The sequence below is a fragment of the Argentina silus genome (genome assembly GCF_951799395.1).
Source record: "Argentina silus genome assembly, chromosome: Y".
Taxonomy (NCBI): domain Eukaryota; kingdom Metazoa; phylum Chordata; class Actinopteri; order Argentiniformes; family Argentinidae; genus Argentina; species Argentina silus.
Window position 1 is genome coordinate 15,895,636 of NC_139654.1, and position 72,089 is coordinate 15,967,724.

General features: G+C 48.3%; 1 protein-coding gene and 1 pseudogene across 4 annotated transcripts; both read right to left on the reverse strand.

Moving 5' to 3' along the window:
• Positions 1-268: 268 nt before the first annotated feature.
• On the reverse strand, positions 269-1,190 carry LOC310824006 (phosphatidylinositol 3,4,5-trisphosphate 3-phosphatase and dual-specificity protein phosphatase PTEN-like; annotated as a pseudogene). The gene has a single exon. The product of its transcript is annotated as a phosphatidylinositol 3,4,5-trisphosphate 3-phosphatase and dual-specificity protein phosphatase PTEN-like (transcript).
• Positions 1,191-7,335: 6,145 nt separating this feature from the next.
• LOC310824282 (sorting nexin-5-like) lies at positions 7,336-29,669 on the reverse strand. Of its 3 annotated transcripts, XM_083697158.1 has the most exons (13): positions 29,539-29,669; positions 26,272-26,376; positions 26,048-26,158; positions 20,401-20,522; positions 20,069-20,192; positions 19,704-19,799; positions 19,504-19,609; positions 19,299-19,374; positions 10,058-10,097; positions 9,830-9,916; positions 9,357-9,516; positions 9,189-9,274; positions 7,336-9,090 (listed from the first exon to the last, which is right to left on the reverse strand). In XM_083697158.1, exons 1-13 carry the CDS (start codon positions 29,572-29,574, stop codon positions 9,040-9,042), a joined length of 1,200 nt encoding a protein of 399 aa, XP_083553284.1. In that variant the 5' UTR covers positions 29,575-29,669; the 3' UTR covers positions 7,336-9,039. The 3 variants fall into 3 exon arrangements, with proteins under 3 accessions (XP_083553284.1, XP_083553286.1, XP_083553285.1); XM_083697160.1 differs by lacking the exon at positions 20,401-20,522; XM_083697159.1 differs by lacking the exons at positions 7,336-9,090; positions 9,189-9,274; positions 9,357-9,516; positions 9,830-9,916; positions 10,058-10,097 and adding an exon at positions 15,325-16,082.
• Positions 29,670-72,089: the final 42,420 nt, after the last annotated feature.

Consider the following 72,089-nt stretch of genomic DNA (forward strand, 5'->3'; position numbering starts at 1 on the left):
TTCGCAAAGTATTCTCTTTCTATGTCTCAAGACGAGCAACATATAGCCTACTTAAAACAGTTAGATTTAACTTTGAAACATTCACTATTGCTAAACTTAAAGTCAAAGTTCTGAATGGCAACACTTGTTACTTCTCAAATGATTCGTCAGAGCTATTGTAGCTAACTATCGTCAACTATTTCAGTGCTGCTAGAAATCGTCGTCTTTTCCAAGTTGGAGCTTCGTCGTCACAACAGTGTCCAGTGTGCTATGGATTGTCCTAAATAAACTACACGTTCCTGGCAATATTGCAATCAAGTCTTCTGAGAGGCCTTGTGTCCTTTTTCATCATCTTGTTCTGCTTGTGGAAGAACTCCGCTTTGATGTCTCCACAGACAGGCAGTGGCTGGGGGAGCTCAAAGTACATACGCTTGTCCTCTCGCCTTGTGTGCACTGGGTTGGACGTGTGGATCTTTGACTTTTAGTTGATAAACCACAAACTGCGGATCCCAATGCCAATTCCCTTTCTTGAAGCCCTGAGGAATCGGGTCACTCCTGTTTTTAATGGTACTGTCCCTGCAGGTGCCTCCACTAAACATGGGGAGCGTCTCAAACACCATTTTGTGAAAGAGCAGAGCGATGGGCTTGTACTCTAGCTGGTTCTTCAGAAGGTAGCTGTAGTAGTACACATAGCGTCGCTGGCTTGGGATTGTGACTCCCTTCTTGTCTCTTGTCCGCACTTCCCCGTAGAAGTCGAGTGCTTCCTGTGCCTCCAGGAACTTCCCTCGGTGGAGGAGATAGGCGCAGATCATGACGCCGGTGCGGCCCTTCCCTGCCTTGCAGTGGATGGCTGCCACATGATGGTCATCCTCGCTTAGCCACTGGTCCAGGTCTTCACAGAATGGCTTGATTAGCTCCAGCTGAGGCGGGTTGTGGTCTTCAAAGGGGTACTGTGCAACTCTGCAGTTAAACTTCGCGGTGTCGTAATGTCGCTTGGCGCAAAGATTATATATCTTGTAATGATTTTTGTGTTTTGAGTCCAGAAACCGTACTACATCGTCTATATTGTTTCTGTAGTCACCCTCAAGTCTTTCTGCAGGAAAGCCCATAGCAATTATATTCGGATAAATATAGGTCAAGTCCAAGTCAAACCCATCTTCCTGGTATCTCCTTTTGTTTTGGCTGACAATTTCCTTTATTATTGCAGCCATATCTGTGACAGGAGTCCTTAAGGTATTGAGTTTAAGAGAGAGTATTGTTGCCTTTGTACGAAACGCTGCCAATATGTTTCTCCCTCGCAATCCCGTTGGTGTCACCACTAGCTAATGCTAGTTAGCCGGAGAGCTGTCGTTGACAGCTAGCTAGTAAAGTAGCTAGCTAGAATGGCTGCTCCTGCTGCTGGGTCATAAAGGAGGGCCTTACTCCGTTCCACCACAGGCCCTGCTTCCACAGGCCCTGCTTCGATTTGACACAAAATCCTCCAGACGAATAGATACAGAATTATCCAGCTCTCTTTGTGGTTGTCTGGGATCTCAGGGTCAGACGACTGGGTGATGGAGGCCATGATAGGTGTATAATCTATTAGCGCTAGGAATGTAGCAATCGAAAATAGTTGTATTGGTCAATAGCTCAAAAGTATAGTCTAATATGCAAGTAGGACTCTACAGCCTTGATGGCATGTGCTCCTCAAGCTTGTGTCTCGTGATAAGTTGACCTTGCGTCTCAACTTTATTGGAGTGTATAGTGTCTTGTGGCTAGATACAGGTAAATGATGCTCCAAAATCAACCATCATTTCTAATGAATGACCATTAACCTTTACCCAAACTGTTGGATCTTCTTCCGGCTTAGACACTACCAGCTGACACCCCCCCCCACCTTTCAGATTCTCTGGGCACCCCTAAAACCCCTGCTCCTGGCCCCTGTTCGGGTATAGCCTTATTTGGTTAAGGCTATGAACATCACCATAGTATAGGTTGAAAATGTTTAGAGTAACGCGCCTAGGGATTCCATGCTCAATGCCCAAATCTGGAAGATAAAGCATGCTGTTCTGTATATAAGACTGAACGGCTAGACTAGGAAGAGGGGACATCATTGACTGTATAGGAACCCCCACATCTGGCCGTGGATTGTAACGATGAAGTTATGATTAATTAAAGACGATTAAACTGACTCCTCCGGACCTCTGCAGCTTCCTTTCTTCATCTAAGTTTATTAACTACAGATACATCGTAGAATACATTGTAGAATACATTTTTCAAATACAATAAAACACCATTAGGATACATTGTAGAATACATTTTTTCAAATAATGTTCCTACAGAACTATAGAAAACACCCGGTAATATTGTGAACCTAGGTAATAACAGGTGATAACAGGTAATAACAACTCAGTAACCAAACGGCAGTGTTCTACCTGAGGGGAGAAGGCGTCTCTTATCAAAAACAACTGAAAAGTTGATCAGTTGTTGTTTATTAGTGAGCGAAAAAGCTTTGATATCACGTTTAATTCTATTGTAACGGGCAGGGATCTCGCGTCGCGTGTTAGGATCTATAATATAGTCTTCTACCAGATCAGTCAAATTATTAAAGTTACGTTTTTTACAATTTTCATAATTCTGGATAAAACCTTTGACTTTCAAACACACCTTTCCTTGCTGGGTGAGAAAGCCGTAGGATTTTGGCCCCGCTGCTGTCCACGCACAAATATAATCATCAGCCGCTAATTCCGATGTCAAATCACCTAAATAATTTCCTGTCGGAGGGGTATAAAGATCCTCAGGGGTAGAGAGGTAAACGATTGAGTCGGTGTCATAGTATAGGACTCGCTCTTGCAATAAATGTAACTGTTTGTATAATTCACCTCTCGCATATGCTGTCGTAAACGCAGCTAAAAAAATATTTGATTCACCGGGTGGTAAGACACACCTGGAATTATGACGCCATTGAATGATTGCAACATCATTATTTATGAAATGGAACTGGCTTATATCATACTTACTGCTAAAGAGGTACTGAAAAAACTCTCTGGGTTCTTTCACTATGCTGGTTGTAAGTTGATTAGATCTTTGAGCCATTTTTCCCCAGAGGGAATTAAGTAAAAGTTTTGCGATCTGACGCTTGGCTGCGTTGTACTCAATTTTATGAGGGTCACTCGGCGGGTGAACTTTAGCATGTATGAAGCCATAGTAATTTTCAACCGGTTTAAAATCTTTTCTGATTATAACCGGGTGGCCAATTGGATATTCAAACTCTGCATTACAGTACGGATATAAGCTGGTAAAATCGACATATTGAATGGTCTGACCCTGTTCAACAATATGCCTTAAGCATATGGCCTCTGTTCTTCCTCCGAATAGCGCGGCCCGGGGATTTAAAGGGCTCGGCTCCTGGTATCTCTCTAGGAACAATTTAACAGAAGGTTGCTGTTGTTTCATCGAATTCCATGTATGTTCCCATATAACCTCTGTTTTCAGCTTAAACTCTGTTTCTAACCGAGTTAGCCTTTTCATGGTGTCAGAGTACATCACCCCAAACTCTGATCCTGTAAGCGGTGATATGTCATGAGGGTTATAACAAGTCGGCCAACCATGAAAATAACAGCCATAGAATTCTAATGCTGTTTTCACACCCTTTATCACGGCAAATCCATCGACATGAAGAGGACCAAAACAACGTTCACCTTGCGGTGTTAATGCATGTTCAATGTCAATGCCGCGTGAAGACGCTAGATACTCAAGCCACTGTATCGAAGCATGGGAATATGCCTTGAATTGTTGTCTGTAGTTGTTAGCATCGGGTAATGCGATTGTGTTTTTGATTAAGAAGTTGATTTGAAAAACAGCTAAAGCAGCTGACGCAATTGTCACGCTCTCAAAAGGGTCGCATCGAGTTGTCTTTATAAATTCATTGCGGAAATTGGTGGCACCTTCGGCTAAAATCTCCACATCATTCTGACAATAAGCCTTTAACTCGGTTAAAAAGTCAAATTCCTGATCTTTTACTGTGTTATACCACTTAAAGAAACTGTTTCTCTGCTCTACAGACATCTCATCACACCCGTACATTTCAGCAGCAGGGTACCGACCTTTGTAGTTATTTAACATGTTTGAATAATCGGTCATTTTATGAGGGAAATATCCCTTTTTTGCTTCCGTTTAGAAACTGTCCTTTTGGAAACTGTCTTAAGGGGATGGGGATGAAGGAATATGTGTCACTGAATTTGAGCCGGAATCGTCTATCTATAATGAGTATGATTTTACTCGCTTGGGCTATGACGAACGGTGTTATCCCCTGTTTTACATAAGCATCTAAAATTAGATAACTGTTATAACCTTTGCTATAATGTGCTAAGAACACTGTGCCTTTGAAATTTTTTTGACGGTAATACGTTAAAAACTCTAGAGCACAATCAGGGCCCTGTGCACCCCATCTATCCCCTTGCAAGGATTGTGTAGCCACATAGACAGGGATATGTGTTCCTGTTGTCTGGCTTGATTCAAAATCATAAAATACCAGCTTCTGATTAATCTCCTCCTCTGCTACACGAGGTTTAGGTTGCATGTAACATTGATGAATATCTACGCACTCAGACACTTCTTCAGAAGTCTGAACAGATGATGAAGGTGGCGGTTTAGCGGTCTGAAGGGGTTGTTTACAGATGTTACAAACTTGAATTGTACAGACATGGGGTTTAGAGTCTGTGAGGTTTATACGGTATGTAAATCCACATTTAAGGCATTTTTTATTTATTTGACAATTGCTCGCCATCTTTTCAGCTTTTGGGCGCCATCTGCACACTTTATGCATCCTATTAACATACACTATTTGAACAGTTACGATTGCAATCATTACAACGGACTTTTTGAAATGCAGCTTGTTGTTTACAGTCTGAAAGACAGACGTTGCAAGCTTTTTCGCAGAAGTGTCCACCTTCTCGGCTATACCCCGTGTGACAGTGAACACAGAGGTATGCACAGCCAAGGAATCCTTTAACATTTTTTATTCCGTAAAAATGATTGTCGTGCACAGAATGCATGTAGCGGATGAACCACTTCCAGGATGTGACCCTTCAATCTTTCGAATTCTGATGAATAGATTCTCAGAAGATTCTCAGATTCTTTTTCGAAAGTGTATATGTCCACATAGGGGAATGCACCTCCTGATGCAAACTCTACACGCACTACACGACCGTCTTCCAATTCCCACATCATACTTGTAGACGACATTTTAGACACTGTCATATAGTGACAACTACTACAGATCTCACACAGGGTCATATATATACACCTTTTTGCACGGGAAACACGTGATCTTATCAGTGACACGCCCGCGACATGTGTCATACCCATGTTTGAAACTAAACATTTTTAAAAATTTAACTATTTTTTAATTCCCCATTTTATTCTTCATTATTGAACACTTATTTTTATTCTTCATTATTGAAGAATAAAATTAATTGCACATTTTAACCCTCAGTATTGAGCTTTTATTTTAAGCCTCATATGCAATAAACGTTTATAGTATGCGTGTCTAGATGTATGTACGTGGCATGAAGTCATCACGACACATCACACAGCACTTATCAGTGAAAATCTTTAGCTGACCCTTGGTTGATCTTCAGCCAGTTCAGGGCCCCTGGTTTCCTAGAAGGAGAAAAGGCCCCTAATCCAACCGTTCTAATGGTTCTATATCCTATGGGGGTGACCACATCCTCAAAAAACTGTCAAGTTCCTAAATCTAATTTCACAATCAGCAGAACACCTTGACCTCTCACCAACGTCTCATTGTGCAAGCATCAACACCCACCACATCCGCCCCAAAGTAATTTTCAAGCATTATTTTTTGATGATTAAATTCATGTGACGTCATCACCTTTTGACAGAAGGTGAATACTATATTCTCTGACAACTGTCAACTGTGGGACCTTATATAGACAGGTGTGTGCCGTTCCAAATCATGTCCAATCAATTGAATTTACCACAGGTGGAGTCCAATCAAGTTGTAGAAACATCTCAAGGATGATCAATGGAAACAGGATGCACCTGAGCTCAATTTCGAGTGTCATAGCAAAGGATCTGAATACTTATGTAAATGTGATATTTCAGTTTTTTATTTTTAATAAATAGCAAACATTTCTAAAAACCTGTTTTCGCTTTGTCATTATGGGGTATTGTGTGTAGATTGATGAGGATAAAAATGAATTGAATCCATTTTAGAATAAGGCTGTAACATAACAAAATGTGGAAAAAGTGAAGGGGTCTGAATACTTTCCGAATGCACTGTATCCCCAGAAATGCCCGCTCGGTCTGTGGGTTTCCAACCGCACAAACAAGCTTGTGGTGCAAGCTCACTCAATTGAATAATGGCCTCAGTGTATCGATTTGTCTCCACCACCATCGCTTTAATAATTTCATCGGTAAACATTGATAAAAAAAACTATACTCCAAACCCTCTGTGGGCCTGGCCTTGGGCTCTTGTCATCGAAAGGCCTCCTCCCCTCAGAGCTTCTCCTCGTCGCTTCACTGGCCACCCTCCTGCCTGTCACATCTCGCCACTCCCTCGGTACAGCCTCCTCAACTCTCACCCGGCCAATATCCTCTCCCAGCCGCGTTGACATTTCCCTCATCATCCGACTCCTCTTCGCTCGACACCTCATCCAACTCCTCATCCTCAAACCCAAAAAACTCCTCTTCGCTATACCTGTTCCCAATTAAACATAAATTCACCGTTGTTCGACATTTCGTAAAAAAATTCCCTTTGCTCTGTTTTTGCAACCAATGACAACACGTTTGGCAAGTGTTTTATGTGGTATGTACCTTTCGCAACAATTGGCTACAAAATGAAGCATCATAATTTATGAATTTTTGGTGAATAAAGTCGCCCTGGTAACTAGAGTGTTGACAATTGGGCGACTTTATTCACCCTTGGCACTGAATGAGTTGTGTTTCACTGTTTCTACGTATCTTTTTGTTTTTATTTGCATATCTGTTTTGTCTCGTTGGAAATCACTTTGTAACATTGTTTTAAAAATGTGCTATAGAAATAAAGATTCTTATTATTATCCTGAATCAGCTCAATAATATGAAGTTGAAGGTGCATCCCAATAGTCTGTCCTCTAATCCTTGCTTAATTCCTTCTCAAAACTCATTGGATACGATTCCTCCTAAGGTTCCTCCCCTTCGATATTCTCATTCTTCACCAATGCTTTTTGAGAAGGAAGAGAGAAGACATAATGTGAGCAGGTCTGTCTATGTGAGAGGACTGCACAAGGACTGTGTCAATTTAATCAGAGTTGTGATGACAAAGAAGGTTCCACTAATTTATTGAGAGACAGACTCAGAGACGATTTTGGGGAAAGTAGGACTTCTTTAATGTCATTATTCAAATCTTAAAAATGTAGATACTCAGTTGGAGTCCATTAGAAATACATTCAGTTCATCAAAAACACTTGACACACCACTGGGCTTGGCAATGATTGCAGAGTATTACCTTCATAGTGCATTTGTATATGTATCTCATCTCAACACATCTAGAACTTGGTTTCAATATGAACCCTTTTGGTTCACTGTTGAGTTTTCACAGGTAATATGTTTAGGCCTGGTAATATAAAGATTTAATCTGTAACAAAAGCCATTGGAGGGAAAACATGAGCCACCACATTTTACAACTAAATACAGCATCAGCATTAAAAGGCAAGGAATTTAGTGGATGGTTAGTGTTGCTTCCTAAGTCGTGCACTGCAGGCCACTCGTAAATTCAGCTAGAAGAACTGAATTGTACTGTCATAAAAGACATGAAATGCAGCGGTGTAATTGCGATTATTCAGGTAGTTGCTACAGCCTGAATACACAAGTCATTCTCCTCTGAATAGGTGCTGTGAATAACAAGTTACTCTCTTATAGACAGGTGTATGAGTGTGATTTGCCTTGCAATCTTTTGCTAAATACTCACTTTTGCTTCGTAAAAAATGAATGAACCATCCCAACTGAATGCATGTGGTGGCAGGGGGTGGACTCGGCTGACTGGCTCTCACTTCCTTGTGTAATGTGTGTGGTAGATGATTCGTCAGCACACAGTCAGCAACTATGGGTGGCGTTCACTGATTGTGTCAAAGGCCTCAGCCCACTGAGAACACACTTAATTATTGTATTACACATTCCCTTTGTGACCGCAAAAGCTAATGCTGCTACTCACACAGGCAGATAATTGCTGAATTCCAAATCAACCCTTGGCCCCGACCCCATATCTTGTAATCTTGTCAAGAGAATGTGCATCTTTAGACAAAAGGAATTTGGCACCAGTTATTGAAAGTAATGTGAATGCAGTCTGTTACCATTCCTGAGGTATGGTCTTTCTGTGTGGTACCAGGTGTTATAGGTTTTCTTAAGCATGAAAAAGAGCACTTCACTGGTGGTTTCGTGGAATCTGGCATGTCACAGTCTAATGGAATGCAGAGTATGTGGACCTTTACTTAGGCACAAAGTTATAATGCTTTTTTCCATTCACTGTATGCCCGCTTTCTAAATAGTCCCATCTGTAAACTGTTTCATTACTGACAGCAAAAGTCAGTTGTCAGCATACACACAGTCAGTATCATCAGACAAATATTAGAGTGGTTTAAATTAGCTATACAATGAAAAAAGAAATCGAGAAAATGTCTACACACAAAAAAACAGACTCATTCAGAACAAATCCACTACGCTATGCTACAGTCATCTGTGCTGGAACCCCAAAAAAAAAAAAAAAAGAATACAAGCATATCCATAATACAAAATTGATAGTATAATCCTTGATTCATAAAACAATGTAAGAGGAAGATCATAAGAGTGCTGGCCACCCCAGTCCCTGAATGCTATCACAAAAGGTGTGGATTCCATGGGTAATGGTAGGGACAGGAACGGGATTGGGGTACATGGACTCTGTAAACATGGAGACAGACAGCTGCTATTGTGCAGGTTTCTGAAGTGGCATCTGACCCTGGGGGTAGGATGGGGGGTGTCCAGGTTCCTTTCTCAAAGGCTGGTTCCATAGGTAATGGTTAGGGAGGGGATGGAGACAGGTCAGTTGCTCTTAAGTAGCTCAATGCAACCTTGCAGTAGAGCCATGTTGTTCTGTGGAGTCAGAGAAAAAATTAAGTGTACACTACACTGCTGGCTTAGAGATGTCTGGTCAAACGTAAATAGCAATGTAGAGGCTTCAGTGCACTCACCTTAGCGTGCTTTATTTCCAGCTCCGCCATCTCTATTAGGTTCTTACGGAAGGCCACAACACGCCTGCCCTTAAAACTGGTTAGCTCTGTGAGGAAAATACCATACTCTTGTTACATTAAACCGTACTGTGTCTTAGAAGGAGAACTGTTGCACGCACGCGCACACACCTCTCTTTCCAGACTGTGAAAGCCTGTCAAACTTCTTGAGGCACTGTTGCTGGTGCTCCTCTGCCTGGATTATGTCTTTGCTCTTCAGCCGTGCCTTATCCAAGGCCTTGTTGGAGTTCTCATAGTCAGCCAGGGCCCTGGCACGCCTGTACAAAAGGTCCTGAAAGACATACCACCATGTTGCAGTTAGGATACAGATGGAAGGGCTGCACTACAGTAGTAGATGATAGACACTACAGATTTCTGGCCAACTGGTCTGATCAAATCAGATCTAACAGTGATCAAATCCCTCCATCTGCTGGATTTCACTAGTAAACGTTTAATATCCCCAACATTGAACTGCAAAAGGAAAATGCTGTCTGTTATTAGATTTGACAACGTTATGCGCCATAATAAAGTAGTGTTATGCCTCTCCTGCATGACACAAAACCCTTTGTTTACCATAGATTGAGAGACAGACAGGCGTGGCTCACCTTGGCAGCCAGGATGTCCCTCATGTAATATCTCAGCAGTTCTGTGAGCTTCAGCTCCTCGTCAGATGCCACTCTACCCTCCACTTTCTGCAAGACGAAAGATGAACACGCAAAAAGCAAACACACAAATGTTTGAGCTTGTTCTTTGAGCCCATAATTATTCATTAGCTCCATGAAAAAAGGCATATAGAAAGGTGAGGATGAGCAGAACAGAATTGAGCGTTTTACCCTAAGCTTCTCAAACAGGTCTGCAAACTTCTCAAGGTGCCTAAGAGAAATGCACAAACAAGGAACACTGAAAGTCTACAAATGGTGTTTTTTCTCTGCTGATATTGGGTGAGAGTGATTCAATCAATCAATCAGTAAGTTTCAGTCATGAATACAGTGTCCTCCATTGATTCAAGGCTTTGCATTTGCTTTTGGAGTCTGCTTACATTTACATTTTTGACATTTAGCAGACGCTTCTTCCAAAGCGACTTACTTAGACAAATGTATTTGTTGTAAGTGAATCATCTATCCATTAGTCATCATAAGAAAAATAAATCTGTGCTAGGACATTATATATTTTTTTTTTTATTATTTATTTACAGTAGAGAAACTGTACAGGGGGGTAGTGGGGATGAAGAGGTCTTTAGGAGAGACAGTTAAGGTATAGCTTGAAGAGATGGGTCTTCAATCTATGGCTCAGTGACTCTGCAGTCATGATAACAGTGGGAAGCTCGTTCCACCAGCGGGGCGCCAGGACAGTGAAAAGCCGTGCCCAAGTAGCACGACTGTTGCATCCATGTAGAGGCGGCGGTGCCAGGCGGCCAGCCGAGGTGGAAGAGTGGAGTGATCGGGCAGGGTTTGGGGGCTGACCATTGCTTGCAAGTAGGGAGGGGCTGTTCCCTTTGCCGCCCGGTAGGCGAGCACCAGGGTCTTGAATCTAATGAGAGCTGCTACCGGGAGCCGACATGGGAGAACTTGAACACCAGACAGGTGGCAGCATTCTGGATGAGCTGCAGAGGTCTGATGGCGGAGGCGGGAGCCCGGCCAAGAGTGTGTTGCAGTAGTCAAGGCGGGAGATCACAAGTGTCTGGACCAAGAGTTGTGCTGCTTCTCTCGTGAGGAATGGACGTATTCTTCTGTTGTTGTAGAGGAAGAATCTACAGGAGTGTGCTGTCGCTGTGATGTTCGCCGCACAGAATAAGTGGTTGTCAAGGATCACCCCAAGATTCTTGGCTGTCTGGGAGGAGGTCATCTTGGAGAGGGCAGGCTTTCCAAGGGAGGTAGAGCAGCTCAGTCTTGTTAAGCTTGAGCTTGAGGTGGTCCAAGACACGGAGAGACACGTGTTGCCACCTGTGAGTCAGAGGGGGGGAAAGAGAGAAAGAGTTGAGTGTCATCTGTGTAGCAGTGGTAGGAGAAACCATGTGAGGAAATGACTGAGCTAAGAGATACAGGGAGGGAGAACAGTGAGGGCCCTGGGGGACACCAGTGATGAGAGCTCATGGAGAGGACAGAGATCCTCTCCATGTCACCTGGTAAGAGCGATCGGCCAGGTAGGATGCAAACCAGGAGTGCAGAGCCAGAGATGCCCAGTTCTGAGAGGGTGGAGAGAAGGATTGGGTGGTTTACTGTGTCGAATGCAGCAGACAGGTCCAGAAGAATGAGAATAGAGAGGGAGGAAGCTCGAGCAGAGTGGAAGGCCTCTGTGACAGCAAGGAGAGCAGTCTCAGTAGAGTGCCAAGGAGGTTGTTCTGAAGGAGATAGTGAGACAGTTGATTAGAGACAGCACGTTCAAGGGTTTTAGATAAGAAGGAGAGAAGGGATACCGGTCTGTAGTTATGGACAGCAGACGGGTCAAGGGTTGGTTTCTTGAGAAGAGGCTCTGGCTGTTTTGAAGGCAGCTGGGACAGATCCTGTGGATAGAGAGGAATTGATTATGTTGGTAAGGAAAGGAAGGAGGTTTTTGGAAATGGATTGGAGAAGGGGGGAGGGGATAGGATCAAGAGGGCAGGTGGTTGCCCCCTTGCATGTGACCAGTTTTAGAATATCATCAGGGGAGAGGGGGGAAAGAGCTGATAACCCAGAGACCGAGTGTAGCGCAGTGGGTTTGGGAGGAGTGGTAGCAGTGTTGGCGAGAGGCAGATCTGCAAGATGGCGGCGCGTGCACACGCAGCGACCACTCGCGCTCCAGAGAATGCGGTGTTTTGTTTGTTTAATAAGTGTTTGCCCGAAAGTTTGTCGTGTTCGTCTCGTCTGTCTGCGTCAGAAAACAAGTACAGTCGACAGGGCTCTGCTAGACATCTGCGAGAGCAAGATTTACAACGTTTTGGACACCACAACAGAGACACTCAAAGAGCTCGGATTACTTCGCCGGCCTGCGACTACTCGACTCGACCCGACTCGACTGCCACCACTCCCCCGGAAAGGAGAGGTCGAAAGCGGTGTGCGAGGAAGCAGAAGAGGGGCAAGCGCGGAGGTATCCGGGCAAGGCTAGCGGCTAGTCCAACTCGCCCAGCCATACCATCCATCATCCTGGCCAACGTACGATCCTTGGACAACAAAATAGATCACATACGACTGCTGAGGTCAGCGAATCGGACAGTGAGCAACTGCTGTGTACTTGTTTTCACTGAAACATGGCTTAACGACAACATCCCCGACTACGCTGTACAACTTGAGCAGCTAACATGCTATCGAGCGGACAGAGCCCTCGTCAACGGAGGTAAACAGCGTGGCGGCGGAGTTTGTGTTTACATTCGTGATGCGTGGTGCCGGGACGCTGTGGTAGTATGCAAACACTGTTCACCACTGGCGGAGTTGATGATCATAAAGTGCCGTCCTTTCTATCTGCAGAGGGAGTTTACTGCGGTCTTGCTAGCCGCGGTATACATCCCTCCAACCTCCAGCAACAGTGACAGGAATGCGGCACTTTGTGAACTGTATCAGGCCATCAGTGAACAACAGACAGCACACCCAGATGGATTTACCATCCTCGCTGGAGATTTTAATCATGCTGACCTTAAGACTGTCCTACCAAAACTCCATCAGCATGTCAATTTCCCAACAAGAGGGGAAAACACCTTGGACTTGGTCTACACTTCTCACAAAGGAGCATACAAGGCCTCCCCCCTCCCCCACATCGGACTCTCTGATCACATCACTGTTATGCTAATGCCAGCATATAGGCCCAGAGTGAAAGTCGGAAAACCGGTCCGGAAAGAGATAACTGTGTGGCCGGAGGGGTCCAGGTCTGCTCTCAAGGACTGTCTTGCAACAACAGACTGGGACATGTTCAAGCAAGCAGCCACACAGAACAACCATACGGACAATGAGGAACTTACAGACACTGTCCTCTCTTACATCCGTAAGTGCTCTGATGATGTGACCCACAAAAAGACCATCATCACTCGGGCTAACCAGAAGCCATGGCTGACAGGGGCAGTCCATCGGCTGCTGAGGGCCAGAGACAAAGCCTTCAGAGCCGGGGATGAAAATGGCCTGAGAACAGCGAGAGCCAGCCTGTCCCGTGGCATCAGGAAAGCAAAACTGGACTACACAAACAAGATTACCTGCCACTTCAAGGACAGCAGAGACACGCGGAGCCTGTGGCAGGGCATTCAGACCATAACGGACTACAAGCCCGCGCCACAGACCTGCGACAACAACATCTCTCTGCTCAACAACCTCAACAGCTTCTTTGCACGGTTTGAAGCAACAAACAACACAAGCCCACAGAAAACTCCACCCCCCCCCCACGATCAGGTCCTGTGCCTGTCTGCTGCCAGTGTGAAGAGGACACTCTCTACCATCAACCCCCGCAAAGCAACAGGCCCAGACAACATTCCGGGACTGCGCAGAGGAGCTTAAGGATGTCTTCACGGACATCTTTAACACTTCTTTGAGTCAAGCTGCTGTCCCATCACATTTCAAGACCTCCATCATCATACCTGTGCCAAAGAAATCCGTTCCATCCTGCTTCAATGACTATCGCCCTGTAGCACTGACCCCCATCATCATGAAGTGCTTTGAACGGCTAGTCATGTCTCACATTAAGTCCATCCTTCCCCCCACCCTGGACCCCTTTCAGTTTGCATACCGAGCAAAACGTTCCACAGAGGACGCAATCTGCTCTGCTCTCCACCCAGCCCTCACCCACCTGGAAAAAGCAGACTCATATGTGAGAATGCTTTTCATAGACTTTAGCTCAGCATTTAACACCATAATCCCGCAACAACTGATCTGTAAACTGGACCAGCTGGGGCTCAACACCTCCCTCTGCAACTGGCTGCTGGACTTCCTCAGTGAGAGACCACAAGCAGTACGAGTCGGCAACAACACCTGCTCAGTCCCCTGCTCTTCACCCTGCTGACTCACGACTGCACACCAACCTACAGCACCAATCACATGGTGAAGTTTGCGGACGACACAACTCTGGTGGGTCTCATCTCCAAGAACGACGAGACCCACTACAGGAAGGAGGTCAACCTTCTGACCACGTGGTGCAGAGACAACAACCTCCTGCTGAATGTCAGCAAAACAAAGGAGATTGTGGTCGACTTCCGGAGAGGCCACACCGAACACCCACCACTGACCATCGATGGTGCTGCTGTGGAGAGAGTGAGCAGCACCAAATTCCTGGGGGTGCACATCAGCGAGGACCTCTCCTGGACCACCAACACTGCATCACTGGCGAAGACAGCCCAGCGGCGCCTCTACTTCCTCCGCAAGCTGAAGCGAGCGAAAGCTCCCACACCAATCCTGACAACTTTTTACTGAGGCACCATTGAAAGCATCCTGTCCAGCTGCATCACTGTGTGGGGCGGTAGCTGCACCGAACACAGCAGGAAAGCACTGCAACGCATAGTGAACACAGCTGCTAAGATCATTGGTGCCCCACTCCCTTCCCTGCAAGAGACTTACTCCACCCGCCTCACCCGCAAAGCTACCTCGATTGTGAGCGACGCAAGCCACCCCGCACACAGTCTGTTCAGCCTCCTGCCTTCTGGAAGAAGGTATAGGGAGCCTCCGTGCCCACACCACCAGACTCACGAAAAGCTTCATACCCCAAGCTGTCAGGAAGCTAAATTCTCTCCCCTCACTTCCCCCAGCCACATCCTCCAAGCTGCCAGGAAGCTGAAACCACCCCCCCCCCCTAAAAACACTACGGACTCTGGACAATCCACTATTCTATTGTTATAATCTACTATTGCACTATTATTTGTACACAGAATACACAGTATTTGGCTGCTATTTACTGTCTTTACTGACTGTTCAAATTATTTTTACTGAATGTTTTACTTTTTTTTATGTCTTATCTGTTGTGCCTGGGCACTTTATCTGTCTCACCGTGGGAGAGTGAGAAACGTCCTCTCGATTCCTTTGTATGTCTTGACATGTGAAGAATTGACAATCAAGCCACTTTGACTTGACTTTGACTAGAGAGAAAGAGCTGCTAATGTCATCAACCTTCTTTTCAAAGTAGGTGACAGTCATCCGCAGACAGGGAGGAGAGAGGAAAATGTGGAGAACAGTTTCCTTGGGTCAGAGGCAGAGGACTGAATTTTGGAATGGTAGTAAGAAGCTTTAGCAGCTGATGCAGAGGAGGTGTAGTTGAGGAGGAGAGAGAGAGAAGGTTTTAGGTCATCAGGGAGGCCGGCTCCATTTCCTCTCAGCTGCCTGGAGCCCTATTCTACAAGCTTGCAGGGTTTCAGACAGCCAAGGAGCGCGTGGAGAGGATCGTGCTGGCCTTGAGGTCAGTGGACAGAGAGAGTCGAAGGATGAGGAAAGAGTGGAGGGTGGAGGAGGCACAGGAGGGTGGAGGAGGCTGCATCAGTGAATAGAAGGGAGAAAGATTCAACAGAGGGTAGGGAGGATAAGACAAAGGAAGAGAGCGGTGAGGGAGAGGGTACGCAGGTTGCGACGAGAGGATACAGTGTGGGTAGAGTCTGATTGGGAGGGGGTGGATTTGAGGGGAAGGGAAAAGGATACAAAATGATGATCAGAAACTGGGAGTGGGGTAACAGTAAGGTTGGAGGTATGGGAGGATCTAGTGAAGACAAGGTCGAGCCGATTGCCCGCCTTATGAGTCAGAGGAGAGTGTGACAGGGTAAGGTCGAAGGAGGAGAGAAGGTCAAGAACTCCAGACGAGTGAAGCTTCTCTGACTGGATGTTGAAGTCACCCAGTAGTGTGAACGGTGTGCCGTCCTCAGGGAAGAAGCTGAGAAGGACATCCATCTCTTCTAAGAAGTCGCCAAGCTGAGTCGCCAACCTGGGGATAAATAACAACAATGTGAAGTTAGACGGGGAAGGTGACAGAAACAACATGGAATTCGAAGGTGGATTTGGACAGGTGTGACAGGGGAAGGACATTATGTGACCACTTAGGTGAGATGAGGAGTCCTGTGCCTCCCCCTCGACCAGAGTCTCTGGGAATGAGAAAAGGAGTAGGCATCAGAGAGGGCTGCCGGAGTAGCTGTGTTATCCGGTGTAATCCATGTCTCTGTGAGAGCAAGGAAGTGGGGGGACATGAAGCAGGCGTAAGCTGAGATAGCCTCTGCTCTCCGGACCGCAGACTGTTCCAAAGTCCTCCTGTGACAGTGAGGTTGTGGTCAGTTGAGCATGGTGGGTAGATTAGATTAGAAGGGTTGCGAGGGGGGGGTATAGCGTCTGTGTGTCCTCCTGAGGAATGAATAACAGGAATGGGGAGAAAGCGGGTTTGTGGGCAATACAAGATGTAGGTCGCGCTGAATACACTCAGAGTAGTGAAAAAATAATCAAATAGAATCGAGCCTTCCTCGATGGACTCCACAGATTGACTCCTTCGTCTTTGTGTCAGGAGGCTGTCGCAGAGGCTGTCGCTCTTTGACCGTCGGGATAGAAATGCAAATTCTGTAATTGTTGATGACTTAGCAGGATTGCAGCCCCTCCCATCTAACGATCAGTTTTCGAACAGACAGGTTTCACTAGATAGACTTCACAAAATCAACAGTTTGTAACATAATTTAATAAGAAAGAAAGCACTGCTGAGCTCAGCAAACGCAAATGGGCTGGTAGGCCAAGGAAGACTTATACAGTGGATGACCAAAGAATGCTCACCATAATTAATGATGAAAGAAATAAAATAAATTAAAAACTGTCCCACAGATCAGGAACACTCTTCAAGAGGTAGGCGTTCTCCCATCCGCAGAATACCTCACCAGCCGAACTACAGAGGCTTCACTGCAAGGTGCAAACCACTAGTTCTCCTCAAAAAGGATAGTCAGGTTACAGTTTGCTAAAAAGTACCTAAAAAGCCTGCAGAGGTCTGGAAAACGGTCTTGTGGACAGATAAGACAAACATTATCATGTACCAGAGTGACTGTTGCAAGAGGAAAGTTTGGAGAATTCAGTCAGGACACTTAATGAAAATGATGTGAGAGGTATGTGGCGTAGACTTCAGACGATTACAGACTACAAACAGAAATCTGACAGCTTGTGTAATGACGCTGCGCTACCTGACGAGCTTAATACCTTCTATGCTCGGTTCGACGGCAAAAACACTGAACCTCCCATTAAGGCTCACTTGCATCCTGTCACAACTGCATTCTGTGAAATTAAAGAACAGGATATCCAATGCAGGAATGGTAGAACTGTGAACATCAATTATAATATGTGGTACTCCTTAACTCCTAGCCTCTTGAGAGGAAAGGTACATAGGTGACCATACAAGCAAATCGAACCAGTGAAAACACCTAATTCTACTGAATCTGAGGACTATGGCTACTAATTACAGATTTTCAAGCATCCCAATGTCAAAACGTGTTAAAACCGTCCTGAAACTAAATAGGCCTACACAGTCCTTGGCACTGAGTCAGACAGCTCCTGCAAGGACAGGAAATTAAGCCATTCTAACCTGGCAACATGCATACAAAGAGCATGATGATTGCACAATGTCGCCGAACTTAGTTAAAGCAATATGCCTCAGTCCTACAGCATGACACGGTAACCATGATCACTGAACACTGTGCTAACATATTAGAACATGCTGCTATCTGTTGGAGCACTCCTTGTTATTAGAGCTAGTTCTGATATTACCCAGTATAGCGCCCAGAATAGCAACCCGAAACCCACAGTTACATTGTTGAAGCTAGAAAACACCAACCACATGCACTTCTGACTGTAGAAAAGAACCCTAATACACCGAACTGATATTGCACACCCACATGAGCTAATGAACATGCATGAAGAGCTCTTGTAACTACGTACTTCCCACTCGGTGTACACTGCTGTGCCTACCGTGTTATGTAAACACGCAGAACTCAACCTGCAAGATAAGATAATGAGACAAACTAAATCTTAACTTCCCTGTTTACCGATGGGATCGGCGGGCACATCGCTGGTATGGGTAGAGGAGATCTTCTTGTCGGGCCTTGCCAAGGCAAGCGCTTCACCGGGCCATACGAGATTCAACAGAGGGTAATCTAAGAGGTTCCAGAGGTGATTCCAGAGGTAAACCTACTTGATTCCCTTGTCGAACCATCCAAATTAGGGTCCAGAAATCGGCCAAAGAACCCCAAACCAGATGACTGTAAGAGCACGGCCAAAATGTAACACGCATAGTCAGTGGCGAAAACACTGTTTAACTATGGTGGAGTGTTGCATAACTAGCTCTTTCCAGCCTAGTCCCATGAACATGTGATGTGTTGGCTTTCTTTCTTTTTTATTTTCATACATCCTTAGAGTGCCCTGCCTGAACTTCATAAAAGGATCTGCCCAAGATTTACAGCATACCACCTCATCTGTGAAACATGGTGGAGGGGGTGCTATGGTTTTGGAATGTGTAGTTGCCACAAGAACTGGCTAACTTGTCTTAATTGGTTATGTTACTGCTGAAGTGTACAGAAACATCTTGTCTGCTCGAGTACAAGCAAATGCCTCCAAATTCATTGGATGGCGCTTCATCATACAGTAAGACAACGACCCAAAACATACTGCCATAACAACTAGGGAGTTTTTCAGGGCCAAAAAGCAAAAAGTTCTTGACTGGCCATGTCAATCTTCAGATTTAAATCGTAGGGTCAATGGGTCGCAGGCTTCAGGCAGTTATTGCATGCAAAGGATTGAACCAAATACTAAACATGAGTACTTTATTTGGACATTATATGATTTTTTCCAATACTTTTGGAGCCCTGAGTGGGAGTATGTTTAAAAATAAAATAAAAATGTTGTACTTTCAAAATGGTGAACCCAAAAAAAAATCATTGCATTAAAGCGGAGAATCTACCTACTTTCACCCCATAGTAATTGTTTGATTTCAAATTGAAAACTGTTGGGAGTATAGAGCTAAAAGAAGACAAAATGCTTCCTCTTTCCAATACTTATGGAGGGCACTGTATATGGAAATGTTTCCACAAACTAGCATAAGGCCACTTGAAGTTTAACTTTAATTGAAGTCATCTAACGACAAGTATAGTTAGTACTATAGTATTTTCATATCTGTACTCACTTTTTAAGCGCTGTGTTATCGTCGGCAGAGAGACTGTTCAAAGTGGCAGAGATGTGAATGTAATCATCAGCAACATCTGAGACCGGGGAAAACACCATTCAATACAATTACATTAAAAAATCTACCACATAAACACAACACAATGTAGAGTAAAGAGGCTGTCATACATCTGTGAGAAAAACCTTTGTTCCTATAATACTCATACTTTTGTGAGAGCGGGTCATTTTCTCAGCTTTGGCAGTGGAATCCTTGATCTTGCTGGAATAATCAAGAAGGAAGGTCTTCTCCTGCTCAAAGAAGTCATCAACTTCCTGCAAAAAAAAGACAGAAGTAGACAGAAAGTATCTGCAAGTCTCAGTCACATACAAGGACCGATTCTCCTCCTGGACCTGGTAACCCCTTTACCTTTATCCCCGAGATGATGACCTCATCAGCGCTCTTGACCATGTTCCTGAAGAAACCCCCAAACATTTCCTTTGCATTCTTCCTCCGCACGCTGAGCTAAATGGACAAATCACAGAAAGGAAAAGCATTCAGAAACCCCACGCCAAGCATAACTCTGAATATACAGTTATTCAATGTTTAGTTAGAAAAACCCTCTCAGCTGACCAACAGCAGCACTGACAAAGAATAAGCTGAACTAAGCAGTATGTGTGTATGTACGTGTCACAGATAGGTCTCATATCCTCTCCTTCCTCTCCCCCTTTTTCTTTCTCTTCATCCTCCATTTCTGCCTCTTACGGCCAGTGTGAAGTGTCAGTCGGACTCACATCCTGGTCATACTCCAAGAATATCTGGAAGTTTCTGTCTTTGCTCAAAATGGGGTGAGAGGACAGTCGCTGCAGGAAGACTTCATGGACTTGAACAGTCTTCTTAAACACAGCCAGATACTCACTGCAAAAACAACACACAATTACCAACTGATAGAGAACACATAATCAAGCTTTTTTATTTGCACATAATCATTGTCCAGATCACCATAGCTCTTCAAACAGAGATATAAAAACAATATCTATAAATATTTAATGTATATATATTTTGTTTTTTTACAAAGCAGAGTATGTTGATAAGTTTGAATGCAATAACAACAGGTAAAACGCACGCCTCCAGCTCCTGCTTCATCTTGGTGTATTCCTCCTTGGTCATGGTGGCTTCACCCTCCCCCAGTTTGTGCATCTTCTCCCTTGGGCTCTCAAAGTCAGGCTTTGGGGGAGCTGGAGGAATCTGGAGAGGGAGGAACAGGCTCGAGTCAAGCCTCTTAGCCAACTCTTGACCCGTCTGCTGTCCATAACTACAGACCGGTATCCCTTCTCTCCTTCTTATCTAAAACCCTTGAACGTGCTGTCTCTAACCAACTGTCTCACTATCTCCTTCAGAACAACCTCCTTGGCCCTCACCAATCCGGCTTTAAGGCTGGGCACTCTACTGAGACTGCTCTCCTTGCTGTCACGGAAGCCCTCCACTCTGCTCGAGCTTCCTCCCTCTCCTCTGTTCTCATTCTTCTGGACCTGTCTGCTGCATTCAACACAGGAAACCACCCAATCCTTCTCTCCACCCTCTCAGAACTGGGCATCTCTGGCTCTGCACTCTCCTGGTTTGCATCCTACCTGGCCGATCGCTCTTACCAGGTGACGTAGAGAGGATCTCTGTCCTCTCCACAAGCCCTCATCACTGGGGTCCCCCAGGGACCTTACTGTTCTTCCTCTATACCAAATCTCTTAGCTCGGTAATTTCCTCACCAGAGAAGCAGTACAACTTTTGGTCCAAACACTTATAATCTCTCGCCTTGACTACTGCAATGCACTCTTGGCCAGACTCCCCGCCTCCTCCATCAGGCCTCTGCAGCTCATCCAGAACGCTGCCGCTCGTCTGGTGTTCAATCTCCCCAAATTCTCCCATGTCACGCCCCTCCTCCGCACTCCCCACTGGCTCCCGGTAGCAGCTCGCATCAAATTCAAGACCCTGATGCTTGCCTGCCGGGCGGCAAAGGGAACAGCCCCTCCCTACTTGCAAGCAATGGTTAGCAAGATCACTCCACTCTTCCACCTCGGCTGCCAGCCTGGCACCGCCGCCTCTACGTGGATTCAAGATTCAAGATTCAAAGTGTTTATTATCATTGGCACAGTAGAAAACATGTTTCCCTGTACAACGAAATTCTTACTTTGCTGTCCGCAGAATGCCAACCAATGTAAAATATACAATACAAAAGAATATACAATATATACTAAACAAATGTACAAGACAGCAAAATTTAAGGCATAAAATAAGAATAGCAGCAATAATAATAATAAACAGTGCAAACGTAGCAGTGCAATTATGCAAACTGGTTATGAGGTAGTAGGGTTATATTAGTCTTAATCTCCTATGGGTTGTTTAGGAGCCTGGTGGCAGTGGGAAAGAAGGAGTTCTTTAGTCTGGTTGTCCTGCATTTAACACTTCTGTACCTCCGGCCTGAGGGTAGAAGTGTGAACAGTCCGTGCTGGGGGTGGGTGGGGTCCTTGAGGATGGAGGCGGCTCTCCTGTGGACTCTGTGGTGGTAGATGCTCTGCAGGGAGGGCAGTGGAGTCCTGGTGATTTTCTCAGCGGTCTTCACCACTCTCTGCAGGCGTCTGCGGTCCATAGCAGTAGTGCTGCCGTACCACACAGTGATACAGCTAGTTAGGATGCTCTCAACAATGCAGCTGTAGAAGTTGCTGAGGATGTTGGGCGACATGCCAAACTTCCTCAGCCTCCTCAGAAAGTACAGCCGCTGTTGGGCCTTCTTAACCAGCTGAGTGGTGTTAAGTGTCCAGGTGAGGTCCTCGCTGATGTGGACGCCCAGGTATTTGAAACTGCTCACCCTCTCTACTTCAAGTTCCCGGATGTACAGTGGCCGATGAGGTCCCCTTTTCTTCCTCATGTCCACTATCATCTCCTTCGTCTTGTCCGTATTGAGGGTGAGGTTGTTGTCCTCGCACCATGTTACCAGACTGGCCACCTCCCTCCTGTAAGCCGCTTTGTCCCCGCCAGTGATGCATCCTATCACTGCGGTGTCGTCTGCAAACTTTAGGATGATGTTGTCCTTGTGGGAGGCGACACAGTCGTGGGTGAACAGGGTGTAGAGGATGGGGCTGAGGACGCATCCCTGTGGGGTGCCAACATTTGTAATAATGCTGGCTTAAGTCCTATTGCCAATCCTGACAGACTGGGGCCTGCCAGTCAAAAAGTCTAGGAGCCAGTCACAGAGGGTGGGGTGCAGGCCAAGTGTGGACATTTTGTGGATGAGTCTGTGGGGGATGACTGTATTAAAAGCGGAGCTGTAGTCTACAAAGAGCGTCCTGATGTAGGAGTCTTTGTTTTCCAGGTGGGAGAGGGAATAGTGGAGGACAGCAGCGATAGCGTCTGAGGTGGACCTGTTGGGCCGGTAGGCATACTGCAGGGGGTCTAGGGTGTCCGGCATGCTGCTCTTAATGTGTGCCAGTACCACTCTCTCAAAACACTTCATAATGATTGGAGTGAGTGCTACGGGCCTGTAATCATTCAGGCAGGCAGGTTGGCTCTTCTTGGGAAGGGGGACGATGGTTGTGGTCTTGAAGCAGGAGGGAACAGTGCTGTGACTGAGGGAAAGGTTGAAGATGGAGGTGAGAACATCAGCCAGCTCGTTAGCACATGCTCTGAGAGCCCGCCCAGGGATGTTGTCTGGTCCTGCTGCCTTGCGGGGGTTGATCTTCCTCAGGGCTTTGTTTACCTGGCCTGATGAGATGGTTAGTGGAGGGGAGGGGGGTCGGGTGGTCCCGGTGTCTGTGTGCCTCCTCTCTGTGCTGTGGCTGGAGGTCTCAAAGCGGGTGTAGAAGATGTTTAGGTCGTCCGGCAGGCTGTCTGTGGAGCTGATGGTGTTGGTGGTGGTCCTGTAGACTGTGATGTGCTGCAGGCCTTGCCACATCCGCCCGGAGTCAGCAGTGGAGTAGAAGCCGTCCAGCTTCTCTCTGTACTGCCTCTTGGCCGCTGTAATGGCTTTTTTCAGTCCATACTTCGCAGCTTTGTACTCCGTCTCATTGCCTGATCTAAATGCAAGAGAGCGAGCACGCAGCATGTGGCGTACCTGACTGTTTATCCAGGGCTTCTGGTTGGGAAACTTCTTGACTTGTATGGTGGGCACGATGTTGTCAACACAAGTGCTAATGTACCCAGTCACATACTCAGCATAGTCCTGTATGCTGACAGAAGAGTCCTCCAGCGTGGCTGCAGCTTTAAACACATCCCAGTCTGTCTGAGCAAAACAGTCCTGCAGGGTGCTCTCAGTCTCTGGGGTCCAGAGTTTGATTTGTTTAGTGACAGGGTTTATCTGTTTCAGTCTTTGTCTGTAGGCTGGATACAGGAACAACGAGATGTGGTCCGAGTGTCCAAAGTGGGGGCGGGGTGCAGCCTTGAATGCACTGCGTATACTGCTGTAAACATGATCCAGTGTATTCTTCTCACGGGTGGGAATATCCACATGTTGGAAGTATTTGGGAAATACAGTCCGTAAATTGCACTGGTTAAAGTCGCCGGCGGCGATAAAAACAGCATCAGGATGAGCAGTTTCTATGCGCTGATAGCTTCGTGGAGTTTGCTGAGCGCTGCCGTGGAGTTAGCTCGCGGGGGATGTAAACAGCGGCCAAAAACACAGCAGTAAATTCCCTCGGTAGGTAATAGGGACGGCATTTCAGCAGCAAAAACTCCACATCTGTCTAACAGTGCTTGTGAACGGTCCGTATGTCGCCACACCACGAGTTGTTGATAAACACACACACACCTCCCCCTTTGGTCTTACCGGAGGCTGCAGTCCTGTCTCCTCGGTGTACGGAGTGAGTCTGTAGCTGAACGGCGCATTCTGGGACTTTGTCTGAAAGCCAGGTCTCGGTGAAAATTAGAGCACTGCACTCTCTTATTTCCCGCTGTGTTGTAGTCCTGGCTCTTAGTTCGTCCAGCTTGTTTTCCAGAGACCGCACGTTAGCTAGCAAGAGGCTGGGTAGCGGTGGTCGGCTAGCGCGAGCCTTTAGCCTAGCATGGAGGCCTCCTCTCTTGCCCCGTTTGCGTCGCCGTCTCCGAAGCGCTCTCCTGGGGTCAGCTAGCTCACTCCAGCTCGGTGCTCCGGGGCCTTCCCGGGGGTGGTGGTGATGGCTGCGGGAACGTACAATGAGTTGTAGCTCCGGTGGTATAAAACTAGTAAAAACAGGAAGACTGTGTGAGTTGTCGATGTCCACCAATGCCTGTCTGTTGTATGTCAGCAGTGCATGGCATGTGTGCACTGTAGATAAAACAAAAAACACACAAAACAAAAGAAAACGCCGGCATTCGAGAGCGGGACGGACAAACAAACACGTCTGCCACGGGGGGCGCCATGTTGATGCAATGGCCGCGCTACTCGGTCACAGCATTTCACTGTCCTGGTGCCCCGCTGGTGGAATGAGCTTCCCATTACTGTCAGGACTGCAGAGTCACTTCCGATCTTCCGCCGTAGATTGAAAACCCATCTTAACAGTCCCTCCTAAAGACCGCTTCACCCTCACTACCACCCCTTTACTAACCCTAACCCTAGAGACCTCTTCATCCCCGCTATCCCCCCTGTACAAGTTCTCTCCTGCTAATAAAATAAAAATAAATAAAATAAAAATTTGCCTACTGGCATTACGACTGCCTATGGCCCCTGGTGTGAGCATTGATTACTTTGTCTTATGATGACTGTTGGATAGATGATTCACTTACTTTAACAAATGTATTGTTGTAAGTCGCTTTGGATAAAGGTGTCTGCTAAACGCCATAAATGTAAATGTTTCTCCTACCACTGCTACACAGATGACACTCAACTCTTTCTCCCCCTCTGACTCACAGGTGGCAACACGTGTCTCTGCGTGTCTTGGACCACCTCAAGCTCAAGCTTAACAAGACTGAGCTGCTCTACCTCCCTGGGAAAACCTGCCCTCTCCAAGACTTCTCCTCCCAGACCTCCTCCCAGACAGCCAAGAATCTTGGGGTGATCCTTGACAACCACTTATCCTGTGCGGCGAACATCACAGCGACAGCACGCTCCTGTAGATTCTTCCTCTACAACAACAGAAGGATATGTCCATTCCTCACGAGAGAAGCAGCACAACTCTTGGTCCAGACACTTGTAATCTCTCACCTTGACTATTGCAACGCACTCTTGGCCGGGCTCCCCGCCTCCGCCATCAGACCTCTGCAGCTCATCCAGATTGCTGCCGCCTGTCTGGTGTTCAATCTCCCCAAGTTCTCCCATGTTCTCCCTCCTTCGCACCCTTCCCTGGCTCCCGGTAGCAGCTTGCATCAGATTCAAGACCCTGGTGCTCGCCTACCGGGCGGCAAAGGGAACAGCCCCTCCCTACTTGCAAGCAATGGTCAGCCCCCAAACCCCTGCCCGATCACTCCACTCTTCCACCTCGGCTGGCCGTCTGGCACCGCCACCTCTACGTGGATGCAGCAGTCGCGCTACTCGGTCACACACTTTTCACTGTCCTGGCACCCCGCTGGTGGAACGAGCTTCCCACTGCTGTCAGGACTGCAGAGTCACCACCTATCTTCCGCCGTAGATTGAAGACCCATGACTTCAGGCTACATCTTAACTGTCCCTCCTAAAGACCTCTTCATCCCCACTACCCCCCTGTACAGTTTCTCTACTGTAAATATATATATTTTTTATTAATTTATGTTGTAAAACCACAGTTCACAGTGTAGTGTGGGCAGTGTGTAAGATGGACACAGATGCTTACAATGAGGCCAGCGTAATCCTCTGTCTCAACCAGTGTGTCATGGAGCCAGATGAAGTCCTCATGTTGTCTGGGAACTGAAAACTCTGGCTTCTGGAAGGAGCCGAGTGTGGTCTGGGGAGACGGAATCAAATAGTAGTCTGTAATCAACATAATGTTAGCTTAATAGTTGAAAGGACATTTTTGATCATCTTTGGCTTGACTGATATAATGGGTGGGTTTTTTACCTTAGTATGGACAGTGAACTTGACTTTGTCTCGTTCACAGAGTGCGTCAGGAATGTCAATGAGAAGAGATGCATCATTGTTTAGGTCCACAGACACAGATCGCGCCTAAGGGGGAGGAACAAGTCAAGGTCATCCTACTGTGAGACAGAAATTCACCTCAATATCTATGCTGTGCCAGGAGATTCACGGGAGTAACAAAGCCACAAAACACAGCTTTTCTTTGAAAATCTGAGACCTGGGATCCCATCTAGCCTAAGGTATTGTTATCCTTTAATGGCATGTTCACTACATTGCTGTCATCTTCCAGTTCTCACAACATCTGTGGTGTTCAACGTATCAGCTAACCACATTATATTGCAATCTGACCAGACCCTGATGATGGCCTATTTTGCCAGAACTAAGATTGTGTTAATATGCTCCTATGACATTTTGTTGAAATATTCTCTTTCAGTCGTCAAAAACTGAATCAAATGAAAAAACAGGATAATTTTCATGTTCGAAAAAAAAAAAAAAAAAAAAAACTGGGCCAAGAGGACAGTTTTGCATTTCAACACAAGGGCTTCCACTCCTCTCTCATTGCTCTCCACTGAGCATCAGGCTTCTATCTTGTCATAACAAAAGGGTGGATAGGATTAATTTCTCATAATAACAGCAGGGAAAACATAACAGTTATTAATTTGCCTTTGAAAGTCAGATGGCTTAAGCCCTACTGATCAGAACTAAATTGAAACAAAAACCTCCAGAAGTTTCCCTCAGTGTCAGTCAAGTTTCCAAAGAGTCTGGGGGTAGGTATTTAATATCTCCCATCTAGGTTAATGCAGATCTTACTGTGTGTGTGAATGGTGCACAGTTCCATCACATTGATGGAGATTTTCAACATAAATAAACTGTTCACGTGTCCTCTGGAAGGTTTAAGATTCAAGATTCAAGATATTTATTAGTCATATGCACAGTAAACAGACAGTTACACCACACAATGAAAATCTTACTTTGCTAGTCCCCCCTAACACAACAGTATAGACTAAACTAAAGAAGCAGAAAAAAACTAGTTCCATATATACATATACAAATTCTATATTGCACCTGGTGGATCACAGTTATAAAGTTATAAAGTGCGCTTATGCATTGTTGCAAATTGCATGAGGTATTTGTAGTGCAAACAGTAGTGAAGTCACAGCAGCAGTCAGAATGTCTGTCGAGTTCACAGTTGATCAGTCAAGTAATGCAAGTGATGTGGGGGGGTGGGAGGGGGAGGGCTTTGTGAGGGAGCTTGTTCACAAGCCTGATGGCCTGTGGATAGAAACTGTTTGTCAGTCTAGTGGTCCTAGATTTCAGACTCCTGTAGCGCCTGCCTGATGGTAGGAGAGTGAAGAGTCTGTGCTGGGGGTGTGTACAGTCCCTGATGATGTTGTGTGTTCTCCTGGTGACCCTGGTGTTGTAAATGTCCTGAAGTGAGGGGAAGGCTGCTCCTGAAATATACTGTGCAGTTTTTATCACACGCTGGAGTGCCTTCCTGTCCTGGGCTGTACAGTTTCCATACCAGACTGTGATGGAACTGGTAAGGGTGCTCTCAACTGTACATCTATAGAAGTTGCTGAGAATTTTGGATGGCATGCCAAATTTCTTCAGCCTTCTTAAGAAGTACAGTCGCTGCTGGGATTTCTTAATGTTCTGTTGTGCATTGTGAGACCAGGTAAGATCCTCGCTGATGTAGGTTCCGAGGAATTTGAAGGTTTTCACCCTATCCACCTCTGTCTCATCTATATACAGTGGTGTGTGCTGCACACTCTTCTTTCGTGGATCAATAATCATCTCCTTGGTCTTGTCTGCGTTCAGGGAGAGATTATTGTCCTGACACCAGGCCCGCCACCTCTCTTCTGTATGCCGCCTCAGCCCCCCCGGTGATCAGTCCAATGACTGTCGTATCATCCGCAAACTTGATGATGCTGGTGTTATCCTGGGAGGCCACGCAGTCATATGTGAAGAGGGTGTACAGCAGGGGGCTCAGCACGCAGCCCTGGGGGGTCCCTGTGCTTGTGGTTCTTGTGCCTGATGTGCGGTTGCCTACTCTGACTGACTGGGGTCTGTCTGATAGGAAGTCCAGCACCCAGTTACAGAGAGCAGGTGTCAGTCCAAGAGTGAGGAGTTTTGCACAGAGTTTGTGTGGGATAACCGTGTTAAATGCTGAACTGTAGTCAATAAAGAGTAGTCTTACATATGTGTCCTTTCCCTCTAAGTGTGTGAGGGTGGTGTGGATGACGGCGTTGACTGCATCGTCGGTGGACCGGTTCTGACGGTACGCAAACTGTAGAGGGTCTAAGGTGTTTGGGATGGTCCTCTTGATGTGCGTCATGACTATCCTCTCAAAGCACTTCATCACTATTGGGGTGAGTGCGACGGGTCGATAGTCATTCAGGCAGGTCACAGTGTTTTTCTTTGGGAGGGGCACGATGGTGGTTGTCTTGAAGCAGGTGGGCACCAAAGCTTGTGCTAGTGACATGTTATAAATATCAGCCAGCACCTCAGCCAGCTCTGATGAGCAGACCCTGAGGGCACGCCCGGAGATGTTGTCTGGGCCAGCTGCCTTCCGTGGGTTTATTCTCCTCAGAGCCGTACACACCTCTGCTGATGTCACAGTGAGTGATGAGTCCTGTGTGTGCTCCGTGGTCGAAATCCCTCTCTGTTGGTTGGTGTTGAGGGTATCGAAGCGTGCATAGAACTCGTTCAGCTCATCTGGCAGTGTGAGTTGGCTGGTTGTGGCCCCCACAGGAAATATATATATATAAAATAAATACATTTGTTTATTAAAAAAAAGACTCAGCCCATGTAATCCAAACTGTCACTTAAAGCAACAAGCTGAGATAGGACAAACATGGGATCTGAAGATGGAAAACTAGCTGGCAGCCCTTACCAAGGCGCTATCCTGGTTCAGGGCACAGGATTATGGTTCAAGGCAAGGTTACAGTAATAATATCAGTGTACTACTGTTAGCTTCTGCAATAGCTGAGCAATGGGTTAGTCTAAATATGACATTAATAAACACATGCATACATAAACAAAGGTTTCGTATTTATAATATATATGTATTTCCTACATTAAGCTATATTGATCATATTTATAGAATTTGGAACTTGGAACGTTTACGTTCCAGGAATTAGTCAGACCCCTAAAGCAAGCAAGCGGGCATCTCAGCATCCCGCTTCAATCCTGGTAACATTAGCTGATGCAAATAGTTGGCTAGGGTTAGCAAATGCTCATGTTGTTTACCTTTTCTTTTTCACTTTCATCAAGGGTAGATGTCATGATTGGGAGAATGCCGAATTAAATGTTAAAAACTTGGATTGTTCTGTCAGTAAAAACCACCAATGCTAGCAAGCTACAGGTCCAGTTCCCGTCTGTGTTCCGTCTAGGCGTCCCTCTCGTTCCGGCATCCGCCCCTATTGTTTTGATCGGAAATAATGGAACATATCAAAAACAGAACTTGCAACTAGTTAGCTGTCAGGTTTCGTGTTCCATACGTGAATCAAATACTTTATTGGTTACAAGTGGTAGTTGTGTGCAAATATGACGTGACATTAATATAAATTTGTTTTTATAAAAGGCAAGACTTTCGTCGACAAAAACACGGACATGTTTCAGAGACACAGTTTTAACAAGAGAGCATTGTGGGATTTAGAGGTTTTTAGAGAATTTCCACACAATACTGGGAGAGATGGTTGGTCCGATACATGGAGAAGGGGTGAATGACTTGAAGGACTTTGATAGCCTGCTAAAAAATTGATGGTGCTTTCGTTTTTTGGTCATGAGGACCACCTCATCTGTCTGACTATGAATGTACACATTTGTACCACTAGATTTCAATATTAGTCTGTCAAGATCAGCCATGGCCACTTGCTGTGAGTTAGAAACTGACTCTTGGCCATGACCAAGGCTTTGGCGTAGACCAGGGGTGTCAAATTCAAACTTCCTGAGGGCCACGCTGAGGGTTGTGAATAAAATCAGGAGCCAGACATTTATTACAATGATTATTTTTTATTGAAGAAATATAAGTAGACTAGTAACTGTATTAAATAAGAAATATTGCATGCATGCACAGTTCAAATATTATGTTTTTTCCATGTTTGTGGGTAATTCTTACCAGCAAAACTTACAAGCAAAATAGTATTTATCAAGTGCTGAACCATTTTTTGTATAAAATAACTTTACAATTAAACAAAGCCCATTTGCATCACAGTACTTGTACAGTACTGTCTTTAACAAAACAACAAATAAGGTCATGGTTTTCAGCAAAAACAATTTGATAAAGCAAAATAGTCAATGCAACAACTCAAATTGTATGGCTTACTTTGGAAACTTGAAAGGACACAACAATAGGGCCCATAATGCCAAACCTAAGCAAAATAGGCATTGTGCTTGCTTTTTAGTTCAACTCTTACCAGACACTCTGCACCTTTTCTTAGAAATGATTTTGTCAATTCTAGAGTTAACCCTCTGAACCCCAAGCAGTTTCTGGGCGTTTTTTGCTCCTGTTACATTTTTACTCACAGTGGGCTCATTTTTCACTGCACCTGTAAGTCCTGCACCTCTATGGAAACATCACAATCATGGCTAGAAGTAGGGAGAACTCAAACATGTCTTTTGTGCAGTATAACACAGTTAGAATGTCATAAATCATGAAAGAAGAAAAAACGTACATTGAATTTCTTTGAAAAAAGACGGAATCTATACACAACATTTTTCAAGTGTTACCAATATTGGTAAGGAAAAAAAAAAGGGGGGGGGCACCACATGCTATACATATTTAACTATTTACAGGTTTCTCTACACACTACTCTGCACATCAACTCTAGAAAGCCATTTCACCATGCAGAGGCACCAGAGTCATGCCAGTCACCAAAGCAGTTCCTGTCTAAAATCAGGCACAGTGCCACACCACACTTTCTGCACTTCCATGCAGTCTTTTTTTTTGTTTTTGTTTTTTTGCATCGAACACAGGAAAGCCTTCCTTCTGTGGCCTTTTTTGACCTTCCCACATCTGGGTTTATAGCCACAGGGATGCAGGTCTGTGGGGCAGGTGTGGATGGTGTAGCAAGTGTGGATGGTCTGGATGGTGGGGCAGGTGTGGATTTATTTTATTGCTGAAGTATGTTTTCTTTTTCTGTTCGCTGAATTTTGTCACTGTTGGTCTCAGCCAAGTCATTAAGAGCCGAGTCAATAAGGCTTCCCAGTTGCGCTGAGGAGCGCCAAATTTATTTATATTTTTTTTACAGAATCTGGATCGTGCAAACAGTTTATTTTTGGCGAAATTTTAAATGAGACATGTAGAATAAAGTGATTTATTTTGATTAAATATCACTATTTTAAGCTTAGATTCGGTTATTTTTCCTGACGGAAGTGTTCGGTGCACATGATTAGTTCAAGGACCGTCGGAAATTTGAAAATCCGACGACAATTTATATTTTTCACAGTTTCTAGCTATGATAAATGGTGTCATTTTGGCGATTTTTTAAAGACAACATGCCTTTCAAACCTGCCGGCGGGTTGTGGGGTTCAGAGGGTTAATGTCCTTTGCTATGGCCACTTTCAATACCGAGACCAGATGTTGGTCTGTGAGGCGGGATCTGTGGGATGTCTTGTTCATTACGGAGAACATCTGTTAGCACGAGTAGGTGCTTCCGAATATAGACATGATGCGTGCAGCCTGAAGGCGAATCTGTGGCATTGATTCGGGGAGTAGAGGTGCAAACTCAGCAGCCCCAACTGACTGGTAATGGGTCTTGAGAGCACCGTTACATTGCAATTCAATGAGTTCCAACTGCAAGTGCTCAGGGGCAGTGCCAACATCAATTGCAAATGGATTTGCGAACAGACCAAGGTTGAATTTCTGAGATTCAAAATCAGCAAATCTCCTGCTGAATTCCGCTTTGAGTGTGTTCAGTTTGTCAGCATACACTTTGGTCGGGAATGGGATGGTGACTGTTTCACTGACTGACTGGTAAGTAGGAAAGTGAGACAAGTTGCCAGTTTTATTTGAAACACCTTTACTGAGTCTTGCATTTCAGTGATCAGCTGCTTTTGACCCTGGAGTTTTACATTCAGGGCATTGAGGTGCTCCCTTACGTCACACAAATCAAATCAATCAGCCACTTTTCATCCTAAAGCTGGGGGATGACCTTTTGTTTGCTTTCCATGAAACGTATGATTTCAACGCGGGTATCATAAAATCTTCGCAACACTTTCCCCCGACTCAACCAGCGCACCTCCATGTAGTATGGCACATCCTTTTAGAGGAGTTTTCCTCCTCTAAAAGTGCCCTGAATTGCCGGTGATTCAAGCCCCGTGAACGAATAAAGTTCACCATTTTGGTTACAACTGTCATTACATGTCCCATGCCCAACACCTTTCCACAGAGGGCTTCCTGGTGGATGATGCAGTGGTTGTCACGCCTGGTGACTCTGGCGCCCCCTCTGGCTATACGGGCCAGTGGCCTCCCAATCTACCCTGAATCGTTTCACCTGTGTGTTCCCCATGTCTTTGTCAGAGATTCTCCCTGTCGGTGTGGAAGTACCGTGTCTGCCCGTCTGTTTCGCTATTCCCAGTGATTATCCCGTTGTCCTTATTATTCCACTTATTAAGTGTGTACCTTGTTTTACCGTTTGGTCCCAGTGTTTGTTTGTATACCATTCCCCAGTTTTGTGATTAAAACCCCCTTTTTGAGAAACACTTTACGCTGTCGTCTGAGTATCTCTCCGCACTTGGGTCCACCGCACTACCACCCACCTAACAGAATCTCTGACCAACATGGACCCAGCGGAGATACTTAGGCTGCAGGAGGAATCCGCAGCACAGTGTGAAGTTTAACCCAGCACGAGCAGGGAATGCAGCAGGTGGCCGAGAGCCTCCATCGACTTACCATCATGGTCCGCTCCATGTCGGAGGCTCGGGAGGCCGCCACTACACCTGCACCGACACCACCTGCTCCAGCTCCCCAGACCCCAGCACGGGAGCCGCACCTACCACCGCCTGAACGATACGGCGGACGTCCGGAGGGGTGCAGAGAGTTTCTCACCCAATGTTCCCTGGTGTTCAGTCTGCAGCCCTCATCCTTTCCCACGGAGCGCTCCAGGGTGGCGTACATCATCACCCTGTTGATGGGCCGGGCTCTCTCTTGAGCTACGGCCGAGTGGGAGCGTCAGACGCCGGCATGCTCTGACGTCACTCTGTTCACTCGGGAGATACGCAAGGTTTTCGACACCTCCCGGGCGGCGTCGGGGCATGAGGCCGGCCGTCGCCTCACGGCCTGTCGGCAGGGTGAGCGCTCCGTGGCGGACTACGCCGTGGAGTTCAGGACCCTGGCGAGGGACACAGGTTGGGAGGAGAGAGCGCTGGTCGTCCTCTTTGCCCAGGGTCTCTCGGAGGTGATGAAGGATGATCTCGCCTTCCGAGAGCTCCCTGAGCAATTGGACGACCTCATCGACCTCTCTATACACGTGGACAACCGTCGCCGGGAGAGATTAAGGGAGCGACGGTTGACACGCGGCGCGCCTCCCCCTGTGCCTCCCTACCCAGAACCCTTTCCCCGTCTCCCTGGGGAGGACCCTCAGGAGGAGCCCATGCAGTTGGGAGCAGCGCACCTCTTGAAGGCGGAGAGACAGCGCCGCCTGAGCGAGGGGCGCTGCCTGTACTGCGGCCGGTCGGGTCACCGCTGCGCTGCCTGCCCGGAGAAGTCGGGAAACGGAGGGTCCCGCTAGTATCTGGGGGGGGTGCTGGCGGGACGGGATCCACCCTCCATTCCTGGAGATTCCCGGACCTTTCTCCGGATCGCAGTGCAGTGGGGCTCCGACCCACAGGGGGTCCTCGCCCTGGTCGACTCTGGAGTAGCGGGGAACTTGATGGACACGAGCCTGGTGGCTGGATGGGGAGTCCCGCTCATCCAGCTAGCGGAGCCCATTCCGGTCGGGGCTCTGGACGGTCGGCCCCTGGGAGCTGGCCTCATCACCCAGCGCACTATCCCCGTGCGCCTCCAGGTCGAGGGGGCTCCTTGGGAGGAGGCTCATTTCTACATCATTGAGACTCCTGACTGCCCCCTCGTCCTGGGTCACCCCTGGCTGGCTTCCAGCAACCCCCGGATTAACTGGGCTACCGGGCAGGTTGTTCTGGGGGTAGGATCGACCGTCCACCCTTGTCCATCCAGTCCCCGTACTCCCATTCCCCACCCACTGCCACCTACCTCCCCTGTTCCCGATCTGACCGGTGTTCCCCCGGAGTATTGGGACCTGGCGGAGGTCTTTAGTGAGTCACGGGCCAAGAGCCTGCCACCCCACAGGTCCTACGACTGCGGTATCGACCTCCTGCCAGGTTCCACGCCTCCTAGGGGTCGCTTGTTCTCCCTGTCCCGACCAGAGACATTGGCCATGAAGGAGTACATTGAGGAGGCGCTCGCCGCGGGACATATACGACGGATGCATATCCCCGGCGGGTGCAGGGTTCTTCTTCGTGGCCAAGAAGGACGGAGGACAGCGGCCCTGCATCGGGGCCTGAACACCGTCTCCGTGAAGAACCGCTACCCACTCCCCCTGATGACATCGGCCTTTGAATCCCTGCAGCAGGCCCGGGTCTTCACCAAGCTGGACCTACGTAACGCGTACAACCTGGTGAGGATCCGGGAGGGGGATGAGTGGAAGACGGCGTTCAACACACCGAGGGGCCACTATGAGTACCGGGTCATGCCCTTCGGATTGGCCAATGCCCCGGCGGTGTTCCAGGCGTTGGTCAACGACATCCTTCGGGATCTCCTGGACCAGTCCGTCTTTGTCTATCTGGACGATATCCTCATTTTTTCTAAGGACCTGGCCCAACATAGGCTGCACGTTCGCCAGGTCCTGCAACGCCTTCTCCGCCATCAACTGTATGTCAAGGCGGAGAAGTGCGTTTTTCAGAAGGAGACAGTCTCCTTCCTGGGATTCATCGTTTCCAGGGGGGAGCTGTGCATGGACTCTGCCAAAGTCAAGGCAGTGTTGGACTGGCCCCAACCCTCCTCCTTGAAACAGCTGCAACGCTTCCTGGGGTTCGCCAATTTTTATAGGCGGTTCATTTGGGGGTTTAGTGCCCTGGCCGCTCCCTTGACCGTCCTCACCCAGTCCAGCCGCCCTCAATTCGCTTGGTCCCCCGAGGCGGAGAACGCCTTCGCCACACTCAAGCGGCGCTTCACCTCCGCCCTGGTCCTTGGGCATCCGGATCCTGCCCGGCCCTTCGTGGTGGAGGTGGATGCCTCCGACACTGCAGTGGGGGCGGTGCCTTACGGACGGGAAGGTCCATCCCTGTGCCTTCTTCTCCCGTCGGCTGTCCCCAGCAGAGCGGAACTACGACGTGGGCAACCGTGAGCTGCTGGCGGTTAAGCTGGCGTTGGAGGAGTGGAGGCACTGGCAGGAGGGCGCCGTCCAGCCGTTTGAAGTGTGGACGGACCACAAGAATCTGGAGTATATCCGGGGCGCCAAGCGGTTGAACTCCCGTCAGGCGAGGTGGGCGCTGTTCTTCACCAGGTTCACCTTCACCATCTCGTATCGTCCAGGGGCGAAGAACATCAAACCTGACGCCCTCTCCCGTCAGTTCGACCTGGTGGAGACTCCCGACCCCATCATTCCGGAGGCGCTCATCCTCGCCCCTGTGTCCTGGGACATAGAGCGGGTGGTCGGGGGGGCCCTGGGGCGGGAGCTTGACCCCGGGGGGGGTCCGCTGGGGAGACTCTACGTACCTAAGGCTGCGCGCGCACGGCTGCTCCTCTGGGCACACGTGTCCTCCCTCACGGGTCACCCAGGGGCCGCCAGGACCTTGGAATTCATCCGGAGGAGGTTCTGGTGGCCCACGGCAGAGGGGGATATGCGCGCCTTCGTGGCAGCGTGTGCGGTGTGCGCGCGCAGCAAGAACCCTCGTCTGGCCCCGGCGGGTCTCCTCCGGCCCCTTCCCATTCCCAAGCGCCCCTGGTCCCACATCTCTCTGGATTTTATATCAGGCCTTCTCTCCTCCGACGGGTTCACCACTATTCTGGTAGTGGTGGACCGGTTTTCTAAGGCGGCGCACTTCATCCCCCTTCCCAAGCTGCCCTCGGCCCAGGAGACCGCGGACCTGATGGTGCAGCATGTCTTCAGGATCCACGGTCTCCCCCAGGATGTGGTGTCGGATCGGGGTCCCCAGTTTGCCTCCAGGTTCTAGAAGGCGTTCGCCACCAGCCTCGGCGCCTCCGTCAGCCTCTCGTCCGGATTCCATCCCCAGTCCAACGGGCAGACGGAGCGCATCAACCAGGACCTGGAGGGTGTGCTGAGGTGCTACGTCTCCGGGAACCCTGCGACCTGGAGCCGGTGACTGGCCTGGGCCGAGTACACCCACAACACCCTCTTCTGCTCCTCCACTGGTCTGTCCCCCTTCCAGTGCCAGTATGGCTACCAACCCCCCCTGTTCCCTGAGCAAGAGGAGGAGGCAGAGGTGCCATCGGTCCAGGCCCAGGTCAGTCAGTGTCGCAGGACCTGGAGACGGGTGCGGGCGGCGCTCAAGAGGTCTTCAGCCAAGTCACAGCTCCGGGCCAGAAGGTGTGGCTCTCGACCCGGGACCTTCCCCTCCGGGTCGAGTCCCGGAAGCTGTCCCCCCGCTTCGTGGGCCCCTTTCAGGTCATTAGGCGGGTGAACCCGGTCGCCTACAAGCTGCGGCTCCCCCCCTCCATGCGGGTTCACCCGACCTTTCATGTCTCCCTCCTCAAGCCCGTTATCTCTTGCCCCCTGGCCCCCCCTCCCCGCCCTGCTCCCCCACCTCGTCTCATCGGAGGACAGCCGGCATACACGGTGGACCGGATTTTGGGGTGTAGACGGGTGGGGAGGGGGCTGCAGTACCTGGTAGATTGGGAGGGGTATGGCCCGGAAGAACGGACTTGGGTGCCCTGGCGGAGTATACTGGACCCCGCCTTGATTACTGACTTCCTCCGCCTGCATCCTGGGGCACCTAAGTAACGGCTGGTGCCGTTCGTCGGGGGGGGGGGGGGTACTGTCATGCCTGAGGTTGCTGTCTGGTTACTCTGGCGCCCCCCTCTGGCTATACGGGCCAGTGGCCTCCCAATCTACCCTGAATCGTTTCACCTGTGTGTTCTGTCCCCTGTTCGTATATCTAGCCTGTGTGTTCCCCATGTCTTTGTCAGAGATTCTCCCTGTCTGTTTCGCTATTCCCAGTGATTATCCCGTTGTCCTTATTATTCCACTTATTAAGTGTGTACCTTGTTTAATGGAGCTTGTTTTTCTCCACCCTTGTTTTACTGTTTGGTCCCAGTGTTTGTTTGTATACCATTCCCCAGCTTTGTGATTAAAACCCCCTTTTTGAGAAACACTTTACGCTGTCGTCTGAGTATCTCTCCGCACTTGGGTCCACCGCACTACCACCCGCCTAACAGTGGTAGGCTGTCAAGTTCTCCCCCGTGTGTCCCATCTTCTCTCGAACCAAATCGACCAAACCATGGACCTCCCCGCACATCGCAGGTGCACCATCCGTTGTCAGCCCAACAAGTTTATTCCACTGCAATTCCGTTTCGTTGATGCACCGCTCCACGTGTGAAAATGTCCTGTCCAGTCATTGTCCTGTGAATCGCTTTCAAATCCAAAAGTTCCTCATTGATGGAAAACTGAGCATCCACCCCCCGGATGAATGTGGAAAGCTGTGCAGTGTCCGTCCTGTCTGTACTCTGCAGCCAACGAATACAAAATAAATTCCTTGGCTTTAGTTTTTAGCTGGATCTGTATGTCGGACGCCAGCTCATCCACACGACTAGCCACGGTATTTCGGGAGAGACTGATATCCGCAAATGCCTGCTTCTTGTCGGGGCATACAACATCACATAACTTCTTAATGCAATTTTTAATAAACTCTCCCTCTGTGAACGGATTGCATGCTCTTGCTATTTCCTCTGCTATTATAAAGCTTGCCTTCACAGCTCCCTCACTCTGACTGTTGACGCGAGTAAACATGTTTTGCTGTTGTTGAAGGTTGCATTTTAATTCTTTGACTTTTTGCAGCCACTGTTCCATGTCCATGTTTCCATAATGCTCATGCTTCATTTTGAAATGCCTCCAAAGGTTATCCTCTTTGAAAACTGCCAATGACTCTTGACATACGAGACACATTGTTACGGTTCCCCCTCCCAACCAACCCTCTGGCACCACCTCAAGGCCGCGGCGGTCATCACTGGAGCGTCTTCCCAGTCGACAGCGCACCTGGACCCGATCCCCAATCAGCACCCTACATAAACCCTGCCTGATCTTCACTCCAGTGCCAGATCGTACTGTGTCCCACGATAACCCTTCGAGTGTTCCTTTACGCTTCTAGCCCTAGATTACCTCTCTCTGTCCTGTGTTTGTTTGTGTTGTCACCGTGTTCCCTTGTGTCCACATCCAGATACCCCGTCCTCCCTGGTGTTTCCCCTCATCGACCCTTCCACGGACCTAGCCCCCTCCCCGACTACTGGACGTCCCGGCTTCCCGACCATCTGCTCGTCCGACTACCCGTCTGCCTGCCGAACCCTGGACCGACCCACGACTACTCTTTTGGATTATCCTTCTCTCCCCTACCCCTTTTCCCCCTCTATTATTAAATACGCCTTCGGGCTAAACCCCACCATCTCTGAGCGCCGTCATTTGGTTCCGCTGACGTTCTAGTCTAACACACATTGGCTTTTGTTTGAATTCACAAAATAAATATTCTGTTTCCCATCTTTCTTGAAATTGTCGATATTCATTGTCCACTTTTCTTTTTTTGGCCATTGTATGCTTTTGGAAAGGCTGATAATGAAATTTAAACACCAGCGCACAGGCCACATTAAATTGATTGTCCGAATTTATTGGCGGGCCTGATTAAAAGTCGTGGAGGGCCGTGTCCCCCCCGTCTTCACCATCTACTTATGGCAAAGATCTGTGCCTGGAATGGGAAAGATACAGCACATGCACTGTAAATTAGACTAGACTAGACTAGACTAACAGGATCTCACACAAAATGTGTATTAAATCTTACAACCCAGGTCGTATGAAAAGCTACAAATGCAGCCGTGAAAGGGACCATTTATACTGGCAGTTCAATACAAAAGGCAGAATGCCTCATAAAGAGGTTGGTGGGGTGGAGGCTTTATCACCCAGACTTACAATCTCAACGTCGCTGGTTAAAATCATGGTGGTGTAGTGACCTACAAGGGAGGGGAGAGAGAGACATTCACCAGGGCATCTGTGCCTTTAAGAGAGAGGGTGGTGGGCGGAAGTTTATATGTGTTTTGGTTCCGGGTGCACTGTAATGCCCGCTCGGTGTTGTTGGTAGTTGTATTTTATGTGGAGAGTAAACAGACTCGACTTGCCTTCGCCTCCTTGTCTCATTGTTTACCGCACCCCCACATTGGTGACCCTGTGAGAAGAATATGTCGACATCCGAAGATGGCAACGACTACCCTGCAATGCCTGGACCGAGCGGGGCGGGAGAAGCGGCAAATGCTAACATCTACGCCGCGACCATCAAGTTGCCTGACTTTTGGCAGCGCAACCCACGGCCGTGGTTTCAGCACATTGAAGCCCAGTTCCAGCTAAGAGGTATAACGCAGGATGTGACGAGGTACTTCCATGTGGTGGCGGCGTTGGATGCCTCGACGACGGCCAGAGCGATGGCACTGCTAGAGGCTCCACCGGCTGTCGGCAAGTACGCCGTACTCAAAGCTTTCCTCTTGAGACTTTTCGAACTGTCAGAAATGGAGAAGGCAGACCGCCTGCTGTCCCTCAACGGCCTAGGGGATAGCAAGCCGTCCGAATTAATGGAGAAAATGCTGGCTGTGCTGGGCTCGGCTGATCCCTCATTCCTTTTTACTCACATTTTCCTGCGGCAGCTCCCAGCGCCTGTACGCACTGCGCTAGCCAGCTCCTCCCTCTCCTCCTCCAAGGACTACCGTGAGCTGGCTGCGGAGGCAGACAGGATTTTCCTTGCCAACCGGCAGCAGTTTGTTCACGCGCTGCTCCCTACCCTGGGCGCTTCGACCCCGCCCCCCCCTCCGGAGGACACCATGGGCATCGCAGCCGCGGTGACGGCCCGCCGCCAGCGCGACGACGGGTTGTGTTATTACCATGCCAGGTTTGGAGCTAAGGCTAAGCAGTGTCGCCAACCATGCAGTTTCGGGGTGCAGGGAAACGCCAAGGCCGGCGCTCATTAGCAGCTATGGGTGCTGGCCGTGACTGCAGGCTGCTGTTTGTCACCGACTCCATCTCAGGCCGGCGTCTGTTGGTCGACTCGGGCGCCCAGTGCAGCATCCTGCCAGCTCAGCCGTGGACATCATGGCTGGCGGACACGGCCCACAGATGGACGCCGCCAACGGCACGCCTATACGTACCTACGGCACCATGGAAGTGGTGACGTTTCAGCGCCTGATGGACTCTGTGCTGCGGGACATGCCGTTCTTGTTTGTTTATTTGGACGACATTCTGGTGGCCAGCGCGTGTGCAGGGGAGCACCTGACACACCTCCGGCTGCTGTTCGAGCGGCTCAGCGAGCACGGCCTTATCGTCAACCCGGCCAAGTGTCAGTTTGGCCTGTCGTCCATTACCTTCCTTGGACACCACGTCACTCCCCAGGGAGCGGTCCCCCTTCCCGCCAGGGTGGACGCCGTCCCCAGTTTCCCACGCCCCTGCACTGTGAAGTCCCTGCAGGAGTTCCTGGGCATGGTGAACTTCTACAACAGGTTCATTCCCCATGCGGCCCTTGTACGAGGCCCTGCGGGGAAAAGGGCCCAAGGATGATGTGGACTGGTCCCCGGGGAGGGACGGAGCTTTCGACGCAGCCAAAGCTGCGCTGGCGCACCCATCTCGCACTGCCCCGGTCGCCCTCACGACAGACGCATCAGACTACGCAGTGGGAGCGGTGTGTGAACAGTGGGTGAGCGGGGCCTGGCAGCCCCTGGCCTTCTTTAGTAAGCAGCTTCGCGACAATGAGAGGAAGTACAGCACTTTCGACAGGGAGCTCCTGGGTCTCTTCCTCGCCACCCAACACTTCAGGTTCCTGTTGGAGGGCCGCCGGTTCACCGCCTTCGTGGACCACAAGCCGCTGACATTCGCCATGGCCAAAACCGCGGAGCCGTGGTCGGGCCGACAGCAGCGTCAGCTCTCTGCCATATCCGAGTTCACCACGGACATCCAGCATGTGTCTGGCAGGGGCCCACAGTAAACAGGGGCCCACAGTTTACGTCAGAGCTTTGGACTGCGGTGGCTGAGGGCGAAGCTCCACCGCACTACGGCGTACAACCCGCAGGGTAACGGACTTTGTGAGAGGTTCCATCGCTCCATGAAAGCTGCTCTGCGGGCCAGCCTTACGGACAGCAACTGGGCCGACCGCCTCCCGTGGGTCATGCTCGGTCTTCGTTCTGCTCCCAAGAAGGACCTCCAGGCCTCATCCGCCGAGCTGGTGTACGGCCAGCCACTGCGAGTTCCGGGGGAGTTCCTCCCGGAGGCCGCATCCCCCTGGTCTGCCGACTCCCATCGGGCGGTGTCCCGGGGCGTCGCTGAGGCCTTTGTCCCCATTCCAACATCTCGCCACTGCGTTCCCCAGTCCTACATGCCCAAGGACCTGCTGTCAGCCAGATATGTCTTCATCCGCCATGACAGCCATCGGACTCCATTACAGCCCTCATATGATGGACCCTTCCGCGTCCTGGAGGCGGGAGCTAAGAACTTTGTTGTGGACATGGGGGGGTAAGCCAGAGCGGGTCACAGTGGACCGTCTCAAGCCTGCTCATCTGGACGTTGACGAGCCGGTTCAGCTGGCCCTACCCCCACGGCGGGGACGCCCCCCTGATAAGTAATGCCTTTTAAGTTAAACATTTTTATCTCAGCAGGCTTTTTATTTGAGATAAATGGTGGTCTGGCTGAGCCTGGTCAGACAGTCGACTGCGCTTAAGACATTCTGTCTTAACTGATGGTGTGAAATCGGGTTTTCTGGACATGACAATGGGTGTCCCACAAGGATCGATTCTTGGTCTGGTTCTATTTAAATATTGGATTATCTGTCAATAATTGTAATGTGCATTTATATGCCGATGACACTGTTGTATATGCTATTGCCACCACAATTGACCAGGCTCTTTCTGAGCTACAGTCTGCATTCACTGTCCTACAGAAAGCAATTGTTGGGCTGAAATTGGTACTTAATGCTGGTAAAACCAAGTATGTTATTTACCAAATCACAGAAAAATGTATCTGTACTTTGGGTGGTGCCCCCATTGAGCGTGTCCCCGCCCTTTGGTTTGACAGACTTTGCATTACCCCTTTTTCCGAGCAACAGTCATTCGCCCTATAAGAACCCTGCCTGAACTCCACTCCAGTGCCAGATCGTACTGTGTCCATGGTAACCTTCCCAGTAACCCGCATTACGTTTCGAGCCTTTGATTTCCTCTCGTGTTCCTTGTGTTTGTTTGTGTTTCACCGCGTTCCCTTGTGCCCATCCAGATACCTCGTCCTCCCTGAAGAGTCTGTTCACGACAGCTCCGGTGCTCATCCACCCCGACCCATCCCGTCAGTCTCTCGTGGAGGTGGACGCTTCTGACACCGGCCTTGGGGCCGTCTTCTCCCAGGTGTCCGCAGAGGACCATTCTTCTCACAACGCCGGCCGAGAGGAATTATGACGTGGCAACCGGGAGCTGCTGGCAGTGTACGCGGCCTTGGTGGAGTGGAGACACTGGCTGGACGGGGCCCAACAGCCGTTTGTGGTTTGGTCCGACCACAAGAATTTGACATACATCCGGTCGGCCAAGAGGCTCAACTCCCGCCAGGCGCGTTGGGCCCTCATCTTTACCCGGTTCGAGTTTATGATCACGTACAAGCCAGGCTCCAACAACACCAAGGCCGACGCACTCTCCCGTCTGGCCCCGGAGGAATGCCCAATGCACCTACCCCAGCCCAGAAGGCGGACCCCCCGGACGTGTCTTCGTTCCCCCGGCAGCCCGATCCCGAGTCCTAGAGTGGGGGCACGATAGTAAATTCGCCTGTCACCGGGGGATGGGCCGGACGTTGTCTGTCGTCCACCGACGGTTCTGGTGGCCCGCCATGGAGTCGGATACCCGGGAGTATGTACGTGTACCATCTGCGCACGGAGCAAGGCCTCTCATCAACCCCCAGCCGGGCTACTACAACCCCTTCCTATCCCCAGCCGCCCTTGGTCCCACATTGCTCTGGACTTCGTTACCGGTCTCCTCATCTCCCAGGGTAACACCGTGGTCCTTACCATTGTGGACCGGTTTTCGAAGTCTGTCCACTTTGTCGCCCTTCCCAAACTCCCCTCCTCTGCCGAGACCGCTGACCTCCTGGTGGTACACGTGGTGCGACTCCATGGGATCCCCCTGGACATCGTGTCTGACCGTGGTCCCCAGTTTACTTCCCGGGTGTGGCAGGCCTTCTGTAAGGGGATTGGGGCCACGGTCAGCCTCATATCAGGGTACCACCCCCAATCCAATGGCCAGGCGGAATGGGCCAACCAGTGCTTAGAGGCTGCCCTCCGCTGTGTCTCCTCCCGTCATCCCTCCTCCTGGTCCCGACACCTTCCTTGGATTGAGTATGCCCACAACTCCATGACCAGCAACGCCACAGGCATGTCCCCATTCGAGTGCTCTCTGGGATATCAACCCCCTATGTTCCCCAGCCAGGAGGAAGAGGTGGTGGTCCCTTCCACCAGGGTTCACCTCCGTCGGTGTCGACGGGTCTGGAGGTCCGCTCGGGCCGCTTTAGAGAGAGCCACCAAGCGGTCCAGATGCACCGCTAACCACAGACGTAGACCCGCCCCCACCTACCGTCCCGGACAACAGGTTTGGTTGAGAGCCAAGGACCTTCACCTTCCCTCCACCTCCCAGAAACTCGCCCCCCGCTACGTGGGTCCCTTCCCAGTCGACAGAGTCGTCAACCCTACCACAGTACGTCTCCTCCTCCCTGACTCTATGTCCGTTAACCCGGTGTTTCACGTCTCACAGATCAAGCCCACAGTCTCCAGCCCTTTGTCTCCCCCTGTCAAAGCCCCTCCTCCGCCCCGAGTGCTGGACAACGGCGACCCTGTGTGGACCGTGAAGGGGGTCTTGGCGGTCCGCCGTTTCCAGTACCTCGTCGACTGGGAGGGTTATGGGCCTGGGTCCCGGCTTCCTACTTCGCGGACCCCTCCTTGTTGGTCGAATTCTATCGGGCCCACCCGGACACTCCAGGACAGTCGCCCGGTGTCTCCCGTAGCGAGGGGGGTACTGTTACGGTTCCCCCTCCTAACCATCCCTCTGGCGCCACCTTGAGGCCCAGGCGATCATCGCTGGAGCGTCCAGCTCCCAGTCGACAGCGCACCTGTTCCCTGTCTCCCCTCAGCACACCTGCAAATCATCTGCAATCACCGCCCTATAAGAACCCTGCCTGAACTCCACTCCAGTGCCAGATCGTACTGTGTCCATGGTAACCTTCCCAGTAACCCGCATTACGTTTCGAGCCTTTGATTTCCTCTTGTGTTTGTTTGTGTTTCACCGCGTTCCCCTGTGCCCATCCAGATACCTCGTCCTCCCTGGTTTTCCCCTCGTCGACCCTTCCACGGACCTAGCCCCCTTACCGACTACTGGACCTCCCTGCCTCCCAACCATCTGCCTGTCCGACTACCCGTCTACCTGCCCGACCTCCTGCCTGTCTGACTGCCCGCTCTCCTGCCGACCCCTGGACCGAACTTCGACTACTCTCTTTGGATTATCCACTTGTCCCCGTTCACTATTACCATTATTAAATACGCCTTTGAGCTTTATCTACACTCTCTGTGTGCCGTCGTTTGGTTCCTCAGACCTTCTGTGTAACACTTTAAGTGAACACACGATTTGTGTTGTTGGCAGGTGCCACATAACTGACAAAAGTTGTGTCAAACCTGCGAAGGGAAACGTTAAGAAAGAGTTGAAGGCGTAAATCTTAATCCGTAATCGTAACAGAGAGGTTGTATTTTCAGAAATTAGATTACAAAGCAGTTTTCCATGGAATTATTTACAATCTTAACATTGTGTTCGTTCAACCTTTTGGCAGCGATTTAACTCCATACACTCTGTGTCAAAGCAAACTAGAAATCATGGGAAAAAAATTTGGGATAATATATTTTTCTGCCCAGGGAAAGATGTGTATCTATGCTAGTTGTGCATGGTCCTTGACAAATAAACAAATTAAATAGATTCATTGTGGTTGACTCTACTTCCTCTATTGAAATGTATGTTTATTTTCAGATAGGAGGCCATATGAAATTAACATACACAAATTAAACCAAATGGTTACAGTATGCCTGTTTTAATACATTTTTGTTGAATATTTGATAAATGTAGACCTATTAATTTATCACACAAATAGTCAAAGACCAAACATGCCAACTCTGACATTCTCAAGAAGTGCTCAAAACTCATTTTGATCAACTGTAGGTGATCACCTCAAATCAAATATGTGATGACTTATTTCTTCTATGGACTGCACAAGCTATCTAAATTAACTATCATCTACCTCCATCTGGGACACAGTGGAGTGTGAATCAAATGCAGGCGATCTTTGACAGTCAAGCTATACAGTGGTGTGGTGAGGGAAAGGTCCCGTTTATTCATAAAGTTCGTTAGTTTCCAGTCTTTCAACACATTCCGCGACTTTCCAGTCGCCCTTTCCTCCTCCCGAACGCCGAGGCACACACATCTTAAACCATCTAGTCAACGAGGCTTCATTTGCAACAGGTGTGCAACGGAGCCTCGCTGACATAACCCTGGCCACGGTCCTGTAGCTCCCTCTACAGGCTGAACGCTGCATGTCCCCCCACAGATATATAGCCACACAGAAAACTGTAGACCATTTATCTATTTTACATGAAGTAGTCCTTAGTCCTATCTTGCTTGCATACACTGCTTGCGAATGTACTGCACTATGCTGTCGGCGAGGTGTGTTTCTCTATGAGCACACTTGTTCGGTCTACACCCCAAGTAGTTTTTCCGAAAACTAGATGTCAGAGTATCTCATAACACGGGACCTGTGACTTGTGTCACTGCTACATGTAAGAGCTTGCTATGGAGCTTCTGACTGAAGAGCAACTGAAGCTGGCTGAAAGACAATTGAAAGACCTTTTTCCCCAGTCTCAACAGGTGTGTATAAGCGTATGGCATGTTGAGTGTACGAATATGCCTTTTGAATTGAGTGTATTTATGGTTTTAGAAACTTGAACTTTTCTGCCTACCCACAGAACAGCAGAAGTAAAACTACATAGGGAACTACCTTGTGTCTTGGAGTACTTAACATTGATTGAACATGTCTTTTTCCCAAGGTTTATTGTGACATTATCCTCATGAACAGAATTCAGTCAGAGATTAATGTTTTAGTGGACCGCTGGCCAAAGTTCATTGGTGTTATCTGCCTGCCACAATATGAGCATGGAACTACATTCACCGGCCACTTTCATTAGGTACACCTTGCTAGTACCGGGTTGGACCCCCTTTTGCCTTCAGAACTGCCTTAATTCTTTGTGGCATAGATTCAACATGGTGCTGGAAACATTCCTCAGAGATTTTGGTCCATTGATGATAGCATCACACAGTTGCTGCAGATTTGTCAGCTGCACATCCATGATGCGAATCTCTCGTTCCACCACATCCCAAAGGTGCTCTATTGGATTGAGATCTGGTGACTGTGGAGGCCATTGGAGTACAGTGAACTCATGGTCATGTTCAAGAAACCAGTTTGAGATGATGTGAGCTTTGTGACATGGCGCGTTATCCTGCTGGAAGTAGCCATCAGAAGATGGGTACACTGTGGTCATAAAGGGATGGACATGGTCAGCAACAATACTCAGGTAATCTGTGGCGTTTAAACGATGCTCAATTGGTACTAAGGGGCCCAAAGTGTGCCAAGAAAATATCCCCCATACCATTACACCACCACCACCAACCTTTGAGTTACTGTTGCCTTTCCATCATCTCGAACCAGTCTGGCCATTCTCCTCTGACCTCTGGCATCAACAAGGCATTTTCCCCAGAGAGCTGCTGCTCACTGGATATTTTCTCTTTTTGGACCATTCTCTGTAAACCCTAGAGATGGTTGTGCATGAAAATCCCAGTAGATCAGCAGTTTCTGAAATACTCAGACCAGCCCGTCTGGCACCAACAACCATGCCACGTTCAAAGTCACTTAAATCACCTTTCTTCCCCATTCTGATGCTCATTTTGAACTACAGCAGGTCGTCTTGACCATGTCTACATGCCTAAATGCATTGAGTTGCTGCCATGTGATTGGCTGATTAGATATTTGCGTTAACAAGCAGTTGAACAGGTGTACCTAATAAAGTGGCCGGTGAGTGTAAATTGAAGAAGAAAATTAACTAACAAGTGTATTCACTGTTTGTCTTCATTATTCATTTTGCAGGATGGTGACCTCTTTAAAGACACGTGTTTTTACAAAAGATGAAACTACCCTCCTAAAATCCTTGCAAATGCAATTGATTGGACCGAGTACCTCTGTCGAGGTAACTACCTGTCACTTATGCTTTGCCCCCTCCCCTTTTTCCCTCTCATTAAATCATGACCTTTGGATCTCAATGTTCATGTTATTGTCCATGTAAAACCTTCTAAGCCTACATTACTGTACATAATTACTGACATTTACATGTCTTGATGCAGAATCAGATCTCATATTTTTGCATTGTGCTGTCTAGTCAACAGGATCTCACACTAAATAATCTGAATAATGGATTTAATGGATTTCTTTTTTTCAATTTAGCGAATATGCGTTTGTAAGTTATTTGTAATTAGTTGTAATTTAGCTAATATGCGTTTGTATTTATGGATCATAAATTAGCCGTTCAACTCCATCATTAAAATCAAATCACCTGAGTAAGTGTTCACACCGATTTGGATTGCCACACCGTGATAGATCATCATATACACTTGTTGCCTCCCTTTGTCATATAGTCTGTGTGGCACGATAGACATGTCCCTGTTCCTTCATGCATAAGGTCAGGGTTTGATTCCTGCCTGGAGCATGTTATTTGGGGGAATTTTGCTTTGTAATCGAATTTCTGCAAATACAACCCCTCTGTTACGATTACAGATTAACATTTACGCCTTCAACTCTTTCTTAACATCTCCCTTTGTCAAACCAAATGGCCAGGTATTTGTAAGCAGGGACACGCTCAATGGGGGCACCACCCACAGTACATATGCATAAATCAGATACATTTTCTGTGATTTGGTAAATAACATACACTTGGTTTTACCAGCATTAAATACCAATTTGAGCCCAACAAATGCTTTCTGTGGGACAGTGAATGCAGACTGTAGCTCAGAAAGAGCCTGGTCAACTGTGGGGGCAATAGCATATACAACAGTGTCATCGGCATATAAATGCAGGTTACAATTATTGACATTACTATTTAAATATTGTAACGAGTTCCATTGTACACAGAGGCAGACGCAGTGGTGTGATGAGGGAAAGGTCCCGTTTATTCATAAAGTTCTTGTGATGATTGTTTCTGGCTTTTCAGCCCTCCATTCACTCGGCAACTTTCCAGTTGCCGTTCCCCTTCTGAAAGCAAAGGCACACACATCTTAAACCCTTTCGTTAGCGAGGCTTCATTCGCAACAGGTGCGTGTTACGACTCCAGATGACAACTCGTCTACGTCTAGGGGCGGTAGAGGAGTCGCAACAAAAAGGTAGTGCATCGGACTTATTGTAGGAATTAAACAACCATTAGCCACAATTCACTATATACAATTATTTATTTCCTCTGGGAAAACACAACACAAGACACACGCCAAGGAGAAAAGGGAACTATGAGCGGTGCCAAAGCAATGAAATCATAAACAAAAGTGATGTCCTAAACTAGTGCAATAGTAAGCTATACTACCAGGGCTATGCTAAAGTGCTATGCTACACTAGACTAGAACATACATGGGGCGGCACCCACTCCTAACCTGGTGAATTGAACAATGACGTAAATATACCAAAAGAAAACTAAATGTAAACAAGTACGTCGAAGGTTTCGATCAACCAGACAACAGCGAATCGACAGCAAACATAAGACTACGGTACAAATGGGTCGACTCCCGAGGGGTTAGGGTTAGTCCAGCGGAGCTTTTAAATGACACGGACAGCCCTCTGATTGGTCAGGAATGGTGATGAATGATGGGGACGAATCAGCCAATTGCTGACGGACACCTGAATGTAGAGTGACGGGTTAAGGGAAAAACAGAAGGAAACACAAAACACAACAAGGAAACGCACATGTAGGAGTGGGAACGTAACACCCCCACACATAAAAGAACAAGCATCTATCGGCTTGTGACAACTCGGCTAATAAATCGCATAATGATAAAAAATAAAAAAACACACATATATATATATATATAACAAAAACTCGGTGCAAACACAGAGGTGACCTCAACAGTACACACGCGAAAGGGCATCAGCACAAACATTTTCTGAGCCTTTCTTATGATGAATTTCTAAATTATAACCTTGTACAATTAGCGCCCAACACATGAACCGTTGGTTCTGATTGTACATCCTACTGAGGAATACTAATGGATTGTGATCCATATAAACGATGATGGGGTTTAGCACTGGAGCCGAGATAAACCTCAAAGAACTGAAGAGCAAATAATAAAGCTAATGTTTCTTGCTCTATGGTCGAGTAACGGGCCTGGCACTTGTTAATCTTCCGCGAGAAGTAACAAACTGGATGGTCCAGACCATTCGAATCTTCCTGGATCAGAACAGCTCCAGCACCTACTCCACTTGCGTCGACCTCCATTTTGAACGGTTTCTCAAAATCCGGGGCCGTAAGAACAGGGGTACTGCACAGCAAAGCTTTCGCACAATCAAAAGCATGCTGGCAGTCCTTAGACCATGCAAATGAGACATGGGGGCTCAGCAGGCTAGTCAGTGGGGCAACAACAGAGGAAAAGTTCTAGCAAAACCCACGATAATAACCAGCCATACCTAAAAAGCGACGCAGCTCACGGCGGGTGGTTGGCACTGGGAAGGTAGTGATAGCGGCCACTTTAGCTTCCACGGGTCGCACTTCACCTCCCCCAACCTGTTTACCAAGGTAAGTTACAGTAGCCTTACCGAACTCACATTTAGCTAAATTCAGCGTTAGGGAAGCCTCCGCTAAACACTGAAACACAGTTCTTAAAGTGGTGACATGGGCAGCCCAATCTGGGGAATACACCACCACATCATCCAGGGATGCAGTACAGTGTGGGACATCAGCTCAAACAATATTCACCAAGTGCTGGAATGTGGCAGGTGTGTTGCGCATTCCAAACGCCATAACAGAATATTGCTTAAAATTATCAGGGGTAACAAATGCAGAAATAATTGAAGCACGAGTGGTAAGAGGGACTTGCCAGTAGCCCTTTAATAAATCCAACTTGGATACAAAACGGGCAGACCCGATGGTGTCTACACAATCATCCAGACGTGGTAATGGATACGAGTCTGAAACTGTAACATTGTTCACTTTCCGGTAATCCGTGCAAAAACGAAACGTGCCATCTGGTTTAGGAACCAAGAGGCAGGGTGAACTCCAAGGACTAGAGCTGGAGGTAGCCAGATTATTACCAACTAAATAAGCAACTTCCTGTTTCATGACTGATCTTTTAGTCGAATTAGCACGGTATGGATGCTGCTTAGCATCTCCCACATCTATATCATGTTCAAGAACGGTGGTTCGAGTAGGAACATCACCGAACAGACAAGGGAACGCTTGTATCAAGGTTATGATGCTGACTTTCTGATCACTATCCAGATAAGACAAGTGCAAGTCAAGAGCTAACAGCATTTCAGAGTTGAGTAACCGAGGGGTCTGTTGGGGAGCATTACGCACCTCCAAGCCATCCTCGTCACCCACAAGAACATTACCTGGAACCAATACAGCAGGAACAGCAGACTTGACGGCGGGCCCTGCAGTCTCATCTGGGGTTTCCTTCTGAGTTTGGCCTCTGGCATGATATCATTTTAGCATGTTAATGTGGCAAACTCGAGACTTGCGTCTCCGATCGGGAGTCTGGATTACGTAATCGGTATTACTCAACTTCCGTTCCACAGAGTATGGACCTGAGAAACGGGCAGAGAGAGAGGAACCTGGAATAGGTAACAGAACTAAAACCTGGTCACCTGGTTGCAACGAACGTGGGACTGCCTTCTCATCAAAGTGACGCTTCATCCGTTTCTGGGAGGAGGAGAGAGCGTCTTTAGCTAGAGCGCAGGCACTGTGTAATCGCTCACGAAACCTGCTCACATAAGCCAACACGCTTTGTGATGAAGCACTACCCCAGCATAGTGATCTTTTAGAACTCAGAGAGGTCTGCGTACCGTATGTCCGAAGACAAGGTCAGCTGGACTAAATCCTAGAGACTCCTGAACAATCTCACGAACTGCAAACAAAGCAAAAGGAACACCCTCATCCCAGTCGTTTCCAGTCTCAAAACAGTATTTCCGCAGCATGGATGTAAAAGTTTGATGCCATCGTTCGAGTGCACCCTGCGACTCAGGATGGTAGGCACTAGAAACTCAGTGTGTAATAGATAGCGACGTTAACACTTGCTTAAAAACATTTGAAAGAAAATTGGAACCCTGATCCGTTTGTACAACTTTCGGGAGTCCAAATGTCGAAAAAAAACTTAATCAAGGCCTTGACCACTGACTGAGCAGTGATTTTCCTTAGAGGAATAGCTTCTGGATAGCGCGTAGCCACGCACATAATTGTCAATAAAAACTGGTTACCAGTCTTAGACTTAGGTAACGGGCCAACACAATCTACCAGCACATGCTCAAAAGGCTCACCCAGCACAGGTATTGGACAGAGGGGGATGACTTGATTTGGTTTCCCTGAGATCTGACAGGTGTGGCAGGTACGACAGAACTGAACTACATCTTGTTTTAGACCTGGCCAAAAGAAATGCGTAAGAATTCTATCGTAGGTCTTCGTGATACCTAAATGGCCAGACCATAGGTGATCATGAGCCAGAGATAAAACATGCTGTCGGTATGCCATGGGTACAACAATCTGATAGATGACACTCCAGTCCTGTTCTGAATCACGACGGGAAGTCCACTTTCGCATGAGAAGGTCCTTGACTATGAAGTAAGCTACATTCGTTTTGTTAACTCCCTCCGGAGAAACAGCGTTCACATAGCATTTCTTAAGAGTAGCATCTATTTTCTGTGCAGCTACCAGCTTATGACCAAGGTTGACCAAGATGGCGGCGCGCATGCATCGCGACGCTCAGTGTCTCTCCAGAGTTTGCGAACTAGTAGTTATTTGCTTGTTTATCTTAAGTATTCTCGCTAAAAACAGTTTAGCGTTCATATCGTACAGCCGACAAGAACTTCTGGACATCGGTTCCGGCACTCCAGTCATCTTTATCGACGATATACCCGAGATTAGCAAAACAGCGGGTCCAGCTAACTCCGCTACACCGAACGGAAGAGGCCCCAGACCGGCTCGGAAACGAAAACACAGGCGAGGGAGCCGAGGTGGGCTGAGAGCTAGGCTAAAGCTAACTCCACACCGACTCTCACTACCTAGCCTTTTCCTTGCAAATGTTCGTTCCCTGGCAAACAAGATGGATGAACTGCGGCTGCGGATCACCACCCACAAATGGATTATGGACTGTAATATCATGGTTTTCACTGAAACCTGGCTCAACAGCGAGGTTCCCGACAACGCTATCGAGCTAGCAGGGCGCTGCGTTCTCCGAGCAGACAGAACAGCAGGCGACTCCGGTAAGACCAGAGGTGGAGGTTTGTGCATTTATGTTAACAAGACGTGGTGCACGGACACTACCATCACCGAGAGTCACTGCTCAGCTAACCTGGAGTTTCTCATGGTTAAGTGTAGACCTTTCTATCTGCCCAGAGAGTTCACGTCTACTGTTATCACGGCAGCCTATATCCCCCCGGATGCTAATGCTAAGATTGCTATGAAAGAACTGTATGCTGCCATTAGCAAACAACAGACTCTGCATCCCGAGGCAGCCTTCATTGTCGCGGGTGACTTCAATCACTCCAACTTAAAGACTGTACTGCCCAAATTCCACCGAAATGTCTCTTGCCCCACCAGAGGAGACAGGACATTGGACCAAGTATACACCAGCATGGCTGATGCGTACAAAGCCGTTCCCCTCCCCCACCTAGGTCAATCAGACCACCTCTCATTGTTCCTACTGCCCAAGTACTCAGCACTCATCAAACGAGTGAAACCTACAGTGAGGACAGTCAAGGTCTGGCCAGAGGGAGCTGACACAGCGCTCCAGCAGCGTTTTGGAAACACTGACTGGGGTGTGTTTGCCACTCAGGCCACCCATGACTCCCACACGGACATTAATTCATATGCCTCATCTGTTTTGGACTACATCAATTCCAACATCAGCAGTGTCACCACACTCAAGCGGATCACCACTTTCCCTAATCAGAAGCCATGGATGAACAGTGAGGTCCGACTCCTGCTGAAGGCACGTGACACTGCCTTCAGATCAGGGGATGCTCGGGCCTATAGCTCATCCAGGGCTAATCTGCAGAGGGGCATCAAAAAGGCCAAGCACAACCACAAGCTGAGGATAGAGGATCACTTCAGAAACAACTCTGACCCCCGACGCATGTGGCAGGGCATCCAGGCCATCACTGACTACAAACCATCTAACACCTCACCCCTCTCCGTTGACGCCTCCCTCCCTGATGAGCTGAACCACTTCTACGGCCGCTTTGACAGGGACAACAAGGAGGTGGCCATCAAGGCTGTGCTCCCTGCGGATCACCAGCCCCTCACTCTATCCCCCACCGACGTGTGTGCGGCACTGAGCAGGACTAACGCACGCAAGGCTGCTGGTCCTGATGGGATCCCCGGACGTGTCCTCAGGGCCTGCGCTGTGCAGCTGACTAAGGTTTGGACTGACATATTCAACCTGTCCCTAGCCCAAGCAGCTGTCCCCGCGTGCTTCAAAACCACCACCATCGTGCCGGTGCCAAAACACTCCACTGCAACGAGCTTAAATGACTTCCGACCAGTGGCACTCACGCCCATCATCATGAAGTGCTTCGAGAGGCTGGTCTTAGCTCAACTCAAGACCTGCCTACCACCCACACTGGACCCCTTTCAATTCGCCTACCGGCAGAACAGGAGTACAGAGGATGCCATTTCAACGGCACTTCACTCCGCCCTGTCCCACCTCGACAAGACTAACTCTTATGTGAGAATGCTGTTTATTGACTTCAGCTCAGCATTCAACACCATCATCCCCTCCAAACTGATCTCCAAACTCAGGCAACTGGGCATCAACCCCTCCCTCTGCAACTGGATTCTAGACTTCCTGACCAACAGGCCGCAGTCTGTTAGGCTTCACAACCACACCTCCTCAACCCTCACCCTGAACACCGGCGTTCCACAAGGCTGTGTGCTGAGCCCCCTCCTTTACTCCCTCTTCACCTACGACTGCACACCTGTACATGGCTCAAACACCATTGTTAAGTTTGCAGACGACACAACGGTGATCGGCCTCATCAGCAACAACGATGAGTCGGCCTACAGGGAGGAGGTCCAGCACCTAACAGTGTGGTGCAACGACAATAACCTGGCTCTCAACACCAAGAAGACCAAAGAACTCATTGTGGACTTCAGGAAGTCTAAAGCTGGCGCACACACCCCCATCCTCATCAACGGGACTGAGGTGGAGCGAGTCACCAGCTTCAAGTTTCTGGGTGTCCACATCTCTGAGGACCTCTCCTGGACCCTCAACACCTCCACCCTGATAAAGAAGGCTCACCAGCGTCTCTTCTTCCTGAGGAGACTAAAGAAGGTCCATCTATCTCCTCAGATCCTGGTGAACTTCTACCGCTGCACCATCGAGAGTATCCTTACCAACTGTGTCACAGTATGGTATGGCAACTGCTCGGCATCGGACCGGAAAGCACTGCAGAGGGTGGTGAAAACTGCCCAACGCATCACCGGTTCCTCACTCCCCTCCATCGAGGCTGTCCAGGGCAAACGATGCTTGCGTAAGGCACGCAGCATCGTCAAGGACATCTCTCACCCCAACCATAGACTTTTCACCCCACTCCCCTCCGGGAGGCGCTACAGGTCTCTCCGCACCCGAACCAGTAGGTTCAGAGGCAGCTTCTTCCCTGCGGCTGTCACCCTGCTGAACACGAACACTACACCTACCTGACAACCTACTACCCCCGCAACCCCCCCCCCCCCCCCCACCCGGACAATTGCACTATTGCACTATTACTCCCCTCCCCTGCTCTTACTCTTACTCAATACCACTGCTCTTCTGTACATACCTGTCCATACTGTTCATAATGCACATAATGCACATATCCTATATTTTCTTTAATACTACTGCACATACTGTAGATACTTGTTTATACTGTTTATACGGCATTCCATATTTATATTTATTCTGCATCTACCTCATGTTACTGTTAATACATATATACTGCTAGACTGCATTACCTATACAGCTTATATGCTGCTACACTGCTCATACTGTAACTATTTATTCTGCTATAATGCTACTGCTACTCACATACTGCTATACTGCACTGCTATATATACTGCTTATACTATACTATATTATACTGCACTACTACTGATCATATATTGCACTACCTGTAAATACTGTTCATTGCACTTTCTGCTATTTTGCACTTCTGGTTAGACGCTAACTGCATTTCGTTGTCTCTGTACTTGTACTCTGCACAATGACAATAAAGTTGAATCTAATCTAATCTAATCTAATCTTATCACGAGTGATAGGCAATTTCAATGTGTCAGTACTGGGGCCAGCGCACTCTCTGGCGGGGTCTTTATCAGGGTGTGGAGGAGGTTCAAGGGTAGAACTAACAAATTCATCCGTTGCCAATTCTGTGCCAAGAACGGAGTCAGATAAGTCAACCACATCACTCAACTTTCGGGACTGAGCTCGTGTGACAGCGCACGTTGGGAAAACCTCCGGGAAACCCACGGCTAAGTCATCGGTCTGAGCTTCTGCTGGGCATTCCCAACAGCTCTAAAACAGGCAGCACTTTACCCCCAGCAATATCATTACCCAGAATGAAATTAATGCCTTTCACCGGTAGGGTAAGACGTACACCAACTCTAAAAACTCCACTGACCAAGTCACATTGTAAATGTACTTGATGTAATAGGACTGGCACAAACCCCATTTCTATGCCCTGAACCAAGACGCTAGTACCACAGAACGAATCATTTGACCATGGTAGCACGTCAGACAGGATAAATGACTGCGCCGCACCAGTGTCTCTAAGAATCTTAATTTCTCGATGGTCCTTCAGATCGCCGTTGGTTAGTGACACTAGACCATTAAGAAGGAATGGGTGGTAGCAGGGATCGGGAGAGTCAAAATCACCCACAGTAGGCCTACTAGGCACGATTGTCACAGGGGGAGACACTGCTCGAATCAATCCAACCCCTTTGGGTTGCTTAACGGGCCTTGGCTGTTTATTCTTAAGAGCTAAACAATCAGCAATGACATGGCCAACCTTATGACAATAAAAACATTCCCGTTCCTCCTTAGAACGTAAGGGAAGCCCTATTGACTGACCAGACTGAGCAGTAGGAGAGGACGTATCAGTCACAGTCCTACCCCCAGTACGGGAAAACTAATGAACAGGCTTGTGAGTTAATACAAACTCGTCCGCTAGTACAGCAGCCTGAGACAGTGACGCTACTTTCTGTTCATTTAAATATGTTACCAAACGTTCTGGCAAACTATTCTTGAACTCTTCAAGTAAAATTAACTCACGGAGAGAAGAAACGTCCGTAGCCTTGCTAGCGGTGCACCACCAATCAAACAGGGTTTCCTTCTCTCGAGCAAATTCCATAAATGTCCGGTGAGGTGACTTTTTATGATTTCTAAATTTCAGCCTATAGGCCTCTGGCACAACCTCATAGGCACGAAGAACGGTAGCTTTAACAATATTATAATCCATACTTTCTTCAATAGAAAGGGAAGACAACACTTCCTGGGCTTTACCAGACAACTTACACTGAAGTAAGAGAGACCACACCTCCTTAGGCCACCACAAAGAAACTGCGATGCGTTCAAAAGCACCAAAATACGAATCAATTTCCGATTCACGGAACTGAGGAACCAAAGCAATGTTTTTCCCCACATCAAATGTGTCAGATGAGCGAGCTGGTGGAAAAGGTGAGGTGAAGGTGGCGGGCAAAGAACGCCCCGCACTGAGAGCTTCAAGTTCTAGCTTCCGTAGACTCACCTCCTTGTCTGCCTCAATTTCCAGTCTGCGGATCTCCAACTGGAGATTGTATTTAGCCTGTGTTATGGAAAATACATTCATAGAACTATTTTCAGGTTATACACTTTCATATGACTGATACAACTTGTGTAACTACTGTGATGACATTTTCTCTTGCCACTCCTCTAAAGTTCTATAGCCATTGTTCTGAGAAGCACTGTATGATTTACCATATGAACAGCGGTGATCTCTGAGGGAGTGGTAGGAGAGAGCAATAGTGGGGGGACAGGCGCATCCTGTCGATAGGTGTGAAATGTTGAACGGCGACTAATCAATAAGAAAGTCTCCCCATTGTTCATTCTCTCCCGCCCTTTCTCACGTAAGCACAGGCCCATCAGCCGATAGCCTTGGCGGCGCCTGTATTATGTTTAAACTGTATAAAAGACGAACCTGATCATTGTCTCTTTAGACTTGTGCCGAACGGACCCCCGGTTCTACGCTGGGCTGCTGTTACGCTCTTGTCTCTTGTTTGCAAGCAATAAATACCGGACTCAGATATTGTGGCTACTCAGGACTTGTTTCTTGATTCTTACCTCCGAAGAGCTAAAGTACAGAGTGGTAAATCCTAGACTTCCACCACACCTGCCTCTCTTTTTCCTGCCTTTTCATCTGCAGGCGGGCACCATTACCTGATGTAGAGTACATACTAGCAGGGGAAAAGGGCTCGAAACGTGGTAAGGTGGCTGGTGGCTTAGCCTCTACGTCGGACTCCCCGTCCGCTCCGGCATTAATCTCCACCACCACCGAATGTCCGGCCGTTACTATGGGCGAAGACGAAGGAGGGAGCGGATCTGCAATCGCAGCCTCACTCGCCCCAAGCACCTTCCTATCCACCAGCATACCCACGACAAGTTCTTTTAGTTTGGCCTTTACTAAGGACCTCTGAACCGCAAACCCGAAATGATCCGCTATGGCATACAAATCAATCTTCCTACACTGGTTAATAAGATCTATAGACGGATCCACCAAAAATACATCCAAATCAAAAGAAGCCATAGCTACCGAACACAAACAAGTAAGCACACGCCTACACAAATCCAAATCTAACTGCAACTAGAAAAACCTAACAAAATACCTAACAAAATTCCTAGAATAAGCCCGATGTACTGGGCCACAAAAATCTCAGACGAGCAACCACTTTTATGTACGACTCCAGATGACAACTCGTCTACGTCTAGGGGCGGTAGAGGAGTCGCAACAAAAAGGTAGTGCATCGAACTTATTGTAGGAATTAAACAACCATTAGCCACAATTCACTATATACAATTATTTATTTCCTCTGGGAAAACACAACACAAGACACACGCCAAGGAGAAAAGGGAACTATGAGCGGTGCCAAAGCAATCATAAACAAAAGTGATGTCCTAAACTAGTGCAATAGTAAGCTATACTACCAGGGCTATGCTAAAGTGCTATGCTACGCTAGACTAGAACATACATGGGGCGGCACCCACTCCTAACCTGGTGAATTGTAACAGAGATGAGCCTACGTGTTGGAAATGTAAACCCATGGGTCTCTTACCTATTCACCTTACCCTATGGCGTACATTTAACAGACAGACAAATATTGAGAAAAAAACAATACGTAAACAATGACGTAAATATACCTAAAGAAAACTAAATGTAAACAAGTACGTCGAAGGTCAACCAGACAACAGCAAATCGACAGCAAACATAAAACTACGGTACAAATGGGTCGACTCCCGAGGGGAAGTCCAGCGGAGCTTTTAAATGACACGGACAGCCCTCTGATTGGTCAGGAATGATGATGAATGATGGGGACGAATCAGCCAATTGCTGACGGACACCTGAATGTAGAGTGACAGGTTAAGGGAAAAACAGAAGGAAACACAACAAGGAAACGCACATGTAGGAGTGGGAACGTAACAGTGCGCAACAAAACCTCGCCTCCGTAACCCTGGCCACGGTCCTGTAGCTCCCTCTACAGGCCGAACGCTGCATGTCCCCCCACATACCCCCACCGCCCGACACAGGCCGGGGACACGACAACCTACTCCCCCCCCCCTGCACGGGAGAGGAAGTCTGCCACGACCATCTGCGCCCCCGGTCTGTGCACGACCGAAAAGTTGAAGGGCTGCAACGCGAGATACCACCGGGTGATCCTCGCGTTCACATCCTTCATGCGGTGGAGCCACTGGAGGGGAGCATGGTCGGAGTAGAGGGTGAAAGCGCGACCCAGCAGGTAGTAGCAGAGGGCGCCGACCGCCCACTTGATGGCCAGGCACTCCGTCTCCACCGTGCTGTACCGGCCCTCCCTCTCCGACAGTTTGCGGCTCAGGTACAGCACCGGCCGGTCAGCCCCCTCCACCCGCTGGGTCAGCACTGCTCCCAGGCCTCTATCCGACGCGTCCGTCTGTAGGGAGAAAGGGAGGTTAAAATCAGGCGCATACAGGACCGTTTCTCCACAAAGAGCGCCCTTAAGGGCCTCGAACGACCCCTGGCACTGGCCCGACCATTAGACCGGATCCGGGGCACCCTTCCGGGCGAGGTCCGTCAAGGGACTGGCCAGCTCTGAAAATCTTGGCACGAACTGCTGGTAATAGCCAGCCAGCCAGCCCCTCACCTCCTTCTTCGTCTTGGGCCACGGAGAGGCGGCGATGGCCGCAGTCTTTTCAATCTGCGGCCGCACCTCCCCTCGACCCAAGTGGTACCCCAGATACCGGATCTTCCTCCGCCCGATCACGCACTTCTTCAGGTTGGCCGTCAGCCCTGCCTGCCTCAGGGACCGCAGAACAGCAGCCACACTCGGCACATGCCGCGCCCAGGTGTCACTGTGAATGACAATGTCATCCAGGTAGGCCGCAGCATAGGCAGAGTGTGGCCGCGGTCCATGAGGCGCTGAAAAGTGGCTGGGGCTCCGAACAACCCGAAAGGGAGTACCGTGAACTGGTATAGCCCGAGCAGAGTGGAGAATGCAGTCTTCTCCCGGGATACCGGCGAGAGGGGAATCTGCCAGTATCCCTTCGTGCAATCCAATGTCGTGAAATATTTTGCCGTGCCAAGCCGGTCCAGGAGCTTGTCAACCCGGGGCATCGGGTAGGCATCGAATTTGGAGACCGCATTAACCCGTCTATAATCCACACAGAACCGTATAGCCCCATCCAGCTTGTTGACAAGCACGATGGGGCTACACCAGTCACTGCGGGACTCCTCGACCATACCCAGCTCCAGCATGGCTTCCAATTCCCTGCACACAATGTCTCGTTCGTGTACCGGTAACCTATAGGGACGCATGCGCACCGTTAAACCCGGCTGCGTTTCTATATGGTGGTCGATAAGCGTAGTCCGACCGGGCAGGGGAGAGAACACGTCGGTGAACTTAGCTTGCAAATCTGCAACGTCCATGGCCTGGCTAGCAGAGAGATGGTTATCAATACCGACCGGAGTGCTAATTTTTGATTTTGGGACTTCCGGACCGAACTCATCTCTCTCTGGAATTATTGTAGCCAGAGCAACAGTGACCACGTCGTTCCATTTTTTTTAGGAGATTAACGTGATACACCTGCAAGCTATCCACCCGGTCCGAGCGTACTACCTCATAATACACGTCCCCCATGCGATGTGTGACCACAAACGGCCCTTGCCACTTCGCGAGTAATTTCGTGCTGGAGGTGGGTAACAGTACGAGCACCTTGTCTCCCGGTGTAAATTCTCGCAGGTTAGTTCCCCTGTCGTATAGGCGCTTTTGACGCTCCTGGGCTTGCAGCAAATGCTCGCGTGAGATAACCCCTAGGGCGTGGAGCTTTGTGCGCAAGTCCAGGACGTATTGAATCTCACTTTTACTGTCGCTAGACCCTTCCTCCCAATTTTCTTTAAGAAGGTCTAGGACACCCCGGGGCTTACGCTCGTAGAGTAATTCAAACGGGGAAAACCCGGTGGAAGCTTCGCGGACTTCCCGTACCGCAAACAGCAGGGGATCTAGCCATTTATGCCAATTCCGACTATCCTCATGTACAAACTTCAGGATCATTGATTTCAAGGTCCGATTGAACCGCACACAAAGGCCATCAGTGGCCGGGTGGTAAACACTGGTTCGAACCGCCTTGATGTTCAACAACCCGTACAGTTCCTTAAGGGTGCGTGACATAAAATTAGTGCCCCGGTCGGTGAGATTCTCTTTCGGGATTCCCACGCGGGAGATTACTTGAAACAATGCCTGCGCTACACTCCTGGCAGAAATATTGTGCAGCGGTATTGCAACCGGGTTGCGTAATCTATCAAGACCAACAGAAATCGATATCCCTGTGTACACCGATCAAATGGCCCGATAATATCCATGCCAATGCGGTCGAATGGGTTCTCGACCAATGGTAAGGGGGCCCATGGAATGGCTGGGGGATTTACCAACTGACATTCGCGACAAGAAGCGCACCACCTACGCACCTCTGCCCGAATTCCCGGCCAATAAAATCGAGCCATTATACGGTTTAGTGTCTTATCATACCCTAAATGGCCCGCCATGGGGTTGAAATGAGCCGCCTGGAAGACCATTTCCCGGCGGCTACGGGGAACCAACAACTGGGTTACTTCCTCCTGGCTATGTGAGTCACGACTTACTCGGTACAACCTGTCGCTGATAATGGCGAAATAGGGGTGGGCGCGTACTGTGTCTGGCCATACCAAAGTACCATCAATCGCTATCACTTGGTCATAGGCCGATCGTAGGGTCTCGTCACGAGACTGCTCGAGGGGGAAGTCACCTAGCAGCGGATAGTTCGGCGGGGAAATCTCGGGTTGAGACCCCCCCGCTGGCTCCAGCTCCTCGGCAGTGTCGCGAGGCACCGCCTCAGCACAGAGCACATTACACGCCTCACACCTCCCTCTCTGTCGTGCACGCACCCCGGTAGCCCGCTTTACCGCTTGAGGAAACCCCTCCCAATCTACACCCAGAATAAGGGGATGCGTGAGGCGCGGGTTAACCGCCTGTACACTATGCTTTTTTCCCTCAAAATGAATCTCGGTCGCGACCACAGGATATTCGTGAATGTCCCCATGCACACACTTAATCAACACCCTCGATGCCTTTAACAATGCCCCCGGTCGAACCAGGCGCTCCTGGATCATGGACTGCATGCAGCCCGAATCCAAGAACGCCTGGTGCGTATCGTGTTGTATCCTTACCGGAACACAATACGCCTGTCCTGATCCGGGGGGAGGACCCGGTATGTTGCCGATGCGGACGACCTGCCCCACCTCCATCACTGGGCAATTCGCCTGAACATGGCCCGGCCGTCCGCATTGCCAACACACCCCCCCTGCCGCTCGGGGTGCTTCCTGTGTGGCCAGGGCTGGTTCTCGACATGCCTGCCCCTGCCATTTCGTCCTCGGGGCGGGCGCCGGCCTCTCCTCCTCCGGCAGCACGGCTCTTTCCGGGGGCCGGGGTTGGTCGCCAGGGCTCCTGCGGCGGGAGGGAGAGATGGTCCTCCGCCAAGGTAACGGCGGCCGCGAGATCCTGGGGCCGGTGGTACTGGACCCAGGCGGCGGTCCGGGCTGGGAGCCCCGTGAGGAAGTGCTCCAACACCACCCAGTCCCCGACCTCCTCCCCCGAGCTGTTCCCTGGGTCCAGCCACCGCCGCGCGCTGTCCCGCAGCCGCTGGGCGTAGGCAAAGGGCCGGCTCCCCTTATCCATCGTCAGGGCCCAGAATCAGTGACGATGTTCCTCCGGGGTGAGGCCCAGGCGGTCCCGAATCGCCCGGGCTAGGGAGGGATAATTCCGCTGGGTGGCCGTTGGCAGGCTGTGGGCAGCAAGCTGCGCCTCGCCTGACAGGAGGGGCAGCAGATGGTACGCCCACTCGCCGTACGGCCACCCCGAGATCCTCGCCGTCCCTTCGAACACCGCCAGGAACGCCTCTGGGTCGTCCAGGTCCCCCATCTTCTGGAGGTGTACCTTGGGGGGACCCGGGCGCCGGTCCCGCTTTGATGGCCCCAACGAGCCTGCCGCTCCAGTATGAGGGCCATCCCTCCGATGGCCGCGCTTAACGCCTCCATTTCTCTGTGTCCCTCGTTGGGCGCCACTGTAACAAGTTCCATTGTACACAGAGGCAGACGCAGTGGTGTGATGAGGGAAAGGTCCCGTTTATTCATAAAGTTCTTGTGATGATTGTTTCTGGCTTTTCAGCCCTCCATTCACTCCGCAACTTTCCAGTTGCCGTTCCCCTTCTGAAAGCAGAGGCACACACATCTTAAACCCCTTCGTTAGCGAGGCTTCATTCGCAACAGGTGCGCAACAAAACCTCGCCTCCGTAACCCTGGCCACGGTCCTGTAGCTCCCTCTACAGGCCGAACGCTGCATGTCCCCCCACAAGAATTATAGGGTTCTGATGTTGTTAGCAAATTCTTGCCTACATTTTCAGTAACATCCCATCCCAATAAATATGTAATTCAAAATATGTTTGTTCATTTTTGTCAGTAAATATGATTTTAGGCTACTTGTTTCTTGACTATACTGACAGTGTGAAACATCTGACTTGATGTTGAAGTCACCCAGGAGAGTGAGCCGTCCTCAGGAAAGAAGCTGATAAGGACATCCATCTCATCTAGGAAGTCACTAAGCTGACCTGGGGGGCGATAGACAACAACAATGTGAAGTTTGACAGGGAAGTAACAGAAACAGCATATAATTCAAATGAGGATAGAAAGAACATTAGATGTCCACTTGGGTGAGATGAGGAGCCCTATGCCACCTCCTCAACCAGAGGGTCTAGGAGTGTGATAAAGGAGTAGGCAGCTACTGTAAGAGAGCTGCTGGAGTAGCCGCGTTCTTTGATGTGATCCATGTCTCAGTGAGAGCCAGGAAGTGAAGGGATTGAAAGGAGGCAAAGGATGTAATAGCCTCTGCTTTCCTGACTGCTAACTGGCAGTTCCAGAGTCCTCCGGCAACAGCAAGGTCAAGACAGCTTGAGCGTGTAGGGTACACCAGATTGGACTGGTTGCTGTGGCGAGGAGTGCCTTGTCTATGTACCCTACAGAAAGGTGAAATAGCAGGGATGGGGAGAAAATGAATTATAGCAGCAGAAGTTCAATTGAAGGATTCTAAAGCATAAAGGAATGTAGCTAGCGCTGATGACAACAATACCAAAAGCAAATACTCCGTGTGGCCCTTCTCTCTGTCCTTCCTCGATGGACTCCCACAGATCGACTCCCTTGTCTTTGTGCGCCCCGAGTCTTTGTGGAGGCTGAGAAGATGAGGCAAACGTTACAGCTGGCGCTGTCAGATCAGTGAGGCGCAAAGTGCAATTCACAAATTGCTGATTGCCTCGCAGAAGTGTAAGCCCCTCCTTAACCCTAACCCTATCAGCAGTCCTACAGACAGTAATTAGCCCACAAACTACCAATTAACACCTTCAAACACAGCCAGATGGCCAGTCAAAGCTATTCAACAGAAACTACCCAGATACTGACAGACTAACCTTATTCAACCAAAAACGGACAAAGTAACAAACCAATCACACTTAATTCAAATTCAAAAGGAATTCTACTCAACCAATCCTGAAGACACAGAAGATTCTACAGCAAAAGACAAATGTACACTGAATTCCTGATACACTGATACCTTCACACGTGTGTGATACCATTACTCATTCCATTCCATGAATTACAATGACCCTGTCCTCCGATTTCTACCTCCACCATCCTCCCCTCATTTATACAGCGGCCTAATTTGACATTGTTGCTACAGCAGCCGCGCAACATCTACACTTTACTACACTGATGTAGCAGGTAACATTGAATACATTATACACTCACTGGGAACTTTATTAGGAACACCTGTACACTTTTTCATGGTGGAGGTGGTGTAATGATGTGGGAAATGTTTTCTTGGCACACTTTAATACCAATCAATCATTGCTTGAATGCCACAGCCTATTTGAGTATTGTTGCTGACCATGTGCATCCCTTCATGGCCACAATTTATCCATCTTTTAATGGCTACTTCCAGCATGATAATGCACCATGTCACAAAGCAAAAGGCGAAACTGGTTTCATGAACATGACAATGAGTTCAGTGTTCTTCAGTGATGCAATCATGTCATCATGGACCAGAATCTCAAAGGAATGTTTCCAACATCTTGTGGAATCAATGCCATGAAGAATTCTGTTTTGAGAGCAAAGAGAGGCCCTACCCAGTATTAGTATAGTGTTCCTAATACCGTGCTTGGTGAGTGCATATATACAGTGTTGTAGTGGTTTGCGGGATCTGAAGAATCTCGAGGATCACCAGTTCAAAGTTGCAACAATCTCCGTGTTTATTTTGCACTCTACCATTCAACAACAACTCATTCACACTTCCTATTTACTAACATAATTTGTCCAACCCTCACCACGCTAAGGCACCTGGGTAATGTAGTGAATTCGTCTACGCTCAACCAGTAGGTGTCTAGTCACCACAGTGTATGTATATATATATATATATATATATATATATACACACAGTGCCCTGAATAAGTAGTGGGACAGTGAAGCATTTTTCTTCTTTTTGCTCTACACTCCAAAAGTTTGGATTTGAAATCAAACAATTACTAATGGAGCCATTTGCTTGTACTTGAGCAGGCAAGATGTTTCTGTACACTTCAGAATCCATTCTGCTGCTGCCGTCAGCAGTTACATCATCAATTAAAACAAGTGAACCAGTTCTAGTGGCAGCTATACATAACTAGTGGCACCCTAACATTAACACCTCCTCCACCATGTTTCACAGATGAGGTGGTATGCTGTAAATCTTGGGCAGATCCTTTTTTCTCCAAGCTTTCCTCTTCCAATCACTCTGGTACATGATAATATTCTTTTTTATCTGTCCACAATACCTTTTTTCCAGAACTCTGCAGGCTTTTTAGGTACTTTTTAGCAAACTCTAAGTGACCAACCTTTTTGAGGATAACTAGTGGTTTGCACCTTGCAGTGAAGCCTCTGTCGTTTGGCTGGTGACGTATTCTGTGGATGGTAGTCTCTGACACATTCACTCCTACCTCCTGGAGAGTGTTTAGGGTCTTTTCGTAATTATGGTGAACATTCTTCGGTCATCTACTGTAGAGGTTTTGGCCTACCAGCCCATTTGTGATTGCTGAGGTCACTGTTGATTTTGGCAAGCCTAATGTTTTGGCTTTGTTTCTGACAGTATTTTTTTCAGATTTTTAATAAAGGCTTCCTTGACTTTAATTGACACCACTTTGGTCCTCATATTGACAGACACCAAAAGCAAACTCCAAAGGCAAACGCAAAACCTAGAATCAATACTCGACATTGACAGCTCTCTGATGCCTGCCTCTCTGATCACTGCATGACTGTCTCCTGACTTACCAGATACACCTGTCAAGCCAATTGTTGTTACTTTTGGGTACCCTGAAGTAGGGGACCCAAAGGGCCAAGCAATCTATTTGAACTGAATAAGATCTCTTGCTATTAGTGAAAGATGAAGTGAGATGCTATTGCCTTCAATGTTATCATTGTAGGCTACATTCAACACTAATCTTATATGAAATGTGTTTGTGCAATACTATGCTCAATATGGCACTGATGAGATATAATCAATTGGAAAGACTTCAATTGGTGTGTGGATAGCTTAATTAGATCAAAAGATTAAATTCAGACGTGTGGAGAGAAAAACACCTACAGTATTTTGATGACCTTTTTTTTTAAAGTGAATAGTGTTTTAATCATTTTTTATACACATATTTCTTCTTTCTCCAGGTGCAGCAAGTGCAAAGATCATCATTGAATCTACAAGCAACAAAGAGAGGGAAACCAGCTCAGATGACCAAAGTCTCCATTGAAAAGAAATAGGTTAACAATTCAGCGTTTGCAAAGTAAGAGAATATCTGTTGTATATTTGTTTATTCGTTAAGTTAGATTCTCTTCAATAATAAATTGTCGTCACTCTAAAGGCACAATCCTGAATTGTTGGGAAAAAATACAGCAGCACCGCCACATGGTTTACTTTAGAACCAAGGTATAGGGCTTCCAAATTCATAATTACACATAGATACAGTGGGGGAAATAATTATTTGATCCCCTGCTGATTTTGTTAGTTTGCCCGATTACAAAGAAATGAGCGGTCTATAATTTTTGTGGTACTTTTAGTTGAACAAATAGAGACAGAATATCAACAAAGAAGTCCAGAAAAAACACATTATATAAAGTTATAAATTCATTTGCATTTGATCGAAGGAAATAAGTATTTGATCCCCTACAAACCAGCAAGAATTCTGGTTCATACAGACCGGTTATATGCCTATGAGGCACACAGATTACTCCTGTCACTTTAAGAAAGTACTCCTAATCTCTGCTTGTTATGGGTATAAAAGACACCTGTCATAAGAATCAATCTCTTCCATTCCAACCTCTCCACCACCATGGGCAAGACCAAAGAACATTCAAAGGACATCAGGGTAAGAGTTGTAGACCTGCACAAGGCTGGAATGGGCTACAAGACCATCAGAAAGAAGCTTGGTGAGAAGGAGACAACTGTTGGTGCAATTATTAGAAAATGGAAGAAATACAAAATAACCATCAATCGCCCTCGGCCTGGAGCTCCATGCAAGATCTCGCCTCGTGGGGTAAGGATGATCATGAGAAGGGTGAGGGATCAGCCCAGAACTACACAGGAGGAGCTTGGTAATGATCTCAAGGCAGCTGGGGCCACAGTCACCAAGAAAACCATTGGTAACACACTACGCCGTAACGGATTGAAGTCCTGCAGTGCCCGCAAGGTCCCCCTGCTCAAGAAGGCACATGTACAGGCCCATCTGAAGTTTGCCAATGAACACTTAAATGATTCAGAGAAGGCTTGGGAGAAGGTGATGTGGTCAGATGAGACCACATCTGACCAAATTGAACTTTTTGGCATAAATTCGACTCTTCGTGTTTGGAGGGAGAGAAATGCTGAATGCTACAATCCCAAGAACACCATCCCCACCGTCAAACACGGAGGTGGAAACATTATGCTTTGGGGTTGTTTCTCTGCTAAGGGTACAGGACGACTTCACTGCATTGAGGGGCCAATGGACGGGGCCATGTACCGTAAGATCTTGGACGAGAACCTCCTTCCCTCAGCCAGAGCACTGAGGATGGGTCGTGGATGGGTCTTCTAGCATGACAATGACCCAAAACATACGGCCAAGGCAACAAAGGAGTGGCTCAAGAAGAAGCACACTAAGGTCATGGAGTGGCCTAGCTAGTCTCCAGACCTTAATCAAAATCGAAAATTTGTGGAGGGAGCTGAAGCTTCGAGTTGCCAAGCAAAAGCCTTGAAACCTTCAGGATTTGGAGAGGATCTGTAAAGAGGAGTGGACCAAAATCCCTCCTGAGATGTGTGCAAACCTGGTGACCAACTACAAGAAACGTCTGACTTCTGTGCTTGCCAACAAGGGTTTCTCCACCAAGAACTAAGTCATGTTTTGCTTGGGGATCAAATACTTATTTCGTTCGATCAAATGCAAATTAATTTATAACTTTATATAATATGTTTTTCTGGACTTTTTTTGTTGATATTCTGTGTCCATTTGTTAAAATAAAAGTACCATAAAAATTATAGACCGCTCATTTCTTTGTAATCGGGCAAACTAACAAAATCAGCAGGGGATCAAATAATTATTTCCCCCACTGTATGTGTAATTTCTTCCACAGCAACTTGGTAAACAAGATCCGAATCAGGCCTATACTGGCCCTAATGTCAATTTCATGAGAAAGAACTATGGTGACGAATCAATTACTCTATCATGTCTGAGTACAACGTCTTGGTTTTCCAGCAGATGGTAGTCTTAACCTAAGACAACTAGATCAACAAAAATTAAAAATGGAGGAAAGGGAAAGGAAGAGCAAGGGAAAAAATAGAGGTGACTGGAAAGCATATGGAATGTGGCAGAAAGAGGCTATGATAAGGGATAGGAAAAGTCAGGCAGGGAAAATCTCATGTGTGCCTCAGTGTGTTCAGTTGCAGAACACCGACCTCGACTGCGCCACGCCCAGAAGACGACAGCAGCAACCACCCCCGCAGAACGTCCAACCACAGGTCAACCAGAATCTGCCGCCCGTGAAGGGACCATTGGTGAGGTCAAAGCAACGACCCAAGGCTCCAGCCGTACCTGCATGACTCCACCTCTTACTCTACAACACCTAACCGGTGACGGCAGAGGAGGACAGAGCAGGGGAGGAAAAGGCAGAGGGAGAGGAAGAGGGGCAGGCAGGGGCCAGTTCAGAGGACGCCCGGGCCGCCCAGACTTCAGACAATATGTGGACCGCGATACTTGTTTCAAAATGCGGAGAAAAGGGACATTTGACAAAAGAATGCCCCAAGAGGAACCAAACAGAAGCTGTATCCAATTCAGACTGAATCCAGGCGGCGGGCGTGCGGGAGGGGGAGGAGTCCAAGCCACTGACATCACTGACACACGACAAAGATGAGACCAACCACGCTACACGTCAGGAAGGTGATTGCACAACACAAACACACATGACACACAACAACATTAACAAGGAAATTATAGCTGAGATTGTTGCTAACATAGAGGCTAAGGTAAAAAAGGAACAGTCATTAAACCACGGCACATATCAAGTATGACTCAAAGGACTACTTAAAAATGCCAACACTTACATTAATGGTAAATGATACTGTGGGGGGACATGCAGCGTTCGGCCTGTAGAGGGAGCTACAGGACCGTGGTCAGGGTTACGGAAGCGAGGCTGGTTGTGCACCTGTTGCGAATGAAGCCTCGTTAACGAAATGGTTTAAGATGTGTGTGCCTCTGCTTTTGTAAGGAGGGCTGGAAAGCTGCGACTGGAAAGTCGACGAGAGGAATTGATGAGTGTAAATAAACGGGGTTTGCCCTTATCGCTAGTGATGGGCAAATGAAGCTTTTGTGAAGCACTGAACCACTTGAGCCAATTGTTTCGAAAATGGGTTCATTACTCGAAGCTTCAGTTACAGTGACCTCTCCTGGCGAAGTGCAAGGCTGCAGTCAAATTAGGCAGGCTAGTTGGTGGACAGGAGGCTTTTAATTACACGCACGCACGCACGAACACACACACACACCTCAATGAGCAGTGTTGGAGAAACTACTTTACTTTTGTAGAAAAGATCTTTTGTTCTGAAGCATCTTTGCTTTGATCACCCTTGGATTTAAAGTATTGTAACGACCCTGTGAAAGGCCCGTTAGCAATTCCGCCAAGGGAGTTACCGCTCTTGGTGTTGTGGCTAGCGCGGCCGGTTTGTAAGCGAAAGATTGCGAGTTCGATACCCGTTTTAGGCAAGCTGCTCTACCCCGCCGTTCGCTACAGTATCTTTGCTTTGATGAAATTCTTTGACTAAGACTGAATATCATGTTCTATTTACAAATAAAGATTGATGAATGTGTGTATTGTGTTATTGAGGAGAGAGTGCTGGGGAAAATATGGCATAGGTTGGGTGTGTTTGTGTAACTATGGCAGGGGGTGATTATGTGGGATGGGGAACACTCAAAGATTACGAGAAGAACACTCAGAGAATACAAACGCAATACCAACAACTCAACAGCAACAACGCACCTACTACGACAATCCACAAATTGTGCATTGTTTAGAGCGGTTATAAAGTGTTGAGGCACTCAAATTCAAAACTGTCGCAACCTATCACCTGTCAGAATCGAGACGAGGCAGTGCCAGTGAATCACCTGATTGGACCGCGAACCAGTCAGGTGATTCATTCAGGCAACGAAGCAGTTGCTGCTTCGGACGTCATATGTCACGTGATTTTTTTCGCACCAAAGCAAGCTTTGAAGCAGTGCTTCGATAAAATTGTTGGTCAGTGTTTGAAGCACATATCGAAGCTTCAGTGTCAAACTGCCATCACTACTTATCGCAACTACTGAGTCCGCCTCTGTGTCCAGGGACCTCTTTACAGATACATACATCACATTTTTAGTCCATTCATGAGCAACAAACTCAGTGATCAAATTAAGTGCATTCCCCACTCCACCCAAACTCAGTGCACATGCATATGCACACTCTGTTGGTGCATCAGGCGAGTCTGTAAAAGAACATTACACAACTCCACTGACATGTCAGGACACAGTTCAGGGTCACTTTAAACACTAATTTCTACTATCACACTGTTGTCCCATTAATCTTATGGGAAGAGAGCTGATGTGTAGATTAGGGATCACCCTCGTTTCCACACCTGAAGGGGTAGTTGTGACCAGAACAAACGGTAACCACACACTAGACTGCCACACTTTTGTACAACACAGCCACGACTCACTGCTGTATGTGTATGAATGGAAGCTTGGTAGGACAGGAAATGACACGCTAGTGCAGCAAGCAAAAACATTTACACAAGAGAAGGACACACAGTACATGCAACCAGAAGACTTACACTGCACAGCATATGTAAGCAGAGGACAAGACACAGCATATGAGAAACAATGGTATCGGACAGGTTATGAGCATGAAAAGCTAAGTTAAGCTGTT

What these genes read in the sequence shown, in the direction of transcription:
- LOC310824282 (XM_083697158.1), bottom strand. Translation starts at nt 29,574, where the DNA reads ATGACATCTACCCTTGATGAAAGTGAAAAAGAAAAG. An exon ending in GGGACATCCTGGCTGCCAAG is followed by an intron (nt 9,517 to 9,829) that starts GTGAGCCACGCC and finishes TATGTCTTTCAG; the next exon opens with GACCTTTTGTACAGGCGTGC. An exon ending in TTCACAGTCTGGAAAGAGAG is followed by an intron (nt 9,275 to 9,356) that starts GTGTGTGCGCGT and finishes TTTTCCTCACAG; the next exon opens with AGCTAACCAGTTTTAAGGGC.